Source organism: Hibiscus syriacus, unplaced genomic scaffold, assembly GCF_006381635.1.
Source record: "Hibiscus syriacus cultivar Baekdansim isolate YM2019G1 unplaced genomic scaffold, ASM638163v2 tig00000218_pilon, whole genome shotgun sequence".
In the NCBI taxonomy this organism is placed as follows: Eukaryota; Viridiplantae; Streptophyta; class Magnoliopsida; order Malvales; family Malvaceae; genus Hibiscus; species Hibiscus syriacus.
Genome location: NW_024061774.1, coordinates 611,482 through 676,183, shown reverse-complemented (window position 1 = coordinate 676,183; position 64,702 = coordinate 611,482). Strand labels below are relative to the sequence as shown.

The window sequence follows — 64,702 nt, the reverse complement described above, 5'->3', positions numbered from 1 at the left end:
TTATTTCTCCCAATACTAGATAGCTTTCTTGTGAGTAGTAAGTGTTTTGTAAACACCTGTAAATTTTCTCTTAGTAAAAGATCTGTAGCAGTCTGGAGACGTAAGCACAATGGCTGAACTCCGTTATCATTTTGGGTATTATTTTTCCGCTTTATTTCGCATTCTCACTAATCTGGTTATAGGGAAATTACTTGTACTCGGTTTATTTCCCAACAGATGGCTGCTGTAGAGGGGTTTTACGGGATGACCATGGCAGATGGATATTTGGTTTCGCTCGAAGTTTAGGTATTTATTTGGCGTTAATGGCGGAATTGTGGGCCATTTATGTCTCTCTTGTTCACGCTTGGAACCTTGGGTACAGAAGAATTGTCTGGAATCTGATTGTGCTAGAGCGGTAGACATGCTTTGGAGTAATGATAATGTGGACCAAGCTGGGCGGTTGTTAGTTTATTTCGTGATTTGCTGAAGCGAGAATGGGCGGTGAAAACATGTCATGTTCCTCGTGAATCTAACGCTGTAACCGACAGACTTGCGGCCTTTGCAAGAGGGAGAGATCTCGGAATCGTCACCTTCAACCATCCCCCGATGGAGATTGCTATGCTTGTCAAAAGGGAAGCTATGCTCTCTGGTTAATTTGGTTTTTTTGTATTATCAATATATATATATATAGGCAATTAATTAAGTTTAAAGGTTTGAATATTAACTCTTTTCAGGAGTTAACAATTACCCTAGTAGTTTATTTATTCCCCACCCCAACCCCCCCTTAACAAAAAAATTATACCTTCATATTATGTAAAAAAAAAAAAGATAAATTACCAGTGACAATCTAACTATAGTCCCTTTTCATTTTGATCATTATTTTGAATTCTTATCAATCAGGTCATTCAACTATTTAAATGTATTCAATCAGGCCATAGCCGTTAACATTTAACAGAAGTGTTGGATGTGGCTGTTAATAAAAGTGGTATAATTACACATTTGATCCTCAATGTATATTTAAAGTGTAGAATTAGTAAATCGCATGTTAACAGACTTAAAGAAGAAGAAGCAAGCAGCGAAAGATTGATGAACTTTTTTTTTTCCTAGATTCATTATTTGCCTAGCCTAATGGCTTTATGTAATTTCCAATTACCTATTAGTTAATTTAAATCTCTTCATGTAATTTCCATTTTACTCTGCCATTAATAATAAAGTATATATAATGTTGTGAAAATATATCAATTGGATGGCCTAGTCTAATGGCTTAGGCGTGAGTTGGGAGCGCCAAAGGAATTGAATTGAATTTTTAAATAATGGATTTAAAAGAATGTAAATAATAAATAAATAAATAAAATATATATATATATATAATATAGTATTAAATAAAAATAAAATATGAATGAATTGAATTTAAAAATGGGACTAAATTAAAAGAAAAGAAAAATAGGGGTGAATTTAAAAAGAAATCGGGGTAAAATTGCATTTTAGGGGGCAAAATGAATACTTTAAAATAATAAGGGGACCGAAAATGTAATTCCCCCTTTAAAATGAAAACACGTATCCTGAGGAGTTGGGGGTCAACACGCGGGTCGTTGGGCTGGTATAAATGCCAAAAAAATCACAAACACATTTCATTTTTTCTTCACCCGAAAATCGGATCAAAAACCCCTTTTATTTTCCTCTCAAATGTTCTTCTCGTCTTCATTCTGGGAAGAACATTCAATATAAGCCCAGAATTCGGTCGGCCGCTCAGCCGCTCACCACCGCTCCGACCACCACCTCGGTGGCAGGAAAAAAACTAAACTTCCCTAAAATGTCCCTCTCTCAACCCCGAGTCCTATCCGGGCATGAATCTCCAAAACTAACCCCAAATATCATAGATCTAAAAAATAGCCTTCGGCTCCTACTTCCAATGACTCTTTCTTCGGTTTCCGGCGTTTCGATGATGCCCTTTTCGTTTTCCTCTTAATGTTCCCGACGATCTTCGAGGGGTCTATTGATTTTTGATGTATATTTCTTTGATGGTTTTTTTTTCTGTCTTGTTGCTATGTGTGTTTGCTTGCTGATATTTGGTTGGCTTGTGGTCTTGATTCTGTGTTTCTGTGTGTTCGATTTGTGTTTTGTGTTGCTCCCCGTGAGGTATTTATAGCCTTCCACGAGGTTGTTTCCTTTGGCTTCGGGGGGTCATTTTACCCCTGTTTCCCGATTAAATCGGGATGGTTGGTTGTTGCTCAAGACTAGGGATGACAACGGGCCGGGTTCGGGTCGGGTATTGGTCCCCCCATCCCCGTCCCCGTTTAAAAAACTGGTACCCGTCCCCGTTTAAAAAATCGGGGATTTAAACGGGGATCCCCGTCGGGTAATCGAGGAAACCGTGTGGGGTATCCCCGTTTAGCATAAACGGTTATTTAAAGGGTATTGGGCCGGGTATTGGGTCGGGTATTGGGCCGAGAATCGGGCCGGGATATATATATTTAAATTAAATATTAATATATATTTTTTATTTAAATTAAATTATTAATATTATATATATATAAATAATTATTTTTAATATTTATCGGGTCGGGTATCGGGCGGGTAATCGGGGCGGTATCGGGTAATCGGGGGGGATTACCAACCGTCCCCGTCCCTGTCCCCGTTTAAAAAAATGGGTTTTCCCCATCCCGTCCCCGTCCCCGTTTATCATCCGAAACCCGACCCGTTTAATTCGGTTTTCGGTTTTCCCGTCGGGTTCGGGTTTTTTTGCCATCCCTACTCAAGACCCTGGATGGTGCAGTCCCGGCTGTCATTATTGTACGATGGGAATCTTGGCTGGACGCCTTGGCCGTCTATTTCCCGCGACTCTTGGTCTCCTTGACTGTGCGGCGCTGTTGAACATTACTGGAAACCCTAATCCAATCGGGCTAGCTCGCCCAAACCCAGTTGGGCTTCTGTTGGACCATTTGGACCCTAACTCTGGACCTAGCCGAGAAGAAAAGAAAAAAATAAATAAATAAAATAAAATAGATAATAAAATAATATAATATATATATATATTTAAAAAAGAAATTGAAAACTATATATATATAATTTTTAAAAAGTTTTCAACTATATATATAGTTTTCAAAATGTTTTAAAAATCATATATATTTTCAAAATGCTTTTTTAAAACTATATATTATAAATTTCAGATGATTTCAAAAATATATAGATTAAGTTTTTTAAATGTTTTAAAAACTATATTATATATATATTTTCAAAATGTTTAAAAACTATATATTAATATATATTTTCAAAATATTTTAAAAACTATATATTATATATATTTTTCAAAATGTTTTAAAAACTATATTTTATATTTTAAAAATTACATATTATATATATTTCAAAAATCATTTGCAATATATATATATATAATAAATACGACCGAAAATGAGTGTCATGAATAAAATAAATTAGATTAAAATAATCATTAATGAATCTTTGCATATTTGATTCAAACTAATCAATTGATAGATCAGATATGATGATGTATCTATTTTTTGAATATCATATACATGAATATATATAAAATAATTTTTTTGAAGCAAATATATAAAAAATAATTAAAATACAATAAAAATAAACATTTTTGGTATAAACTATTCACACAAAATCCATGATTCAAACTCTTAACCATCATTTAAGAGATCTAGTGCTTTATACTTTAAATCATTATTGATATAAAAATGGAATATTAAATAAATATATGAATTCCAAGCCTTGTATATATTTTTAAATCTGAAAAGAAAAAAGAAGAATAAGAAATGAAATATCTGAGAGTGCAAAGCAATTGCTTTTCCTCTAAGCTGATTGAACCTTTTCTTGCCAACGATTTGCGAGTAACCACCACAATGGGAGCAAACAACCCTTTCCTTCATTCACATTCTTCATCATAGGCTGTGCTCTAACAGCCTTTCCGACTCAAACACGGCCGGGAACCGACTTAGCCAACACGGCATAGTCTTCACCGCCTGTCAAGGAACTTCCTAAACCTCCCTTGAACACTGTTGCAGATATCGAAATAGCCATTAAAATGCCTCTTCAGAACTTTTGCTATGGTTTGCTTTAAGACAATGGTTTATAATTTGTGTGATGTGTAAAGGTTGATGGGATCTTTTTAATATGTGAAAAAGAGCAACTTTTTGGTTGGGTGTTAAATAGAGAGCCTTGGGGTTCTTATTGGAGGCTGGTGAATGGAGAAGTGATCAATCTAAGCATTAGGAACCACACACGCTGTGGCTTGGAATTGTTTCGAGGAACAGTGTGTTGTTTGCATACAATTTGTTAACTTATTGGTCACAGAATTTTTAAAAAGAATCTTTCTTTTTTGAACTTTTAAAAATATTTTTAGTTTATAGACCACGCACATATACTTTATAGAGATAATTGTTTGACTATGAATTCTTTGAAAAAATAATATTTTTCCTACATATATTTATTGTGATTATAAATGTAATAGATGATTTATGATCGTGAGTTTAGCGACACCACTTAAATTCTGGCCATTCGTATTACATTGGAGAATCTTATTTTTTAATTCTAGATGTAAAGATGTCAATTTAATCCGAATTCGACGGGTTTCGACCCAACTCGACTTAATAGGGTTGGATTTTTTTAAATATTCGGGTTCGAATCAGGTCAGATTTTTTAAAATTCGAGGTCGGGTCTGGTCAGGTTCGGGTGGAGGGTGAAAAACTCCGACCCAACCCAACCTAAGGATAATAATGTAATTTTATTAAAATTTTTATTAGCTTTTTAATTAAATCCTTATTTTATATCGTGTCAGATATGGTCGGATTTATACTTTAAAAAATCGGGTCGGGTCGGAGTCGAGTAGAGAATATATGTTTTTCGGGTCAAGTCGGATCGGGTGGGATATAAAATTTTTGGGTCGGATCGAGTTCGGGTGGAAGCAGTAGATTTTCGGGTCGGGTCGGGTGACAATAAAACCGACCTGAACCCGACTCTATCTAGATGTTTCCAAGTCCCAACTTCTTGGAAGCAACCGTCTGTGAATGTGAACAGCGCGACAATTTTGTAGGCCAACGACCAGAATGGTCGGCAAATGGAAAAGAGTAAAATTCAAAGTCTGATTTCTAAAGTATAATGAGGGTTTTGAATCATTATATATAGGGAAAGTCTAACGCGCACGTATAGGCTTAAGTAATTATATTCGTTGTATTTGTATTGGCATTTTGGTGTGTGTAAGCGAATATGCAAAAACGGATTTATAATGCCCAACGGGAAAGAAAACTATCCTTGGCCTTGGCTCATACCACAAATCCATTTTTTATGAACAGCAAAATGGATTAAATTTGTGAAAATGCGAGACTTGATTTTTAGAAAACACAAGCTTCGGATCCAGCGGTCGTCATTGATATTTTTGGTTGTGCGTAATTTCAATCACAACTCTTACACCTTTTGATGTCATTTTTAGAAATTACTTGGCCTCCACCATCGAAACCTCGGGAGAGATTATTTTGGTGATCAAAGCTTTCAAAGAATTCATGTTCTCTGGACACAAGAAATCATAACCTTGAACCAAATACAATGCATAGATGAGACCTCTTATAGGTTTACGTGATATAGAACAAAATTCAAGATCTAACGGACTGATTTATCTAATCCGATGATCCACGAGTAGTCATAATAACCTCATATCATCTACTTCATAACTTCAAGTTGATTTAGAAAGTCTTCGTATTTTTTCTAATATGTTGCTTCTTTCTTTGCTTCTCTCGTTTTAGCTTTTACTTTCATTTGAATAAACTTTTCATCCACTTGCATGTATTGATACGAGCTAGATCCAAAATATTTAGTTGAGGTAATGAATGATCCTTGAAAGCAAACTCGATCATATCCTTAGACCTAAAACTTAAGCAATAACTTAATTTTCAATCTCATCCACGTTAATATTTCGAGATTATGAAAAGAAAAAAAATTGAACTATAACTTGAGAAGATGAAGAAAACGAACTCGAAGAACGTTAAAGGAGAGCCCAACACTTGATTTTGTCGTTCGTGTGGACACCAACAATCTGCTTAAGGTCCAGGAATATCTTAAATCTTTCAACAAAAAACCGCACCACAACCTGAAAAAAAAAATCAAACCCCATTACAAAATAAAAATATTTAAAATATTCCATGGCAACAAAGAACAACGCTAACTTCTAGGTCATCTCTAATTTATCTCTATTCTAACGTATCTCTATCTCTAGAGATGAAACAATAATATCTACAACACTATCTCTACACACCACTAACTCTACATTCAATATTTAACGATTATAATATGATTTGCAAATATAAAATAAAACATATAAATTTCTAAAAATATCTATTTGAATTAAAAAAAATCAGAAAAAATACAAAAATAGAAAATTTACAAAAAAATTAGTATGTTTATTTATCTAATTTCAATATTTTTATCTTGCAAATTAATCTACTTGAATTTAAAAAAATCAGAAAAATACAAAAATCAGAAAAATTACAAAAAAATTAGTATGTTTATATATTTAATTTCAATGTATTTTTATATATCTTTTAATTTAATCTATTTGAATTAAAAAAACAGAAAATTGTAGCGTTAGCTACAGTACCGCACTAGATGTGGTGCGGTACTGTAGCAATCACAGTAGTAGCCAGATCTAACGCAGGGTTGGAGAGCCGTGAGCTCTCTACTTTGGAGAAATTCTCCAATGTAGAGAAGCATTGGAGATGCCCTAACCAACACAAATTATAGATTTGTGACTGCCTAACAAACCCCTACAAAATCGAATTTGCAGTGCCCATTCTGCAAGTAGAATGAACAAGGCCGCACAACCTATTTACAAGAAAGAATCAAATCACATTTTTACATGTTTAAACTAACCAGTTCTGATCTTTGAACACATATTGAAGTTCCCGCAAATATCCAATTTTGAGTTGAAAAAGTCAAATGTCCCAGTCTAGCGGCCACATAAAGAAATAAATCTACTTCTCAACCTCAATCTCTTTTAAAATTCAACACCCATGATTTGCAAGTAATATAATAAGTATCTAACCGGAAATTCCAAACCCATAATTTATGGAGTGCATATCAAAATATCTTCTGTAAAAGTTACTGTAGCAGCCAATCTATTTTAACTTTCTTCTTGTTCAAAACGATGAATCCATGACTATATATATGGATAACAACATGTGTAGTTTCATGCGGCAAACGGATACATTTAACAGAGTTAAATGTGAGTCAAGTTCCTATGAGTTTGGCTAAAAGCTATAAGGATTTTATTCGCAAACATTTCAAATCAGAATCCTAATCCAGTTTTAACTATGAAAAAAAAGTGAGTCAAGTTCCTATGGGTTTTTATGAAACAAAGCTAGGATTCTTCTTAGGGTTTTTAGTAACGTGGATGCCATGAGTAGAGGCAAAATAACAGTTTGTTTCAAGGAAGCAGAATCGGATCTCAATGTCGAGATTGGCGAGTCTTGAGACTAAAAGAGAGAGAAGAAACTACAAGTGTACCTGAATTTTGAGCTTTGTGGAGTGACTGGAAGCGCGACGATGGTGCATCGATTTGATAGAGATGTTCTACTGCTGAGGATGGAGGAAGAGGAGGTTAAAAAGAAACTAATTTAACTTATAAAATTAAGGATCGGGAAGGGGACAAATTGGAGATATATACATCCTATGGCGACATTCGTCTAACAAACGACACTAATGTTCACGTCTATTGCGGCGTGTCTATGATAACCACCACTAATATAGGTGTCTATAACGACGATGGAGAAAGATATGCAAGGCAATGTCGATGGAGAAAGATGAGCAAGACGATAATGGAGACAAGAGAGTAAAAGTTGATCGGTGAGGAAAAATAGGTATTTTGAAAATTAGGGAATTGGGGATATATGATTAGCGGCGTTTTTATAGAAACGTTGTTGTATATAATTAGCGGCTTTTTTCAAAATTGTCATTATATATCATTATATTGCGGTGTTTTAGAAAGAAACGCCGCGAAATGTATATGAATATTGCGGCGCTTTCAAAGAAACATCGCGAATTGTGTAAATTTGTGGCATAGTTTGCACAAACGCTGCAATATGATAAAATTAGTGGCGTTTTCTCAAAAAGCGGCGTTTTGATAGAAACGTTGTTGTATATAATTAGCGGCTTTTTCAAAATTGTCATATATCATTATATGCGGTGTTTTAGAAAGAAACGCCGCGAAATGTATATGAATATTGCGGCGCTTTCAAAGAAACATCGCGAATTGTGTAAATTTGTGGCATAGTTTGCACAAACGCTGCAATATGATAAAATTAGTGGCGTTTTCTCAAAAAAGACCGCTAAAAACACCGCTACAAACCTGTTTTATTATGGTGCATGCGAAATATAGTTCAAATTCATGGTTAGGAAGTTGAAAAGGCTCAGTTGGTAAATTTTATGTTAAAATATGTTTAAATACCAGTTATAAGTTAGTTTTAATTACATACATAATTTTTTTCGTTGTATTAATATATGAAATTGATATGATTATTTCATTTTCTCTACTGTACATATACATTAAAAAATGTTTCTAAAAAAAAGTAAAAATAAGGGGAAACTATAAGACTGGTCACTTTTGTTTTAGTTTGTTCATTTTTCCTCACTGAATTAAAAAAAATATATGATCACTTTATTTCTATTTAATTAAGATGTGGCCACTACTGTTTTTTTTTTGTAAAAGGTATGGATTCATAGAAGAAAACATACACAGGGAAGGATTATCAACATACGGTATTGACTTTTAAGTTTTAGTCACTGAAATTTTGACCATATTTAGTGAGAAAAAGTGTGGAAATTAAATAAAAGTGGCCACGTTTAATTAATAAAAATAAAATTAACTAAATATTATATTTTTAAATTTAATGAGGAAAAGCGTACAAAACTAAAACAATAGTGATCAATATTGCATTTACCCAAAGAATAATATTTTTTGAAAGACCTAAGAAAATATGATTATTCTTGAAAGATCCATTGTCTAGTATTATAGTGTGTTTGAACAAAAATAATACATTAAAACTAATGTGTAATTGATTGATGACAAAATGTGTCATTGACATAGGAATGTCAAAATCAATACATGAGTGGGTGTTTGAGAACAACATATTGGACTAACCCATTATAAGTATATTCTCATAGTATTATGGAATAATAACAACATCCCTCATACTGATAACTATGTATATGATCCTCATACTTTGATCATCATTATCTCAACATTGTAAGTTGTGTATCTTGATATAGTCAAACATCCACCGTAACTGATAAGTCATAAAGATTAACGTTGGGTATACCATAATTCATGTAGTGGAATATAGTTGATCAATATAGAATTGTCCCTTTTACTTAATATGAGTAATATCTTAGGTCACTTGATTGAGGACTAGAAATGTACGACCATGCTCAAATAAGTTGATATAAGATATCATTTATTCATTTATTATAAGTCTACTCAAGATATTAAAAAACATTTGATGGACTATATAAATGTGACTATTTCATGATTTATGTCCAATCCAGATATGAAGGACAACAAGATTTGATGCATAAAAGTTAATCACTAAATATTATGTCGAACCAAAACTTCTCATAATTTAGATAGCCATGATGTATTATTAGAACTCATTTTTGTAATATTATTGCTAAATTTACATGAACCTACATGATTCACTCCCTATAATTGAAACGAACAATCATTAGCTGAAATATATAAGAGAAAATTACACATTTAGTACATAAACTATTAATTTTGATCTTTTGTTGGGATTTTCGTAGCTCTATCGATCAACCGAAAATTTATCAAGAGGGGTGAATTGGCCATATAAAAAATTTAGGGATTATGGAGGAAATGATAGGAAATTTGCACAAGAATTTAGAGTGGTCCGACTTCTCAATTAAGTCTACATCCACTATCTTAGCACCACACTAAGGATTTTCTAACAAATTCACTAATTTGTTTTTCTTTTTCTAGGCTTAAGAGTAACCTTTTACAAATCCCTATCTTTTCAATTGCTATAGAACCAAACCCCTTTTAGAAAATAATAAAGAAATGTAAACACAAAACCTCTAAAAGGTAGGAGTTTACAATTTAAGCTCACAAAAACACTGTGTACATGAGAAGAAAGATAAAGAGTGAAAAAACTTTCTCTTGATGATCAATGTTTGGATAGGTGTTGTGTAACCTTCTTCAAGTGTCTTCAATTTCTTTTTATATATTTGAAAGTGTTTGTGACTGTTTCTAGCCGTCAAGGATGTTTTGGAGCCTTTGGGGATAATTTTCAAAAATAAATTGCCCAATACAGGGTGTATAGGTACTCGAGTGATGAGTATCGGTACTGTCTTAAAGCTTGTTGTTTTTACCGTTGGGCTGAGTAAGTATCGATATTGATGTAATGATATCGATACTACTATACAGTAGTATCGATACTCCTTCGAGTATCGGTATCATTTTTGCATACTGGAATCTGAACACATTTGAAAACACAAGACAATATCGGTACCGCCATGAGAGTATTGATATCTCTCTTACCTTTGGTATCGATACTGCAAGAACAATATCGATATTGTTCATGCGGTATCGATACTGTAATAACAGTATCGATACGACTCACCTAGAAAATCAGTTTTGTGTTCAAATTCAAGTATTATGGACTTTGAATTATTTTTGAAAACTTTGAGTAAATTCAATTAAGTCCACAAACATTTTACCCTTAAACTTGTTATATCAAAAAGGTTCAACAATTTTAATACCTAAACTTATTTTCTTTCAAATCGTACCTACCATTTATTTTTTTTGTTTTGTTTTAGTATCTTGTCGTTAAAAATTTAACAGATGGTTTGCACGTGGCACCTTTTTATCGGTAAATTACATTATTCATCACTCAATTATCTTCTCACTCCTATTTACCTGTAAAAATATATATCAATGCAATGTATTAAAATGAATAAAATTAAAAGTTCAGATGAAATAAACCAAACCAAATAATTTATATATTAAACACATAATTTACCGTATATATATTATGTTCAACAGTTTCATCTAATTATTTCTTCTTATGTCACTATCAATATCTCTGTCCTACACCAACCACCAATTTTTCAATTAAATATCATTATTTGTATAACAAACGACTTTAAATGGAGTCAATTAGTTATAATATTTTTCATTAATTTTGTATAATTTAGATAGATATAATAACTTGTTAAATGTTATATCAATTGATTACATAACTGTAAGATTTAAATTATTTTTAATCAGTCAAAAAATATATTATTTTAGTATAATTTATAAATATTTTAAAATATTTTATTATACCAATTAAAATTTTATAAAATCAATAAAATATTAAAATCATTTTTAATTATCCATTTTTAAAATTATTTTTTGTGAACAAAATTCCACTGCCGGCTCCTTATCGTGCGCCTCTTATCTTGTCATCAACTTTTGTTTGATTTATTACTGGGAGATATAGACATATTAAATGTAACATTCCGTAACAATGAAAAGAAAATGTAAAGTTGTCAATATAAGATTGGAGGTGCCGACAAAAAATATCAGAGTATAAATTTATAAATAAATATGACATACAATCAAGTTTAAAAAAAATTAAAAAAATATTTAAAATATATAATAATTTTAAATTTTTAAATGATGATTGTCGACATCTGTATCCCTTCGATCTATCCTTATTTATAAATATATATCATTCTTATAAGTTTAAAAGTAATATTAACAAGAATTCATCAATTGATCTAAATAGTAAAAGAGAATATTATTTTTTCAATTGTAAAATAGAATGTTATTTTTTCTAGTGGTCTTGTTTGAATAGTTACGTTTACCAGATGTGTATACTTCATCAATTTTAAGAATATGAATAAATATATTTGTAATCAATATCATGCTATTAAAAAAAAATTTATAATATTTTAAATTTCTACATAATAGACTGATTCAGTCGTCTTTCTATCTCATCTCATTTCTCAAGTTTTGTTGGGTGTTTTTCTTTTTGTAGTTTTCTTCTTGAAAATTGAATGCATTTTAATGGTGTAAAATAAAAAGTGTTGACTTTCTTCTGGAAATTTTATGGGATTGAAGGTTTCCACTCTAAAACCCATTTAATCCCAGTTTGGACACCAGGTTTCCTTGATTCACCAGTTTTTGCTTTCTGGGTATATTGGATTTTCCTATATTCCCGGTCTAACACAGCTTTATGGCTTTCCTCAACTATCTATGTTTTTTTTTCCACCTATTTGGCTTAAAGGGTTTATGATTGAAGATAAAAAATCCACCTTTTTTTAATCTGAATCATCAATTCCGAAGGCTGTTTTGTTTTAGGTTTACTCGAAAAGGGTTTTTTCAGCACAATTTTGCTTTGTTGGGAGCTGTAAACAGTCAATGGATGCCGTCCATAATGATGTCAATGCACATAAAAATGAGACTTCAGCTACCATAGATTCTCCCAAAGTTGAACGCCTCACTGATGGAGAAAATTACAGTGAGTCAAATACTTTGTTGCCGCCAAAGAAAGGTGGGATTTTGAGAAAATCTGAAAGAACTGATCGAAAAGTACAATGGAATGATAAAAATGGGAATAAACTCGCAGAGATTATAGTGTTTGAACCAAGGTAATTGCACTTTCTTCCGCACTTTTTATTTCTTTTTGCCATTGGTTTTTTAGTCTTTAGATCTGTCATTTAGCTGATTTTGTCAGTATTGAACTCTTATATTTGCAAATCCAGTGCTCTTGTGCATCTCTTTGGCTTTGATGAGTTGAATATCAGTCTAAGCTAAATGATAATTCCAAGAACATAACTTCTTTTATGCGGCATACAAAAAGATGCTTCAGTTAAAAGGCAATGTACTGTCTTCTCCTTTTGTTTTCTATGTAAATGACTTGGATTGGAGGGATTGCTTTGGTGGACAATTACCATGTTTAGTATTCATCACGTCAAGCTTTCAATTGTTGTCTTGTTTCATTTTCCTACAATCTAAGGACTCATTTGTAGCTGGTCCGAGTAAATGGTCCTTGCCAATCTTAGGAAAAAGTTTCCAAATCTATCTTATTTTGCCGAATGGCCTTCGTTATGGCATGTTTTTCGGGCACTTTCTTGTAGTATTAGGATTGCTTTTGCACATTTCTTCAAAGCTTTTGTTGTCATAAGCTATAGAATGCGTAGGAAACTAAAGTATGGTGTTTTTATGTTCTCTTTCCCTGTAATGCATTGGCAATTTGGCATCTAACTATATATAGTAAATCCACCAACCATTTTAAATCATCAAGAACTTTGCTTTAAGTACAAAGGATTATCTTCTCCGATAACATGATTAGAGTATTCTTGGCGTATTAACTACAAATTACTTTAATTCTATTTCAAAATATGTGCACGCTTGATTTATTCCATTTTTTTTTTTCAGTTTCTTTGATCAAAATAAGGGTTTTTTGCGCCATAAACTTCACTGATATTCTTGATTTAGTTTGAACGATCCTGCCAATATATGTTTGTGCAAATAATCGTTTTTTCTTTCTTCCCTTATTCGATGGTAAAATCTGCAAGAATGTGAATGTAGAGCCTTTGGTTTAACACATATTTAATCGGTATAAAGAAAATCACAACTGACCTTGTAATATGATTTACTTGGTCTTGAATAGTTGCTAATGTGTTTCTCATTGGTTCACCATTGTATCTTTGACATCCTAATGTCTTATCCTTGTCTGCAGTGATGCGAGCGATTCTGATGACGAGGATTCGGACTCAGATTCCTGTATTTGTATAATAATGTAGATAAAATATAGGACACAAGCAGGAATTATCTGCTGGACAGATCAATTTTTGGGCTCCAGTGAGCAATATCGATCCTTTTTGCTACCAGATAGCCTCCCTGGCTTCAACATGCTTTTGGAAGAATCGATTAAAACGATGTTACTTCAACTCAAATGGAAGTGTTAGATACGAGTACTTCAAGAAAAAGGAAGAGTTGGAGCAACATAAGATTAAAAGGTCCAAAAGTTGAGCGAGATGAGAATTTCACGGACGTCTCAGAAATGAACAGATGAGAATTTCTAAGGTGGTTTGACATGCGTTTCGGAGTGAACAGATAAGAATTTCACGGACGTCTCGGAAATGAAAGCAGATAAAGATTATGGTTATCTTTCTTTCATAATGTATTGATCTATTTTCCCCTTTTGCCCCTTGTATGAACTCTCGGCTGCTAGTTGTTTTGTTAATGCAGAACAATCGTTTCTATCATTGAACCATAACTCTCTTCTTCAGAAGACGTGTATGATAGAATGTGCAATATAACTGTTTGCATAACAAATCTTTCATATTCAATTCGACACGGAGTAATGCATTCTGTCTATTACTAGGGTGTACTGGAACCTTAAACTAATGTTATCGGTTACTGATAAAGGCTGTTTAGCTTAACTGTTGCATTTGCAGGTGAAACTTTTATCGCTATTTTCCTGGCAACAAAAATTGCGAGAATATTACATCTTTGAGAAGCCTGAAATTAAATAGTTCAACTTCACCACATTGTTCGAATCCTTATACAAGATGGTACAACATGAACAAATCGGAGCCAAAATGACCAAACTTTGAAACATTCTAAAATGAATCAAAGAATCAAAAACTTAAATACAAACAAATTAACAATCAAACAGTACCCCAAACTTATACACACCCCTTGTATCTTAAATAATTTCATTGTACTCTAGCAAACTATAGGTTGGTGATATGTTTGAGATCACCCTATCTTCTTGACTTCTCCTGGAGAATGATCTGGCTGATATGCTTTTCTTCGATAGCAGGGTATGGACATTCGGTGAGATCAACCAATTTGAGAGGCTAGCACCGACTGCTATGTCTTGCAGAATGGGATTTGACTGATTATATTTTGGTGAGCAGTTGGATCTCGGGTTCGAACCGATGGGTATTTGTGATTCTTCCTCTACTGCAACATTATCCTTCCTCGTCTGCTTCGGTTTGATGGCTGCTCTAGCTTTGATTTCATTCCACTGAGTCATGTTTTCGATTGGACTCAACACGGAATATAGATATTGGCTTCTGATCTTTGCATTTCCATCTGTTGAACCACAAAGTGACATTTGATTCTTCTCATCCAATTGAATCGAATCATCTCTCTTTGTTGAGTCCATGTTTAGAGACTCAAATTGATCATCAACATCTTTTCCATCATCAACCCAAACATCATCATCATCATCAAAATAGCCATCATCATCTTCTAAATCATTTTCCTCAAATATCATTTCATCTTCTTCATCATAGGTGTCACTACAGTTCTGGTACCTATAATTATAGGGATAAACACTCGTCTTCAACGAACTCAAAACGCCATCGGAGAAAAAGTGTAAGCTCCCTTTTCCAACTTCTCCTCCATTCTTTTCATTCTCCTCTTCAACACTCTGTAAAAACTGGTACGTAGTCGTTTCTTCATCCGTAATCGGCTCATAGGTTTGAACATTCAAGTTAAAGCTCACTTTCTTCCTGATTTTAGCACTCTGTCTCTCAGCTTTACCACTGCAATCAACATAGAAATCAGATACGCTTGTAATGTTTCATTTAGAGAAACACTTTCATAAAAAACCAACTGACCTCAGCTGAGATTTTGTAGAATCATAGGAATCCAAGGGTTCATAGCTAACAAGTCTCTGCAATAACAACCAGTAAATATAAAAAACTAGAACTTTACTGAAACATTATCCAAAAACACACCAAAAATGGAAAACTTACTGATTCTGCAGGTCCGGGAAGAATCCGGTTGGCTGGTTTTCGACGTTTTCTTTTAGTAGAAATCCCGAAACACCCAAGGAAACACCCCATTGTAAAAGTACCAAAAGAAAATTTGGTTTATTATTTTGGGATCAGAAACGATCCATGGCGAAAAAGAAAACCCCCGAAGGAGAGTGGGAAACAACAAAAAGATGTGAAAGGTGGAGAAACGAATGGGAAATGAGAGAGGGTTGGTTTTTAAAGTTGGAAATTTTTAGGCTCCAACGGTTTACGAAAAAAATAAGAACGTTGGAAGCTTTAATGATGATAGAAGGGACAAAGGGGTTTTTTGTTGCTGTTGTTTAGATCTGGAAATTGCGGCTGTTTATCTCACTTGTCTTCATTGTTGCTTCTTTCCTTCTTATATCTTAACTTTTTATGATTATTTTTTAAAACAACAAGACTGCGTTCAAATTTTGTTCCAAAAAATGATAATGCGTTCCAATTATAACTTTTAATTTTAAAATAAAGGTCTAATATAAAACTAAGGGTCTAAATTATACATTTTTTACATTTAGGTGTCTTAACTATTTTTCTATCAATTCAGGTGTCTAATATTTTTAACGTTATACTTTTGACCGTTATCGCTGTTAAATTTTATCGTTAAATGATACGTGCCGCCTTTATAAAATTTATATTTTTAGAAAATTAAAATTACATGAGCGTGACACGTGTCACTTAATGACGAAATTTAACGTACGTTACGACAGAGACACTGTAACACTCTAAACCAGTACGACACACAATCGACCGATTAGAATGTCACACGGAACCATCAGTGTGGTTAGCCAAAATTTTCTTTTAAATTTTTTCGTTTTAAAAATGACCATTTGTAATCACTCATGCTAAAATAAATCAACTATAATTTAAATAAAATAGTTTACATCAGGAGCTCCCAAAATAATATTTAAATCATACATACCATAGTTTAAAATGAGTTATGACTCATATAAAATATACAAATCATGGTTTACAATTATACATGCCCTCTAATGATAAACTCGAGACGTACTCTACAATATCTGGGTCTAGATCACTGCTGTCAAAAAGTCCTCAGACTACTCCTTGACTAACTTGAATAAGGAAACAAATTCTAAACACCGAGTTAACTAGCCTAGTGCCATACTAACAACTAAGCCATACTAAAAGTGTTCGTGTCATGTTCAAGCTAATTGATAACTGCAATAGTGAGTATACTCGTATACTACACTCTCTACTCTATGGTAGACATCATGGTGCGACTGAAGGTTCTGCATTTCGAAGCTCACACACCCCTTTAGTCTACCGAGGCAGGTTGCCTGGAATCTCTTCATCAGTCAACCCCTCGACTAGCCCATTCCTTGAGTGTCGAACCTTGTGCCCAAGCTAATTAGCTTTAAGTGCCTCGCGCACTACCTAAGGATATATCCGGATTGAATCTATACTTCAATAATGCTAGCATTTTATAAAGGAGCTCGGGTGTCCTGATCGTTTCCTAAGCATCATCCAAGGTTATTTTTATGTCATCCTAATTGATCTTGTTTCTAAGTGTAATATTAATATCATTAATACTCTCACTTGTAGTCTTATTTGATGATAAAATGAAGTGTTAGGATACTTCGAGTCTAATTCCCTTAAAAACTTACATTTTTACCCAAAACAAACTGAAAGTATCGATACTAGCCCAAGAGTATCGATACTCCTACAAAAGTTTCGATACTTTATATAAATACTGATACTTTTAAACATTTTGTTCTGCCCAGTTTCGAAGCTTCTGGGAGTTTTGAAACTATGACCTAAAGTTTCGATACTCTCGAAATAGTATTGATACTATTGCCCAGAAACTCACGAATTTTCTCAAAACGAAGAACAAGTATCGATACTATCCCTATAGTATCAATACTCTACCTGCATAAGTCATAAACAAATCTGAAAAACTCTAATTTTCAATCCCAAAGACCTTAGTAAGGTCCCAAAACATGCTTTAAGTTTTATTTGATCAACAAGGGTCATAATAGAGGCTTTAAACACATTTATAACTCTAAAAAAATAATTTCACATTGAAAATGCTTATCATGCTCAACGCAAGCATTTAAACTATCTTGAACTTCTAATGACTCACTAAGAGTATAAAAGAGTTGTAAAGGTGTTACCTTGCTCCTTGGATGGCTAGAAACTTTCTCAACTCACTCAAGATTCAACTTTTCTTTTCCTTTAGCTCTTGAGCTTTCTCCTATCTCATTCATTAAAAAAAATGAGAAAATGGATTACCAATCCATCTAGGGGTTGAATAACATCTAAACAAACTCCCTATAGCTCAAAACTTAGCTAGAATCCATAGATTCCCACAAATCTCTCAAGACACATTTTTGGTTCTATGCATAAAAACTAATGAAATAAAACTTAAAACAAAGCTTGGAGGATGAAGATTGACATTCTTACCTAAGTTTCACCACACTAGATTGAAATGCTTGAACTCTCACTTGGAATGGAAGAAGGAAGAAAGAAATTATGGAATAAAGAAGAAGAGCATTTGGTGAGAAGATAAGGGGAAGTGGTTCACGTAAAAACATAATATATGGGAGGGTTTTCAGCTTTCAAAATTAACCATGGGTAAACTACACTTTTAGTCCCCCAAATTTCTAATTTACACAACACCCATAACCAATCACCAAAACTCTTGGGCCATAACTCAAGCCTAAAAACAATAAACTTGGTCTATTAATTTATAAGGTCCTTTGGGCTCATCTTTGGGTCTCGGGTTGACCCGAACTACTAACCCGGGTTTCGGGGTGTTACAGGCACCTAAAAGTGTGACGTTGTAAACATTAGGCATCTGAATTGACCAAAAACAGTTTAGACACCTAAATGAAAAAAACAATATAGTTTGGACACTTATTTTTGTATTAAGCAAAAAATAAAAGACATATTAGCATATTATAGGATAAAGTATACAAATGGTCCCCAGACTATAGGGTATCGCTCTGTCGAGTCTCCCAACTATTAAAATATACAAATTGGTAACCCGATTATTCATATGTTTCAAATTCATCTTTTACCATTAAAAAATTGACGATAGTCTGAGCTAGATGTCAACTTGCTGATTGGGGAGTGATAAAATCTTATCCAGAATCTCAAACGACTATCATATCTCAACCAACATGCTCATGTCTAGCTTAGACAATCGTTAATCTTTTAACGAAAAATGATGTGTTTGGGATATATGAATAGTCGGGTGATCATTTTGTAACTTTTAATAGTCGAGGGACTCAACAAAGCAACACCTTATAGTAAGAGGATCATTTTGTAACTTTTAATAGTCGGAGACTCAACAAAGCAATGCCCTATAGTCGGAAGATCATTTTGTAACTTTTAATAGTCGCGAATTCAACAAATTATCATATTGTGAGGAGACTATTTGTGTGCTTTACCCTATATTATATCAGTGTATTATGAGACCAAGTGGTTTTAATTTTAGACAAGATTTTATGTATGGTATTGATATTATATATAGTTATTTAAGTCAAGCAACCTGAAATAGTAATCTCAGACTTTATTTAGATTTATAAATATTTAAAAATAATGAATTGAAAAGCATAATGAACTTAGCTAAAAATATTATTTAAAGGATAAATCTGTTTAAGAGATTTATTTTACTGTGCATATATTTCACGAGAGCATGAACAATGTTTTCACACGACCGAGTTGGATATGGACAAATTTAAACTCATCGAGGTAGAATCGTATATATATATATATATATGAATTGACCTATTTCCTTTAATAAAATAGATTATGACATAAATTATGACCTATAACCAAACATAGACCAATTCTATTTTGATTCTGTAACGACAAACGTTAACTTTTAATCAAAAAATAATTTCATCCAAAAAGAGTAAGAGATAAAATTATTACTCAATCAAACGTTAAAAACAAATTTTAACGTTATACTTAAAATTTTACCTACAAACAGAATTTTAAGTTATAATGTTAAACTTAACCCTCAATGTTTATATTTTTTACTTGATGCGACTTATTTTTTAAAACTAAATTTATCATAATTTTTATTTTATTTTTTATAAAATTAGAGTTATTTTAATATAAATGATTATTATAGTTCTTTTAGAAAAATCGCTAATTTTATTAAAAATAAAAAGTATTTAAATTACAATAAAAGTTTACAATCACAATCGTAAACTAAACACATAATAAGGATATTTTCCTCAACATAAGAAAACTAACCACTTAATATCACAAATGAACATACAAAAAAAATGTTAAAAAAACTACAAAAGGTAGATACGGACATATCTGACCGCATCAACAAATGAACCACAAAAGATGATAAAAATTATTGAAAGACCACCGACAAACAACAAATTAGAATTGAGTACCGTGAAGATACAATCCACGAATGCAAATCGTGAATCCAGATCTAATTCAGTGTTGTAAATTAGAGAAGATCAACATTATAACAAATAAGCGCATCTTGATTAATCCGATGATATCAAATCTAATCTTAAAAAAATGACAATCGTAAATAAAAATCAAATAATAAAAAAACGTACCATAAAGATAAAAGAAGATGTGTAATAACGAAAGAACATACTATTTGATAGTTTACATCAACAATATTGTTAACGTATAATTATTTTATTGGAGTGAAGCTTGCGCTATTTATTTTGTGATAATTTCCTTTTTAAAGGATTTTTCTATAATTTTTAAATTATTTATTGACATGACACTATATCATATTAGTAAGAAATACACATCACATGGAATGTCAAAGGAGTTGTTACATTAATTTTGTGTAAAATTTAACAGTTCAATAATATTTTTCGTTAAGATCATATCAATTAGACTAAAAAATTAAACTAAAATTTATTTTTAAAAATTAAGGATCAAGTTGATAAAAAATTAAGCATTGATGATTAAATTTATCCTACGGGTTTACTTTGGTTAAATCTCTTTTCCAACAAGCGTTTAATCTCAGTTGCTTCAATGACCTGTAATCATCAAATTTCTGGTATTACAGTACAATATTTTTTAATCTTTCTGTATAACTAGATTAGATGTTATTGCTTGGACCTTTTACTCTTTAACTAGAACTTTTTTTTAATAGTTTGAAATAATTATATAATAATGTATGTTTCAAAATATTTTTTAATTTATTGACAATACACACATTACATACACAGTTACTCAAATTCAAGTTCTTTAGGTAAAACAACATGATCAACAACACGAGTAATGAGGAATAACAATATGAATAAGCGAGTACACAGATAAAGGTTCATCACGTAAACTAGGTCACGGCCGATAATAGGCTTATTTTGGTACGATGACATCCATGTTTGATGGTCAAGGAAGTTTCGTGATCCTCGCGAGAAATTGTCTGCAGGACTCGGAGTTGGATATCTAATTGGACTTGTTGGATTAATCCGTTCAAATCTGCACATTATAAAGTAAATTTGATTCACAGACAAGTTTCAGTATTAAAACAGATAACATAGCATTAAATCTCTACCTGTAATTAAGGAGAAAATAATGAATGAAGATAGACATCTCGATTTTAGATAGATCAGCTCCTGGACATGTCCTACTTCCTGCTCCAAACGGGAGAAATGACCCAGCTTTTAGTTTATGGTTCTGCATCCAAGGTGAAACAAAACGGCTTTGTGGCTTAAATTACTGCGTTTAATCTCAAGATTTTTTTTACCAACGACCTGTTGTTTTGGGACAAGGCATTAGATTCTTTAAGTTAAAGATTCAAATCTTAATACATATTAGTCGATCAATAAATCAGATATATATAATTATAAAAAAGAAACATAATGTGCTTTCTCTTTCTACTTACATCCCATCTTGAGGGAAGGAATTCGTTCGGGTTGGAATAAACTTCAGAATTCATGTGAACAGCTTTGCACCAAACCAAAATTTTCCATCCTTTGGGTATGATATAGCCTTGAAAATTTGAAAAAAGAAGAAGAAGAAAGTTTCAGCTACGAAGAATATGAAAAAGGAAAAAAATCATGGAGATATCAATGATCAACAGACTAACCATTAATTTCAACATCATTGTTTGCCTTTCGGAAAAGTGCCAATGGAATACCGTACAATCGCATGGTCTCATCAATGGCCTTCGATAGATAATCCATCCGTCTAATTTCACTGAGAGTTAAACCTTTCTGTGAAGGTGGTCTTCTATTTATGATCTCCACTTGTTCTTCCTTTACTCCCTGCAGAATTTCGGGATGATCGTGAAGGTAAATGGTGAGCCACAGTGCAGCATGTGCAGTTGTCTCGTGACCAGCAAACAAGAACCCCAATAGTAAATTAACAATTTGTTCATTTTCCAGTTCTTCACCATCCTCGTCTTTGATTTCCAAGAGTAGATCGATCATGCCCTTCTGAATGTTGTTGGGATCATTACTGGTTTTTTTCCACCTTCTTTCATCCAGGTGAGCTTGAATAACATTTACCAGTATCTTTCGTGCCTGATAACATGAAAATTAAGTGTGTTCAGTGTTACAAAATGAACTTAATAATACAACCGGAATTTTTACCTTGAGCGCTCGATGGAACGGAAAGCCGGGGACATCGACGGGAAGCAGCGAAAACAGTCCTTGGAAGATATGTGCGTAGTGCTCGGCCATTGACTCTGAAAATGAATCGGTAGAGCCCATGAAAATTTTTGTGATGACATTGAAACTGATCTTTTTCAACTCAGTTAGAAATCCAATTGGAGATTTGTTACGAACCCACTCTTTCATTGAAGAAATCATGATGTCCTCAATGTACCCAATGTACATGGAGAGTGCTTCATGGCCATTGATTGGTGCAACTAATAGCTTCCGCAATCGCCTGTGCTCCGAATTCGAAATACCGTGTAAAGATTTTTTCCCGAGTAGTTTGTTAAACGAAGGAGGATAACCGAATTCAAACCGCTCGTCATCCGTCAAAATCTTTCGACAGAGTTCAGGACTAGAAACTATGATGCTCGGATTCCCGAATAAGCTCGTCTTGTAAATCCCAGTTTTACCATACCTGCCAATGAAATCAATAAGGCTGTTAAAAATGGAAGCTGATGTTTTAAGGTGGTGGACACCAGGACAGTTTCTGAGATTTTGGTGACATTGGGCAAACTAAAAAATTAGGCCTTAATCAGGTTTAAATTACAATTTATATTTGTGTTTTCGATCGCATTGTGTTTATCGTTATTATGAACATAACATATGATATTGTGGTCACTGCAATTATCGTGGTTGTATATTTTTAATAACATATACTTTTATAGACATAATGATTGCTTATATCGAAGTTTTGGATGATGTCGTTACCCCTGGATAACAGTCGTTGGTGTGGTTACATACCATTATTTAAGTAATTGTTCATAATAATAAGTGTTGAAAAAAATAATTTTAAGGGTAGCTTCATAATATGTATTGAAAAAAATAAGTCCCTAATAACAAATATTAAAAAAAGTAAATTTTAAAAGTATACTCACAATAACAAATATTTAAAATTGAATCTCCAATAAAAAAAATTAAAAAAATTGGATTCATAACAACAAATAAATATTATAAGAAAATTGAATTTTAAAAGTATGCCCCTAATAACAAATAATGAAAAAAATTTGACCCTTGATAACAAGTATTTAAAAAATTGAGCCTTTAATAACAAATGTTAGAAAAACAATATTGGTAAAATATTGAACACTTATACAAATATTATAAAAATAAATTATAAAAGTAGGCTCTTAATAATAAATATTAAAAAATCCATAATAATAAATATTAGGAAAAAATTGAAACTAAAATAACAAGTATTTCAAATAATTGGACCCTACAATACAATACATTATAAAAATTTGAGCCCTGGGCCACTAGATACGATATTGTAGAGACAAACGGGAACAAAAAGGATTTTATACTAGGAGGTAGGGTTTTAAATCGCGGTCGCGGTCGTGTTTTTGGCTATTTCGAATTTACCGTGATTGTGGTCGTCGCGGGCGCTATAGCGCCCGTCGCGGACACTATTGCGGCCGTTGCGGACACTATTGCGACCATCGCAGGTAACTCAGACGGCAGCGAAACCGCTATATCGCGGCCGAAATTACGGTCGCGGACTATTTTTTAAAACCCTGCTAGGAGGGAAGAATAACTTCTAGAATTTTAGAAGATGATTAATTTATAAAATTTTAAGGAATACAAATATATTTTCAATAAAAAATACATAAAAATATTAAAAGTATAAAATGATTTTAAAATTTTCCCTATTGGTATCCCTGAATAGAAGAGAGAAAATAATACCTATGAACAAGTTTGTCGATGAAGGAATTAGCGTCTTGGGATTTTAATGCCCTTAGAAAGGAAATCATGTTCCCAATGAAAGGCCAACCCATATCTCCGGGAGGGAGAGATGAATGCTTCTTCTTCCCCAACCGAATAACATAGTACCATTCATTTATTTTCTTAAGAAAACCAAATAAAAAAACATAAGCTCCCACCACCGCTGCCAGGATCAGCCACACTGAATCTAAATCCAGATTCTTGCTCGTCATTTTCGTCCTCTTCCCTTTTGGTTTATTGTAGATGTGGTTTATATAGAGTTTCATCCATTGCTGAAACTTTGAATGAAACATAATTTGAGGGACAGTGGCATAGAAAGCACCAATGAGGTGGCGTTGACCAAGTTATTTTATATCCTACATGTACTGCCAAATGCTGGTACGTGATAAAATAAAATATTTAATCGAAGTTGTTTGTTTAATCGAATCGAAATCAAAATATATGTGCATCGTCAGTTCGAAGAAAGCGCCATCGTCATCGATGACAACTTGGCGTTTAGTTGGTGGAGTGCCTTCAGTTTTTTTTGGGAAGTGAATTCAGAAGCATTGGTAATGCTTAAATGGTAAGGCGTGTAAATTCTGCGTGGCGAAGAGAAGTGTTTCTAAATGGATTTTTAAGAAGTCTTTCCTTCCCTTGTTAGTTGAATGTAGAATGACTAGGCCTTAGCATGTGCATGTCGCCTCCCCATTCGACTAGTTCAGTTTGTGACTTTGTGTTAACACGTATTGCGTGCATATTATCTTTTTAGAAAAAATCCGTAAGATTTTTACTTAAATTTCTGAACATTAAGAAGAATATTTCTCCTTCGTGCTTATAGGCATGTTAGAATGTTTTAGATAATCTTGAATCTAGAACGTTTTTATTGCTGTAAATAATTAGTTTAACTTGATGTTAATTACAGAATGATTTTAGGTAATTTTAAATTACTGACAATTAAAGCTGTAATTTCGGTTGACAGATTAAAATCGAATTTTATTTCAATACAATTTCAGCCTTTATTTTTAGTTGTTACAGCAGCTGGTAATACAGTTGTGTCTGCTGCAATTCCAGCGTTAATATCTATTTTATGCTGATGAAAATTGTTATAGCAACTGTTAATACAGTTGTGTCTGCTGCGATTCCATCGTTAATATCTATTTTATGCTGATAAATTCATCCTATAAATATAAAGGCCTTCAAGCAATTTTAAAATCATAAATCAAATACATTTTGCTTACAAAATTTCTTTGCTTTTTCCTATGTCAAAAATGTTATTGTTCCTTTTTTATTTTATTTTGGTGTTTAGAGAAGAATAATACTATCATTGTCCATTCCTAACTTCAAGTAAATGATTTCTTAGAGAGAATGTGTTAATCTTAGAGGGCATTGTAATCAGGATGAATTTACTTCTAAGGTAGAGGCTTACTAGAACACAATGTTTTATTCCATTGTTTACATTTTTTTTTCTTTCTATTTATCATGTCTTTCTAACCCCTCGTTTTGCATTAACTTTTACCAAAAAATTAGAAGTAAATTTATACTGAAAAAAATGTCGATCTCAGCTAGCAACCTCATTCTTGGTATGTCAAAGCTTGATGCAATGATAGAACCAACTACCGGAGGAGGTCACAAAGGATCATCATTTTCTTTGACCAGTTTGATCTTGACTATTTCCTAATAAAACTATAGCTTATGCCAGTAACTTATGTCATTGGAGTTTCTTCAAACAAGATCGAGAAGTATAACAAGCCTGTCATAGATTATCTCTTGAGTCACATGTCAAACAAGTTTTTTGACATGTTTCTCAAAGATATAAGTGTAAAATCATTTTGGGAAATGTTGGAAAATATGAAACAAACAATGCATACATCAAGAAATACGCCATCGAAGAGTGATTTATGTTCCAGATGATGGATGATAAGTCCCTTATAAACCAGACCCATGATTACAAGAAGTTGGTGTTATAATATCGGAACGATTATCGGCAAACAAATAAACACGGTCGAAAAAGAAAAATAAAAAGAAAATTAAGATTTATGTGAACATAAAAGGGAGAAATCACGGGCAGAGGAGAAGAATTTCACTAATATAAAGGAAGAAAATACAAGAGGATTTTGGAGAAAAAAACTTGATATATAATCATTACCCTTAGTATTTATTTATAGGGATAGATATTTGATTACAAAAGAAAATAAACAAAGTAGAAATCTACTTTAATAAAGATGTAACACCCCAAATTTTGGGCTAATAGTTTCGGGTTTGCCCGGGAGGTATATGGACCTCTTGGAGTTCGTAAGTAAAGTGTCAGGCCAAATGAGGGCTTAATTGGATGTAAATTGGGTCCGATTGGCTATAAAAAGGGAATTTTTGTATTAGATGAAAAAGAGGAAGGACCAAAAGTGTGATTATCTCATTTATGAATATGAGATTGATTCCTTGGGATTTTATATCATATTGAGCGTGAGGTTAAAGGGAAAAAAATCTATTAACCATTTTCTTCTTTGTTCTCTATTCCTTTCATCTCTTTAATTTATCTTTGCTTTCTTTATTTCTTCAACTCATAACTTAAAGGATCCATCTTTTTTGAGCAAGCTTCAACCATATATTTAGAGAGAAAGAGTGTTTACCAACATCTTTTGAGCTCCATCTTAAGCTCCATATCACCTTTGAAGAGTCAACCTCGGAGAGAGTCAAAGTGCAAGAAGGAAAGAGGAGGCAAGTGTGGTTGAGGAGCTTCATTTCGGGATTCTATCAACAATGTAGTGTATTTCTAATCCTTTGAGGTGTTAAGGCTTTCATAAGCATAAAGATTTGTTGAGATTTGAGTATTTGAGCATTCTAGGGTTTATGCTTGATTCATGCCATATAGATGGCATATTTATAGCTTAAATTGTGTTTTTAGGATGCTAGATGACCCTAAGTAACTTCCTTAAGCTTTATCACATGAATTGAGACCTAAGTAACACTTTTAGGACGATTTTTGGGTATTTCCCAAGCTTAAATAAAATAGTTCTAGGTTCAAGTATCAATATTGGTTGAACAGTCTAGGGCAATTTATAAGGGAAGTATCGATACTCTAAGGAGAAACGTCGATATTGCAGCCCCGATATAGATAGTGAGGGTGTCAATATTGGTACTGTGAGAATTTTGTGCACAAAAGAACTATTTTTTGTATCGAAACTCATAGGAGTATCGATACTTGATTAACGGTTATAGATAATGCATGTAGGGTATTGATACTACTCATTTTGGATGGTTAAAGTTGACTTCAATAAGGCCCGTAAGAGTTAAGGATGACCCGTAGTGGTGGGACTTGAGCTCGTGAGGGACATAAATGACAAAAGGTGCCTATAAACACTCTTAGAAGTGGGTTACGATCGAAGTAACCATGTTAGGCGTAATACATCTAAGCATCTTCAGTTGTGCACGTATTGAATAACTAGGAACGAAGGATCATTGTAGAGGAAGTGCATGAAAGCGATATAATGAACTAATCAGATTACGTAATAGAGGAATTGTGTACCATGAGAACGTCAATAAACCGTGGACATATAGCTGTCCCTCCAATTCATGTATAAATTGAGGGAAGGCGTAATGAGAGCGACTAGAGTATCACTATCAAGAAATGAACTCGAGATAGGTATCGGTCTAACAAATAATGCAACAAGTGAATAGTAGAAACAATAACTTGTCATATATCATGAAACACATAGAGATCTCCTCGGAGACAAAAAAAATGACTAAAATGAACTGAATAGAACAACTTAATAGACTAACAGATGTAAAAGACTAATAAATCACTTGCATAACATTCTAAATGAAAGAGCGAGCAAGATAATAGCTAGCAAAGGATGACCTCACTTTAGTGTGTTGAGCTATGCTAGCTATTGTGTAGTTAAGCTATCTTAGTTGCCCTACCGAGGCATTGCTAGCGATGTGTGGCCTATGGGCACTCATATGTGCATTTTAGTTGTATCAGTACAGTACAACAATTATCCTTAGAGCTTTGCTCGATGCTATGTGAGACTGAGCCAATACTTCATCGAAGCGGGAATTTTACCAATGGTATGTGATACCAGGTTTCCCCTCCATGATCTACCTGATATTATGCGAGACTAAGAGATCATTCATCAACTTAGTGAGAATTTTAATGATGCTATGTGATATCAGGATTCTCTTAGATGTCTAGTATTTGATGTTGTGTGAGACCAAATACTAGCAGTTGTCATGTGTTACATTTAGAGAATGCACAACAATTACAGTCATTGTGCTTAGAGACCCAATAGAGTTGTACTCATGGCGAGGCCCTTAGTAGAGGATTAAGGGAAGCATGAGATTCCTACTTTAGCGATAGAACAATTGAACCTTAAGTAGGTAGAGATTGATTATGATGATGCATGTATACCTACTCCTTAATACCATGTCTTTAGAATGCTTATGTTAATGAGACTCTTAATGTTGCTCTAGATTAGCGATTATAATGTTGGGCTTTGTAAGCTTAGTGTTTAGATGTTTTCTGTTCAAAGGTTATTAACTAGAGTCATTCGTGGAGCACTATCAAAGCAGGACTTCTAGCATATCTTCTAGAGTACTATATTGTAGCTTTAGTGGGCATGTGTGTTCAAAGAACCTTACCTATATATTTAGGTTTCAAACTTTGATTTGTATTATTTTATTTAAACTATGTGTCACAGAGCTTCAATTTATAAAAGTGTTTTTATAGTTGTCATGTATGTCGATTTTGGTATCATTCATTATATTTTTAAATGAGAACTAATAGGTTTTAAATTTTAATCAAACTAGGTTTTTTACTTTCCTAAATTTATATATTAATTAATTTATTCCACTTTGAATTAGAGTCAAACTCTAACAAATCTCCATCTTGACGCGAATTCTAAAAGTGCGAAGGTTTAACGACAAAACACCAAATTCGATGAGACACTCAAACTTAATAAAAACAATTTTTCACTTTAACAATCAAGTTCTCCACCTCTTCCACAACACCTCTCAATGGGGTAATATTCAATTATGGACACCGATCCAATCCAACCTTTTTCTAAGCTTGTATTTAGTCTTTGCATCGACATGATTATCATAAGTGTCAAATTAAACAACATATCTCAAAACTAATATTTATAGGATTTGAGGAATTTGATCAAAAATCTGAACGATAAAAATTATTATTTTAAAAAATTAAACAACATATCTCAAAAGTAATATAAAATTATTTTACTTTTTTCTACTAGGGGTTTGGATACTAAACCAACACGGATCGGTGTCTTAAGAGACTATCCATTTAATATTTTGATCGATATCACTACAGTTTGAATATCAAATTTGTCCAATATTGACTCTAAAAAACCGGTGTTCAAACTACATATAATATGCTCTCAATATGTATGTCACATGTCAACTTTAGGACACAATATCTCCCTTTATTCAAAAGTAACTTAACTACGAAATTAATAAAAAATCCAATTTAAAATTAACATTGTAGCTAAAAACTAGCTAAATTCATCTAAAAGGCGTAAAAAGATTCATATTACATACAAAAAGTCAATGCCAGCATTTAATAGAACATAGATGTGAAATAAGTTACTTCCGTGGTTAAAAGAATCGTTGTTCTTAGAGGTCACGGGTTCGAGCACCGTGACTACAGCAAGGTGATTGAACGTTAATTGTTAAATAGTTGAGAGTATTTAGAACATATATTATTTTGTAATTACCTTAGCTTAATAAAAAAACATAATATAATTTTAACGCAACAAATACAAAAAGCCAACGATAATAATTAATACCGATGATTAAGATGTACACATTAACAATATTTATATACAACTGTACCAAACCAAATTTAATACACAAATAAACTCTAATTATATTTACCTACAAGGATAATGTCCTATGCAATACCTTTTTATTAAGCTAAAATGAATATAAAATATTATTTATTCTACGTACTTTCAATTATTTAACAATAAACGCTTAATTATCTATGTTACAATCGTTAGTGTTTGAACCCAAAATCTTTAAGATAATAACCATTTCTTTTAACCACTAGAATAATTTAGTTTTTGTTGTCTTATGCAATATTTGTAATATGATAAAAATAATAAATGTAATATTTATATCTTTAAAATGTCTAATTTAATACATGTACTTTTAAAATGTCTAATATAATGCATATAATTTTAAATTGTCCAATACGATACATGTATATTTACTTGTATTTTTAAAATATCTAATATAATTCTAATATCGTAAGAAAGTGTTCAAAATAATACATGAACTATTAGACAATGAAAAATAGACACTTAGAAATTCTTCTCAGTAAATTCTCATAGGTGTTATAATATTTTCTGAAATTATAAATAAATATAGAGGAAATTAATTTTTTCAAACCAAATATATTCTCAAAATACGAACATCACATTAAATATTTTTTTAAATACAAATATCATATTAACTATTTTAAATATATAAATAATATATTAATTATTTTCTTAAATTATATATATTAAATATGATATTATTCTTTATCTATATCTAAAAGTAATTTATGCATGAAATTCATAACAAATCAAATTGATATTACAAATAATAGATTGAGTTTAAAATTAATATTGAGTTAAAGTTAAATGTAAGTTATATTAAAGTTAAATGAGAGCGACTAGAGTATCACTATCAAGAAATGAACTCGAGTTAGGTATCGGTCTAACAAATAATACAGCAAGTGAATAGTAGAAACAATAGTTTGTCATATAATCATGAAACACATAGAGATCTCCTCGGAGACAAAAATGACTAAAATGAACTAAATAGTAACAGACTAATAAATCACTTGCATAACATTCTAAATGGAAGAACGAGCAAGATAGTAGCTAGCAAAGGGATGACCTCACTTTAGTGTGTTGAGTTATACTAGCTATTGTGTAGTTAAGCTATCCAGTTGCCCTACTGAGGTATTGTTAGCGATGTTTGGCCTCTGGGCACTCAGATATGCATTGTAGTTTTATCAGTACAGTACAACAATTATCCTTAAAGCTTGGCAAAATGTTATGTGAGACTGAGTCAATACTTCATCGAAGCATGAATTTTACCAATGCTTTGTGATACCAGGTTTCCCCTCCATGATCTACCTGATATTATATGAGACCAAGAGATCATTCATCAACTTAGTGACAATTTTAAGGATGCTATATGATATCGGTATTCTCTTAAATGTCTAATATTTGATGTTATGTGAGATCAAATACTAGGCAGTTATCATGTGTTACATTTAGAGAATGCACAACAATTACAGTCATTGTGGTTAGAGACCCAATAGAGGTGTACTCATGGCGAGGCCCCTAGCAGAGGATTAAGGGAAGCATGAAATTCCTACTTTAGCGATAGAACAATTGAACTTTAAATATGTAACACTTGATTATGATGATACATGTATATCTACTGCTTAATATAATTGTTGGGATTATGAAAAGGCTCAATTAAAAACCGAAAAAGTGCAAAGGGGTTAAATAGATAAAATTGAATTTAGGGAGTAAGGAGAACAAAAAGATAAGATAATTCGGCATAAGGATTTAAAGTGGTTTGACTTATCAACCAAGTCTACATCCACTACCTTAGCTCATCACTAAGGATTTTCTAACAAATTCACTAATTTGTTCTTTCTTTTTCAAGGATAAAGAGATAACCTTTTCAACTCCCTATCTTTTCAATGGCTAAGATAGAACCAAAAACCCTTTACAAGGAAAAAGATTGTAAACAAATAAAACCTCTAAAAAGGAATGTGTTTACAAATTAAAAGCTTACAAGAATAAAATATTTACAAGAGAATTGGAATAAAGAGTGAAAAACTCTTCTCTTGTGTTTGATTGCTTGGATAGGTGTTCTAACCCTTCTTCAAGTGTCTTCAACTTGTATTTATGTGTTGGAATGTTGTTGTGGTCGTTTCTAGCCGTTGGAGGTGGTTTGGAGCCGTTGGGGATCAATTTTCATGCAAAATAAAGCTGCCCAGACCAAGGGGTATCGGTATTAATAAAGGGAGTATCGGTACTACCTTTGTTATATTTAAATCAACTAGCCGTTACTAGCCGTTGGGGCCTGATGGTATCGATACTATGTCTATGGTATCGATACTAATATATACAGTAGTATCGATACCCCTTTGGGTATCGGTACTATTTTTGCATTCTGGAATTTGAGCAAAGCTGGTAGTATCAGTTGTATCGGTACTACCTAGTGAGTATCAATATTTCCCTTACCTTGATATCGGTACCATATTAACAATATCGGTATTGTTCATGAGGTATCGATAGTGTAAGAACAGTATTGATACTACTTGTCCAGAAAAACGTTTTGTGCTTAATTCCAGGACTTTAAATTATTTTTGAAAACTTTGAATAAATTCAATTCAAGTCCAAAACATTTTGCCTTAATTTGTTATATCAAACAAATTAAAATATAGTTCAACAATCATGTCTTTAGCATGCTTGTGTTAATGGGACTCTTAATGTTGTCTTAGATTAGTGATTATAATGTTAGACTTTGTAAGCTCAATGTTCAGATGTTTTCTATTCACATGTTAGCTTGAGTCATTCATAGAGCACTATCATAGCAGGACTTTTAGCATCTCTTCTAGATTACTATATTGTTGCTTTATTGGGCTTGTGTATTCAAAGAACCTTACTTATGTATTTAGATTTCAAACTTTGATTTGTATTATTTTATTTAAACTATGTGTCACGGAGCTTCAATTTATAAAAGTGTTTTTATAGCTGTCATGTATGTCGATTTTGGTACCATTCATTATGTTTTTAAATGAGAACTAATAATAGGTTTTAAATTTTAATCAAACTAGGTTTTTTACTTTCCAAAATTTATATATTAATTAATTTATTTCACTTTGAATTAGAATCAAACTCTAACAAATCTACACCTTGACGCGAATTCTAAAAGTGTGAAAGTTTCGAGACAAAACACTAAATTCAATGAGACACTCAAACTGAATAAAAATAATTCTTCACTTCAACGAACAAGTTCTCCACCTCTTCCACAACACCCCTCAAAGAGGTAATCTTCAGTTATGGACATCGATCAAATCCAAACTTTTTTTAATCTTGGATTTAGTCTTTACATCGACATAATTATCATAAGTGTCAAATTAAACAACATATCTCAAAGCTCATATTTATAGGATTTGAGGTATTTGTTCAAAAACCTGAACGACAAAAAACAATTTTCGAAAAATTAAACAACATATCTAAAAATTAATATAAAATTATTTTTACTTTTCTCTACTAGGGGTTTGGATACTAAACCAACACGGATCGGTGTCTTAATAGACTATCTATTTAATATTTTGATCGATATCACTACAGTTTGAATAACAAATTTGTCAAATATTGACACTAAAAAACCGGAGTTCAAACTACATATAATATGCTCTCAATATGTATGTCACATGTCAACTTTAGGACACAATATCTCCCTTTATTCAAAAGTAACTTAACTACGAAATTAATAACAAATCCAATTTAAAATTAACATTGTAGCTAGAAACTAACTACAAGTCATCTAAAAGGCGTAAGAAGATTCCTATTACATACAGAAAGTCAATGCACCATTTAACAGAACATAGGTACGAATTAACTTACTTCAGTGAAAGGAATCGTTGTTCCTAGAGTTCACGAGTTCGAGTACCACCTACTACAGCAGGGTGATTGAGCGTTCATTGTCAAATGATTGAGTGTATTTAGAACATATATTACTTTATAATCACCTTATCTTAATAAAAAATATAATTTTAACGAAACAAATCCAAAAAGTCAAAGATAATAATTAATACCGATGATTAAGATGTACATGTTAACAATATTTATATACAACTGAATCAAACCAAATTTATACACAAATAAACTAATTATATTTATCTACAGGGATAAAGTCCTATGCAATACCTTTTTATTAAGCTAAAATAATTATAAAATAATATTTATTCTAAATACTTTCAATTATTTAACAATAAACACTCAATTACCTATGTTACAATTGCTAGTGTTCAAAATCTTTAAGATAATAACTATTACTTTTAACCATCAGGATAATTTAGTTTTTGCTATCTTATGCAATATTTGTAATATGATAAAATAATAAATGTAATATTTATATCTTTAAAATGTCTAATTTAATACATGTAGTTTTAAAATGTCTAATATAATGCATATAATTTTAAATTGTCTAGTGTGATACATGTATTTTAATATAATAACCCATGATATTTACTTGTATTTTTAAAATATCTAATATAATTCTTATATCGTGAGAAAGTGTTCAAAATAATACATTAACTATTAGACAATGAAAAATAGACGCATAGAAATTCTTCTCAGTAAATTCTCATAGGTGTTATAATATTTTGTGAAAATTATAAACAAATATAGAGGAAACTAATTTGTTTTCAAATCAAATATTTTCTTAAAATACGAACATCACATTAAATATTTTTTTAAATACAAATATCAGATTAACTATTTTAAAAATATAAATAATATATTAAATATTTTTATTAAGTTACATAGATTAAATATGTTGTTATTATTTATCTATATCTAAAAGTAATTTATGCATGAAATTTATAACAAATCAAATTGATATTACAAATAACAGATTGAGTTTAAAATTAACATCGAGATAAAGTTAAATGTAAGTTATATTAAAGTTAGCATGGAATCAAGATTAGCTTGAAAGTCGTAGAGATCAAGTTAGAATGGCATCAAATCAAATTTGTGACACTTAATATCGAATAAGAGCAAATTATTAAAATTAGAATCTAAATTAAAGTTATGCTTCATAGTAGAATAAAATAAGAATCAGATATGGACAAAATGACCAAAAACATAAAAAATATATATAATAAAATAAAATATACTTGAGTTTCGGTTGACATTTCCTTTTCTATTAATATTTTGTTAAATATTATTTTTAATAACTATTTAATTTTTTTATTAATTTGAGGTGATTATAAAGTAGTATCTATTTTATAGACTCTTAATCATCTGACAATTAAAACTCAATCACCCTGTTACATTAACAATTAAAGATCAATCACTTTTTTACAGTCGTTAATACTTAAACCTATGGTCTCTAGAAATAACAGAATTCATTTAATCACTAAATAATCATTTAATGTTGGGATTCCCCGTAAAGTAAGATTGTGAGGTCATGAAAAAAAGTCAAAATACAAATTTAAGGTCGATGGTCAATATGGAGCTATCAAGATAGCAGCCATGTTTTTTTTTTTTTTACATAATAGCAGCCATGTTGAACTATATATATAATGGTGGTTTACTTTTATTTGATAATACTAATTAATATTTAAATAGCATTTTAGATAATACACAAATTGAATATAAATTATTTGCTTGAATTAATTTTATGAATTATGGATCAATAGCTATAAATTTTTTTATATTATAATCAACATCCACGTACATCAAGATCAAGTTGAAAAATGTTTGACACAACCAGAATTTATCATCAGTATGTGCTATTTTTCATGCAACACAAGTTGAAAAATGTTTTACATTCGACTCTTTAATTTTGTATTTCTCTTGTTCACTGCACGTATTCTATTCCCTACAAAGCAAATTGCAGTGAGTCAAATAAAAACGCGTTGTTGTGTTTGTACATGTTTTAACGGCAATACACAAATAGCTTCTAAAATTATTGAAAATAATACTGCCGTAAAAAACACACATTAAAAATAAAAATATCAAAAAATAAAATAGAACAAATGCCATAAAGAGAGGGATCAATTTTTTTAAAAAAAACAGAACATGATGCATTCCTTTTTATTTAGTTTTAACATTGTTATGAGATGGCACAAGCATCAAAACGACGTCGTTGAAAAACTTAAATATACACCAAACGATGTCATTTTGAATCCTCTTCTTTCCCTCACCGCTAGCCACCGTCGATCACCGTAAATGGTGGTCGTTCGACTCAAAATTCATAGGTCAGTTTGTCTCGACCCCTTAAGTCCGAATCTAATGGTTATTTCACAGGAAAATGTCCCAAAATTCATGAATCTTAACTGAAACGTTTCAGCTTCCTCACTTTCAACCTCCAATTCATGGACTTCGAAGCAAGTTTCGACAAATGAATGTCGGATTTAGACTCAATGTGTCGAGGCGAAGCGATCTATGAAATTTGGGGTCGAACAACCACTGTCTACGGTGGTCAACGATGGTATCCAACCACCTTCTATTTTTATTTTATAGTTGAATGAGTAAAATATGAGAGAAAGTAAAATTCAATGAGAAACGGTGTAATTTACCCTTATAATTATAATAAATGACAACATGATACATTCCTTTTTATTTTGTTTTGTTTATCAATCACTTCATCCAAATGCAAACTTCACCTTCTTGGGCGCAAATCCAACATTTTTCAAACATGAAGGAATTGAATTCAACTAGTTCATATGTGTAAGGTGAATAAAACCCCGAACAGTTTGGACATGCAAGAACCGAAAATGGAAAAGAAAGAAAAAGAAAAAAAATACAATATTATTTTATCATACAATAATTGTTTTTAGACATTTTCTACAAACTGATGAGTTAATTCTAAACATTTATCCTTCTAAGAGTAGTTCTTTTACAAAGATATCTATGCACGAAATGATGAATGCCATTTTCCTGCATTTATCCTTCTAAACATTTTTCTTATTTTATGGTTATTTTTATATAATATATTTAATTTTTTTGAGTAAGGGTGAGTTGGATTTTTTGTTAAAATTTCAGAACCGGAATATATTTTTACTATGTCGAATCTGGTTAAATTAGATCCAAATTGAGATCGAGTCGAGAATCATAAATTTCGAGTCAGGTGGCCAAAAACCCACCTCGCCCTGTTGCCATCACTACTCAGACCACTGCTGTGATGGTTCGCTTGTGATTGAGTCAGACTCCAGTACAGTTTTTTTTTTCTGTTGGGATTTAAATTACAGTTGTCACTGTGTTTTCAGTTGCATTGCGTTTATCGTAATTACGGATATAGTAAATGTTATCGCAGTTATTACGGGTATCACAATCGTGAATTTTTTCCAAATGAGTTGTTCTTTAAAAAAACTGATTTTTTAATAATAAAATAGCGGAAAGAGGTCTGCTATTGCTGAGATTGCCCTCCATTAAATTGTGTCCACGACACGCCTTTATTGGTGTGATTCTGTTGCACACTGTTATTTTTTGCGATAGTTGTCTCAGATGTCGCAGCGATTGCCATATAGCGTTCGCGATACCGCTATCGGCTGCTATTTGAATCATGAACAACAAAACTAAACGTCCATGGAAGCTCTGGAAATTATTCGTCAAGATTGACCACATCACCGCCACTGGTACCGTCCGTATTTCTCCCATCAGGCGTAACTGCAACTAATTCTCTGATTCATTGACCAAACCTGGTCTCCAGATATGAACGTTATCGCTTTTAAGTTGCTGGTTTTGATGAATTCAAAGTATAATTAGGGTCTAGATCAGGAACGGATGTAAGATTTTATGTTAGGTGACGAACTTATAAAATTGTAAGGTACGAAAATGTATTATCAATGAAAATACAAAGAAAATATTTAAATTATATTAGAATGTAAAATTTCCAAGAAGAAAATCGCTTCTGGATCCATCTATGATATATGCCATGACCAATAATCAGCTTATTATAAGTAGAAAGTCTGCACATTGTCCAATAGCTTTAGGCTACAGCAGAATTGATACACAAATAGAGAAAGTAACTATATTTGTTTTCATGATATGATGACAGTCATGTTTGATGATCACGGAAGCTTTGTGATCCTCGCAACACAATTGTCTATTGGACTTACCGAAGGAAATTTAACTGGACTCTTGGGATTAATCCGTTCAAATCTGCACAACATATTGCAAATTGAGTTCTGGTTTATGAAACCTCAATCATATTCATTCATTCTCATAGGTGAACTACCTGTAGTTAAGGAGAAAGTAGTGAATGAAGATACACATCTCGATTTTGGCTAGATCAGCACCGGGACAAGTCCTACTTCCTGCTCCAAAAGGCATAAAAGACCCTGCTTTTGGTGTATGATTCTGCTTTCAATGTGAAACAATGACAGCTTTTGTGGGTTAAATCACTGTTTTCCAACTCTTAATAAGATTAGTGTCATGTGTTTTGCTACTTACATCCCATCTTGAAGGAAGGAATTCATTCGGGTTCGAATAAATTTCGGAATCCTTGTGAATGCCTCTGTTCCAAACCAAAACTTTCCATCCTTTGGGTATGATATAACCATCGACTTCAACATCGTTTTTTAGCCTTTCGGAAAATTGCCAACGGGATACCACACAACCGCAATGTCTCGTCGATGGCCTAGAATTTACAATGAGGGTGACTCGACTATACTCGGAAAAAATATTGATGACAAAACATACCTTTGATAGATATTCCATCTGTCTGATTTCGTTGAGAGTTAAGCCCTTTTGTGAGGATGGTCTCCTCTTTACAATCTCCTCTTGTTCTTCCTTGACAGCTTGTAGGATTTCGGGATGATCGTGAAGGTAAAATGGTCAGCCACACCCCAACATGTGCAGCTGTTTCATGACCCGCTAACAAGAACCCAAATAGTAAATTAACAATCAGTTCGTTTTCGAGCTTTTCACCATCACCGTCTTTAGCTTCCAAGAGTTGGTCGATAATGCCATTTTCGATGTTCTGATCATCGCCGTTTTTGTATCTTCTTTCATCCAGGTGAGGTTGAATGAAATTCAGCAATATCTTTCTTGCCTGATGGAATAAAAATCAAACTTACAAACGTGACATGAGATTAATGATGCAACGGAAATTTTACCTTGAGGGCTCGATGGAACATAAAGCCGGGAACATCAAAGGGCAGCGGCGAAAATGCTCCTTGTAACAAAAGTCCATAGTGCTCGGTCATTGACTCGGAAACGGAATCGGCAGAGCCAAGGAAAATCTTCGTGATGACATTGAAACTGATCTTTTTCCACTCGGTTAGAAATTCAATTGGGGAGGTGTAATTAGCACACTCTTCCAATGAAGACTTCACGATGTCCTCAATATATCCGATATACATGGAGAGCGCTTCATGGCCATTGATCGGCGCAACTAATAACTTACGCAAACGCCTGTGCTCTGAATTTGCAGCACCGAGTAATGACTTTGTCCCGAGTAATTTCATCAAAGACGAAGGATAACCGGCTTCGAATCGCTCGTCGTCCAACAAAATCTTCCTGGAAAGTTCCGGACCACAGACTATGACGCTTGGATTCCCGAACAAACTCGTCTTGTAGATCCCAGTTCGACCATACCTGTCAAGTGAAATTAAAAAGAAAAACTACAATTCTTGCAAAATCATATTTGCTCAAGGTTAGTGGAGACAAAAGAGAGAGAAGAAGACCTATGAACAAGGTTGTTGATGAAGGAATCAGGGTCTTTGGATCTGAAAGCTCTGAGAAAGGAGATCATATTCCCAACGAAAGGCCAACCCATATCTCCGGGAGGGAGAGAGAGATGCTTCTTCTTCCCCAACCGAAAAACATAGTACCATTCATTTATTTTCTTAAGAAAACCAAATAGGAAAACATAAGCTCCCACCACCGCTGCCAGGATCAGCCACACCGAATCCAACTCCACATTCTTGCTTGTCATTTCTCTCTCTCCTCTTTTGGGTTTATACAAGATATCTGATAAATTGTGACTTGTTTATATTGAGATGAGTTTCATCCAAGGCTGAAGTTAATAGATACTTCAAACATTTTTTCAAGGGACGGTGGAGTAGAAAGCACCAGTGAGGTGAAGCTGACCAAGTTTCTATATTCTACATGTACAGATGTACTGCCAAATGCTGATACAAGATATAATAAAATATTCAGCGGATCACAAAGTTTTTATTTTCTCGTTTAAAAGCATCTTCAATGTATAAAAAGTAGTACTTATCAAAAAAAAATGTATAAAAGTAGGGTTATTAGGCCGGCCCAATAATTATTTAAGAAAATACGGTAAATATTAGAGTGCACATAGAATTTGTTATCTCGAGACGACGAGTTTCTTCATATATTATTTTTAAATAGTCATCGAGTAATGGATCTCATGTGAACTATTATTTTATTGTCATTAATATGACTTATCACCTCGTCATGATGAGTTTATTAAAAAATTATTTTTTAAAATAATAAATAAAATTAAGATTTTTAAATTTAAAAAATAGAAGCAACTCATCACGTCGAATTAAAAAAATAGACTTTTTGTAGCAGTTGGTTAACGGATAGATGGGAATGGTCACTTATAACTCATCGTCTCAAGCTAACAAGTTCACCCAGATAAAATTTAAAAAAATAATACATTAAATGAAAAATGAATTTATTTATATTTTATAAATACAAAGTAAATAAATAATTACAAAAATAAATGTTTACATGAAAGTTACATAGAAAAATTATTTATATTTTTATAACTTCTTAATGATGTCGAGGAGTGGTCGATTGATAATGTCGTTGGGCTCGTCGAGTACACCAGAGTTGTAGGCCTTGATCATCGTTGTCTTCATCTTGCCGAGTAGTGTACTTAACACACTCTGCGATCCATCTTCGAAATACGGTGATGGGCTTATGGTATTTGACGCCATCATTGTCATAACTGATTCGACTTGGCTGCTACTTTGTTGACCATATACGATATAATCCCACTCACCTGCAATCGCATGTTCTGTCGAAGATGCTTGAATGTATTGCGATGCATCCCATGAACCTCCAACCAAAGCGGTCAAGTCTCGTTTGAAGTATGAAATGGAGGATAGAAACCCAAACTAGCCTGAGATGCATAATAGTAATCTTCAGCTTCAAATGTCGAAGTGGAAGAAGAAGACAACGATGCTTTCTTTTTGGACTTGGAGCATGTGGCCTGATAATGTTCCCATTCTACCCTTTCTTGCGGTGTCGTGAGATATGATTTCTCATTTGCTTCATAATTTCAGAGATAGGGAGAATGATTAAAATCTAGGTCTAGCGGTGTAATGTCGTAACTCGGGGGAAGCGATAGTTGACGCTGATTCCATATCTCGATGTAGTAAGCGTGCTTCACCGGCCAATTTTCGTTTTGTTTCCCACACGTATCAATTCTATGAAGCGCGTCCATTTCAACGATTTGCGTAAAATCGGCTGATGCGACGCAAGCTGTCACATCACTCTATCAGCAGCGTGCCACTCAACAATCACATAATGTAATAATGGCGTCACAACACTATTAGTGGGACTCCTCAAAAAAATCTCTCTGACAATAACTGGTTGATCTCCTTGTCAACATACGGAAGCCAATAAACTGTAAATATTAAATATCAAAGTTAGTTATATAAAGTTAAAAATTCTAAAAAATAATAAAAAATCGTATGTCATATTGCATATCGACCGACGATGTCGATCTTCATCCGTATATATCGTACAGTGGCACCCGCCAACTTCATCTCAGATATTTTATGACGACATCTAAAATATTTAAAAATAAAAAAATAATTAAATTAACGAAATTAAAAAAAAAGTTAAATAAATGAAGTTAAACAATTACCTTGTAGCCAGCGAAAACAAGACTAGGGCTGTTGTAATTGGTATAAAAACGAGAATCGATACCAAGCCCAGAACTGTAGCAGTATCAGACAGCCTGCTACATTGCTTTTCAACCCGGTTGGGCAATTACAGCCTTGCAAAACTCCCGGTACAGAAAGGCTAAAATCGTTGAGCCCCAACTGGTATTACGACACACAACGAAGTCTTCCAAAACTTGTAGATACTGAGTGTGTGCCAAATTACTAGATTTATCGGTAATAATACCCCTCCGATCAGTTAGAGAATATATAATCGGGACAAAAAAATATCCTCGTTCTCGGTTGAGCCGGCCGTAACTTGGAATTCAGACTACAACCACGTTATCCGTACCTGATAGTCGTCGATGACGTCAGATGGTGGCATCTTTTCCCAAAACTTGGTAAACCAACATCGCGGGGTTGTAAATATTCTACCTCACCACGGGGCTCCATTCACAGGAACACCAAGTTGGTAAGCGACGTCTTCCAATGTAATCGTCGCTTCACCACGGAAATGGAACGTGTGTGTCTCGAGCCACAAACATTCGATAGAGCCTCAATCAACAACCGGTACAACTTGAAGCCACGTACATATATGACCGAAAATATACTGAATTACTCCAGATATATTAGCATCAACTGATGCGCTCTCCGTATGTCATCCCGCGGTTATGAATATTCCATTCATCTAAACATGAATGTTATCCAGACGCAACATTTCTTCTCGGTTTTCCATTTTTTGAGATTTTCACACAACGTAGGTTTTTTTTTTACAATTTTTTTTGAATTTAGGGTTTGGTGAAAAAACTAAAACCCAAAACCCTTATTTATAACCTTATCCTCAATGGCTATAAACGGCTAGTATTTTTAAAATTATGATAGGTGACGAGTTCCAAGTGACTGTTCCCTAAGTGACGTTGTATATGCCCATTCACCAATGGCTACAAAACGGCTAGTTTTTTTTTTTTAATTTGAAGGAACTCGTCACCTCGACGTGATGAGTTCCTTCTCTTTTTTTAAATTTAAAATTTAAAACTTTATTTTGTAATTTTAAAAAATAATTTTTTCTACGTGACGAGTCATATTAATGACAATAAAATAATGGCTCACGTGGAGTCCACTACTCAATGACCATTTAATAATAATATCTGAGGGAACTCGTCACCTCGAGTTCTATGTGCACTGTAGCATTTACTGTATTTCTCAAAATAAAAATTGGGCTGGCCTATTATCCCAATAAATTAACCCGCTTGGAGTATTGGGCCAAAAAACCGATTCAACCCTCTCGCTTAAGGGAGATGAAGCTTCAATTGAGGTGGGCCTTTACAACAACTCGCCCCACATAGATGACGTGGACTTGGATCTCGCTGAAGACTTATCCCGTGTTCAGGTGGGCTTCCAAACGATGGGCTTCAAACAAAATCTTCCAAAAAGATTAGAGACAATACCTTGCTAGTTTCTGAGAATATCGACAGTTCTCGAGTTGCCAGCACTATATGACTAACAACGGCCAACCCCCTTTGGTGGAATCTAGAGTCTCGATTCCATCAAATGCACCTACTCTAACAATGAGTTCCCTTCTTTGAGGTTCAAGAACATCGTCCCAGACCAAAAAAAATATGACTCCATGCTAAAAAATCAAGACAAGGTTTTATCAAATTGGAGGGGGGGGGGGAATGGAGAAATCACGAGATTAAAATGACAAGTTTAAAGGTCAAGGAGTTGACAAACTTGAAATTTCTAAGACATCGCTCATGGAATCAGACATATTGAGTAGAAGGGACATTTTGATCGATGAATCTAGAAAAGCTATAGAGTTGGGGAAAGGAATTGGGTTTCGTTTTGAAGGCAACAAAGAGGATATTATCGAAGACTTTGTCTAACTTAAAGAAATCTGAAGTCAACACTCAGCAAAGGGAGAAACCGTTGTGTGATCTTTATAGTTTTCACACATGGCATTCTACTGTGTATTTATTGTTGTTGTCTATGATGAAGCTACAGTCTTGGAACATTGGAGGTTGGGTTCAAGTGACCACTGGTGGATGTAGGTGGAGTTTAGGGTGGGTGGATCCACCTTTAAATCCAATTTTCTTTTTAATAGTTATTTATTTTAGTGATGGTGTCTAGGGGTATTCAAACAGGTAATTCGCTTAAGCGACCAAACTGAATTACCCAAATTTCATTAATTGATATTTTCCCTTTAACCGTTAACCGAACCGAATTTTTTTCAAAAACATTTAATATAACCGAATTAAGTTCGGTTAATTGATCGGTTAATTGAATTAACTGAAATGTATAAATATATATATTAATATTAAATATTTAATATTTTTAGTTTATTCGGATAATTCGATTAAAATCGAGTCTAAACACCCCTAAAGCTAAATAATATATATGTATATATATATATATTAAGTATTTAATAAATTCAGTTAATTCGGTTAATTAACCGATTTTGAATCGAATTAATTTAAATCGAAGTTTGAGAAAAAATATTAACCGTTAACCGATCGAACTCAAAATTAACCGACCGAAATTTCGGTTATGTCGGTTAATTCGGTTTTAGCCAAACAATGAACACCCCTAGTGATGCCCACCCTGAAATTTTATTTGTCTCCATCCCACAAGAAATTGTCGTTATTATGTGTCCACCCTAAAATTTGTTATGAATCTGTAGTTGCTACAAGTGACCAATTCTCAAAATCATTTAAGAGTTATTTTGTTCAATGTCTATTGCTAATCTTAAGTTAAGTGCTTTCATCTTTAAAGATATATTTATCTGTTATACTCTTCCAGTTGTTGATGATGATATTTCTATCACTTACCAAGAAGTAATACAAAATTTAAAAAGTGACAAGTGAAAAAGTGTCGTGGATGAAAAAATGTAATCTCTCCAAAAGAACAACACTTGGAAGTTGTCATAATTACTTGAAATATTTTTGAATTATTTGATACTTGTTGTTTTGAAATGTATTGGGAGCTCCCACTTTTATAACTTAATTACTTATGGTTTAATGTATGATTTTCACAATTGATATTTTGATGGAGGTTGAATCATCGAAAAAATTTTGAGGTTAGCCACTCCGATTATCTCATGTGACTCTTTAATCTTTCGATTCTCGTGCCAGATCATATTAAGATGCTATAGGATGTGACCCCTCCATAGCATTAATTGAGAATTTTATAGAACTACCTGCTAAGAAGTCTAAAACCAAATCAAGGTTTAAAGAGGAGCAACTAAGGAAGAATTATAATTGTAGAGCACATAGTAGAGATTAAGAGTCGGTTCGACATTATTTTTAAAAAATGATTTTTAAAAGTGTTGTAGAAAATAACTTTTTAAAGTGACTTTCTAAAGGTGTAATTTAAAATTTAATTGTTTGAGATTAATGTTAAAAAGAGATTTTGATGGAAAGATAAAATCTTCATTTTAGACATTATATTGTAAATTAAAAATATAATTAAATTATATCTACACTTATTAATATAATATATAAAATATAACTTAAACTATATACAATAAAAATATGAAAACATTTTGAGATAATTCATTAATAATATTTTATATATAAGATATTTTATTAAGAAAAAATATATTATCAATCTTTTTTAATATTTAAATTTTAAAATAATATTTTAATTATTTCTATTTAACTACAATCACTCATTTAAAATTTAAAATAAAATAGTTTAAATTATATATATTTTAACCGTTCAAAAATATGCAAGAACCGAGCGACCTCAGTGGTAAAGGAGTATGCAACAACGATTCTTTTAACCACTGAGGTAAGCTGGTTCGTTCGGTATTTTGAGTCTTAAATTATTGTTAAGTGCTATTTTTCTTTCATCTTATACTCTTTTAAGTTTGTGTAACCTTTAATATCACTATTGCTGATGTTGGTTTTGGTATGATTTCTGCAGTTTGAACTAATGATAAATTCGGTGGTTTACATCCATAAAATACTGAAGGAAAAAAAAAATAGTATAATAAAAACTTACAAGGTAGATTGATAAGAGAAATTGAATTATTATAGTTAACTCCTGACAAATAAGTCGAATTATATGGGGGGGGGGGGTGTGTGAAAATAAAAGAAAATATATCCGGGTTAGATCAGAGTTAACAAGCTGATGCATTCACTACGACACCAATTCTGCTATGATTAATCGGCAATGGGAGGTCCGTTTTCAACACATATGTCGTCAAGGGAACTGCGTGGCTGATTGTTTGGCCAGACACTCTGCAAATGTTAGTTTGGATATTCGATGGCTGAATTATCCACCAAATTTTGCTCAGGATTCATTACGGGATGATAATAGGCATAGATAGGTGGTTCCTATGCTCTTCTGGTTGTTTTGATTTCGTTAGCTTTGTCTCGTGTTTATGATGTAATATTATTACGCCGTGTACTTTTTTTCCTCCTACTAGAATTAGGGTTTTTTTTAATGAGGCACATGATAATAATCTCTTTTTTTTTACCAAAAAATACTGAATTAACCAAAAAGTTGAGTTCAGAACAGATTTGAACCAAAAACCAAGTTAAGATACCTAATTAGACTAAAAAATATAGGAATCAATTGAAACTTGGAGCTAAGTTCAATTACCAAAATGTATTTTAACCCAATTGAATAACAAAACACAAAACTAGTATAAAAGCATAAACTACACAAAAAGTCACAATATTCTTTGAAATTTTACAATGGGGTCATTGTATTTCAAAAAGTCACAACCCAGTCACTCGGTTAATCGATTATACATTAGTTTCATTGTGTAGTTAAATCTCAAATAAATGAACTGTTTTAGATAAATTTATATTTTAATCATTAAACTATAAATAAATTATATTTTAGTCACTCAACTTTTGATTAGAAGTCAAATTTTTTTTTACGTATTCTTTTCTAAGTTGAGCAAGATCAATGCCTCATTAACTTGGTGTTCTTTTTCGATAGATATTTTTGTTGAGTGAATCAAACGAATAGTCAAGTGGGAGGTAGTTGATAATTAAAAGTTTAATGGAAGCTTTTGTAAGAGAAAAAAATCGACACAAGAATTTTAGAGTGGTACTCAATATACATTAACATTATGATCTTATATAAACTCAAATATTTTTTTTATAAAATTTACTATCAACTTTATTGTTTTATATTTGCATAACTCATATTGAACTTTTATGAATTTTTTCATAACTATATTTTTATTTAATTATTTAATAATTATTTGTTAATTGTTTTAAGAAATTAGATACGAACATTTTTATTATTTTTATTTCTAAAAATATTTTTTTGTTTATATTAATCAAACATACCTTTTTTTAATTTTTTGAAAATTGAAAATAAAAAATATTTTAGGAAAAAGAAAACAAAAACAAACAAAAAAAATACTTTTTAGAGTCAAAGGAATTTTATGCAAAATCACCATTTGATAACCATAACAATAACAATATCATCAATATATTGCAAATTTTAGTTAAGAGAGCATTATCTGTTGAAAAGTCAATGGCAAGTGGCCAATTTGGCCAAAACTTTGAACAAAACTTTCGGTGGTTTTTCGATGCAAAAAGTTGGCACCGAAATTGTTGAAAATATAAGATGATAAAATTATACATTTAGTCCCTATACTTTAAGGTATTTATAAGATTAATCCTTAAGCTTCAACTATAAATACCCTAACCCATTTAGCTTTAAAATTATCCCAAATCATTATAGTTTTCTCCCAATACTAGAGAATTTAGAGAGTTTTCTTGAGAGTTATTTTCTCTTTTTTATCAAGAGAGAATTATCATTGTGTTCTCCTTGTTAGATTGAGAGAAGTTGTAATTCCTATTTTCTCATAGTGAAATTCTTCTACCGTTGCCCGTGGTTTTTACTCTATATTATTTAGGGGTTTTCCACCTAAAATTTGTGTCTTCTTTATCTTTATTTTTATTTTCTCAAATTATCAGTTGCGATTTTGTTCTATCCGATAGTTGTATTCCATAACAATTGGTATCAGAGCCAGATTAAAGTATGTAATATCTACTTATTGTCTTTGTGGTTGCCATCAAAAGGTGGATCCTCCAACATAAGAAAGAAAAATGTATTACCAATTCTTTGAAGGTTCCAGAAAACTATTCATGATAGTGAAATAGTGAGAGCTATCCGTATTAGAAACTATGGCAATGAAATTTGATATTGAAAAGTTCAATGAGAGAAATTTCTCATTATGGAAATTGAAGATAAAGGTCATCCTGAGGAAAGACGGATGTCTAGCAGCTATCAGTGAAAGGCCCAGTAGATTTCACAGATAACAACAAATGGATAGAAATGGACGGGAATACTATGGTAAACTTTTATCTAGCATTAGCAGATAAAGTATTGTCAAGCATCGAGAAGAAGAAGACAACTAAGGAGATATGAGATCATCTCACCAAACTGTACGAGGCCACATCGTTGCACAATAAAATTTTCCTTAAGAGAAAATTGTACACTCTCCGGATGCTAGAATCTACTTCAGTGACGGAGCACTTAAACACACTGAACACTTTATTTTCTCAGCTTACATCCTTAAGATGTACAATATGATAACAAGAACGTGTTGAACTTCTACTTCAATGTCTACCTGATTCGTATGATCAGCTTATCATCAACTTGACAAACAGTAATGTCACCAGTATAGTCTTCGATGACGTTGCATCTATTGTTATACAATAAGAAAATCGACGCAAGAAAAAGGAAGACAGACTAGTAAATCTGAAACAAGCAGAAGCGTTGACAACGATGAGAGGGAGATCAACAGAACGTGGCCAAAGCAATAGTAACAAACATGGTAGATCAAAGTTGGGAAGAAAAAAGAATTTAAAGTGTTACAACTGTGGAAAGAAGGGTCACTTGAAGAAAGATTGTTGGAGTATAGGCAAAAGCTCCAATCCACAAGGAAATACCTCAAACACTTCAGATGATGGAGATGCTCTATGTTGTGAAGCGTCAACCACCGTAGAAGGCATAAAGAGATTTGCAGATATATGTATCATTGATTTAAGAACAACATATCACATGACCTCAAGAAGAGAATTGTTCCATCATTATGAATCTGTCTCAGGAGGATCTGTGTATAGTTGCAATGATTATGCCTTAGAGATCGTTGGCGTTGGAACTATCAAATTGAAGATGTATGATGGAACAATTAAAGTTGTTTCGAGATGTACGACACATGAAAGGCCTGAAAAAATTTATTATCATATGGATTGTTGGATAATAATGCAAGCAAGATTGAAACACGAAAAGAAATCATGAAGGTGTTCCATGGAGCATTTGTGCTGATGAAAGGCAAAAAGATAGCAACAAACTTGTACAGGCTGAAGGGAGAGACTTTGCTAGAAGTAGAAGCCTCTGTTGTTTCATGTAGATCAGATTCTGCAATGCCATGACATTAGAAACTTAGACACATGTCAGAACAAGGAATGAAAGTCCTTGTGGAGAAAAAACTACTTCCAGGGCTTAACAAATGTATCACTTACTTTGTGTGAGCATTGCATAACAAGTAAGCAACACCGGTTGAAATTCAACACGTCAAATTCTAGAGGCAAAAGTGTTATAGAATTGGTTCATTTTGACGTATGGCAAGCACTAGTTACATCCCTAGGCGGAGCAAAATATTTTGTCTCATTTATTGATGACTAATCCGAGAGATGTTGGGTGTATCCTATTAAGAAGAAGTCGGACATGTTTTCAACTTTCAAAAACTTCAAAGCGTGAGTGGAACTTGATTCTAGAAATAAGATCAAGTGTTTCAGAACAGATAATGAAGGAGAATACACAAGTGAAGAATTTGATGACTTTTACAGGAAAGAAGGCATCAAAAGACAGTTCACAGTGGCAAACACTCCTCAACAAAATGGAGTGGAAGAGCGGATGAACAAAACCTTGTTAGAAAGAACAAGAGCAATGTTGAGGGCTGCAGGCCTAGAAAAATCATTTTGGGCAGAAACAGTCAATACCGCCTGTTATTTGGTGAATCGAGCTCCATCAACTATAATAGAGCTGACGACACCAATGGAGATGTGGACTGGTAAACCAGCTGATTATTCAAACCTCATGTATTTGGTTAGTGTACGTAATGTACAACTCAAGAAATTTCAAAGTTTGATCTAAAATCCAAGAAATGCAAATTCTTGGGGTATACTAATGGTGTAAAGGGGTATTGCGTGTGCGATCCCATTGCTCGCAAAGTGATCATCATCATGAATGTTATCTTTGTAGAGGATAAACTACAAAGAAAAGAAGAAGATAGTAGCGTTGAAAAGTCAAAGACTACACATATATATGTGGAAAATGAGTTTGAACAAGGAGATTCTTCTGAAGCAGAACCAACACATGATGAACAAGAACCAGAGAGTTCTGAAGCTCCAACAACTCGTCAATTAGATCGTGTAAGAAGATGTCCCAATTGGCACTCAGATTATGTTATAGAAAGAAATATTGCATACTGCCTTTTAACAGAGAACGGTAAGTCATCAACATCTCATGAGGCAATAAACAGCTCAGATGCTTCACTATGGATGATGGCGATGCAAGAAGAAATTGAAGCCCTTCATAAAAATAATACATGGGACCTTGTGCCGCTACCACAAGGAAAGAAGCCAATTGGAACAAATGAGTCTTCAAAATCAAGTGAAATGGCGACGATCAAGTTGAGAGGTATTGTACAATACTGGTGGTCAAAGGATATGCTCAAAAAGAAGGTATTGATTTCAATGAAATCTTTTCTCCTGTGGTTCGACTAACAACAGTTCGAGTAGTTTTGGCAATGTGTGCTACATTGAACTTACATCTAGAGTAACTAGATGTTAAAACAACTTTTCTTCATGGAAATCTTGAAGAAGAGATCTACATCCAGCCGTTTTTGAAGAAAAAGAAAAGAAGAACTTGGTTTGCTGGTTGAACAAATCTTTGTACGGTCTAAAGCAGGTGCCGAAGTTTTGGTATAAGAGATTTGATTCCTTCATTATGTGCCTTGGATACAACAGACTTAATACAGACCCTTGTGCTTATTTCAAGAGGTTTAGTGACAATAATTTTGTTATATTGCTATTGTATATGGATGACATGTTGGTTGTAGGACCCAACAAAGATCATATTAAAGAATTGAAGGCACAACTGGCTAGGGAATTTGAAATGAAGGACTTGGGATCAACAAACAAGATTCTGGGGATGCAAATTCACCAAGACAGAAGTAATAGGAAGATTTGGCTTTCATAAAAGAATTACTTGAAGAAGATCTTGTCACGATTCAACATACAAGATTGTAACTAATTTTTACCCCTCTTCCTATTAACTTCAAATTATCCTCCAGTATGAGTCCTAGCAGTGAAAAAGAGAGGATTGAGATGTCTCGAGTGTCGTATGCATCGCAGTGGGAAGTTTAATGTTCGATATGATATGCACAAGACTAGGCATTGCACAAGCAGTGGGAATGATTAGTCGATACATGAAGAATCTAGGCAAAGAGCATTGGAATACAGTAAAGAGGATTCTGAGATACATCAAAGGGACCTCAAATGTTGCATTATGTTACGGAGGATCAAACTTACTTATCAATGGAATATCGATTCTGATTATACATGGGATTGGATAAAAGCAAATCTACTACAGGACATGTGTTCAAAGTTGTTGGTGGAGCTGTAAGTTGGGTTTCAAAATTGCAGTCAGTGTGGCTATATCCACAACAGAGGCATAATGTAGCAGCTACACAAACTAGTAAAGAATCAGTTTGGTTGAAGATGCTATTAGAGGAGCTTGGGCACAATCAAGAGTATGTCTCTATGTTTTGTGACAGTCAAATCGCCTTGTATCTAGCCAGGAATCCTCATTTCATTCAAGGAAAAAACACATACGATTTCAGTACCATTTCATTCGTGAAAATGTGGAAGAAGAGACGATAAATATGCAGAAGATCCATACCAAGACAACATAGCAGATTTCATGACGAATGCGATCAATGATAAATTTACTTGGTGTCGTTCCTCTTGTGGCCTGTCAGAGACGTAAGCAACATGAAGGTACAAGGTAGAAATAATGGTGAAAATATGATTGTTCCAATCAAATCTTCAAGTGAGAGATTGTTGAAAAGTCAATGGCAAATGACCAACTTGGCAAAAAATTTCGATGGTTTTTCGGTGTAAAAATCTAGCACCGAAATTGTTGAAAATATGGGATGGTAAAATTGCACATTTAATCCATATACTTTAAGGTATTTACAAGATTAGTCCTTAAGCTTCAACTATAAATACCCTAACCCATTTAACTTCTAAACTATCGCAAATCATTCTAGCTTTTTTCCAATACTAGAGAATTTAGAGTTTCTTGAGAGTTGTTTTCTCCTTTTTATCAAGAGAGAATTATCATTGTTTTCTCCTTGTTAAATTAAGAGAAGTTGTAATTCCTATTTTCTCATAGTGAAATTCTTCTATCGTTGCCCGTGGTTTTTACCCTATATTATTTGGGGGTTTTCCACGTAAAATTTGTATCTTCTTTTTCTTCATTTTTTATTTTCTCAAATTATCAGTTGCAATTTTGCTCTATCCGATAGCTATATTTCGCAACATTATCAAAAAGAAGAGCATCAAACTTCAGCTAGATCTGAGAATGTTAATCAGGGTAGAACTTCTAGAAGTGGTGGTCGAAATGTAAGAACCAAGAAGATCGGTCATGTAAGTGATGTTGTAATCATGTATGATCAGAACACTCAGCGGCCTCGTGGATTTGGTTTTATTTAATTTGACAGTGAAGATGTAGTTGATAGGGTTTTGCACTAAAGTTTTAATGATTTGAAAGGCAAGCAAGTTGAAGTGAAGCAGACACTTCCTAAAGATGCTAATCCTGGTGGGGTTAGCCGGACAATGAGTTGGTGGTGGTTACCAGGGGTCTGATGCTTCTGGTGGGAATGTCGGTTCTTATGATATTCGTATGGACTCTAACAGGTACATGCATGTCCATAGTATCGGAGCTGGTTTTCCACTTTATGGTGGTACATTAGGATATGATGCACCTAGCTATAGTTATGGTCTTTCTAATAATGCTGTTGGTTATGATGGTTATGGGAATTACAGTGGTGCAGCTGCTGCTTATGGTGTCCCTGCAAGTGCAGCGTATGGGAACCCCAATTCTGGTTATGCAAGTAATCCTGCTGGTGCCCCAAGAAGTTCACGGGGTACTTAAAACCCTTCTGGTTACGGTACCATGTGTTATGGAAATCCTTCTCCTTGGGGTAACCAACTGCAGGTGCTGGTAATGGTGGTCCAGGTTCAGCGGCTACTAGTCATCTCCCACTGGAGATGCTGGGTATGGGAGTCAAAGTTATAGATATGGTGGGTACGGCGGAAATGATGGATCTTATATGAATGCAGGGCGGTGCTCTTGGAGGTCGAACTGGTGGTACTCCAAATAATAATTCTGGTTCAGGTGGTGGAGATATGCAAGGGAATGGTGGCTACATGGGAAGTGTATACGGTGATGCAAATAGAAATTCGGGTTATGGAAATGCATTGTGGAGGTCTGATTCATCACAAGGTTCTGGAAATTATGGGGGCGTTCAGGCAAATGGTTCTCATGGTGGACAAGCCGGTTATGGTGTTGCTCAGGGTCGACAAGCACATAAGTCATTCAGTCATTTGATAGACAACTTGATCAATGCCTCTTTGTACTGATAACACTATATCTGCTCGTGTGGTTCTGATGGTTCATTGTTCTCAGAGCAACAAGAGAGGCTCAAGTTGTATCTCAAATTTCCATGGGACCGGTTGGGTTGCTTAAATCCCAGTAGTTTGAAATATCAAATTTTCTAGTCATAATAAGTCGCTTTGAGGCATGATAGATGCCTTTCTTTGGTTTTGTTATTGATTGTAGTTCTAAATTCGGCTGCTTTATATTTGTTTTCTTGCTGCGCCACTACTTGTCTTATTGGGCTATTGTTTAAGCTAATATTAGTTTATATCCTTTTGTTTGTCTGCGTGTTTTGAGCACTTTATTGATATTTATATCATATAAAAATTTGGTGATAGATGATTATGCTTGATTTTTAAATTTATGACAGTAGGGGTTAAGATGTACCAAGAATATTTACTGATAGCAATGGAGCTATGGGCCACTTGGGTTGATCACTTAGTAATGGTAGCAAAAAACGCAGTGGTAGCATAATCATTTCCCCCCTGTATTTGTTTCTACAGATTCTTAAGGTGAAGTCAAGCGTTAACATGGCTGAACGGAGCTTCATGGTGGGGGTTGTTCTGTTGGTGTTTGCTCAGCTGAGTTTTTGAGTTGCCGTACAGGTGCTGCAACACTAAACAGCCGAAGCTGTTAGTTTTTTCAGCCTGATCAAGATTACAATTATGGTCCATGTATATTATGATGTCTGATTATTAGAGCATATCAGCAAAGTATGTCCTTCGAAATTTCCTTTAGATTTTGGAATGAATTATATTTGGTGAAATTTTGTGTTCAAAGCAAAATCAAGAGTACAAGTGAAAAATGCTACTCTTGAACTTTATGGAGCACCAATTAGGCAACTAGAATAAGGTAAGAATCAATAAGAGACGCAGATGAAAACATGTAAAATCAATATGCAAGTATCGTGATGGGGAGATGATAAGGAAGGCACCAACCTAGAGGATTGCGAGATAAGCGCATGCAAGCCTAGTAAGTTATTGTAATGAGCACATTTTTATGGATTTGAAACTGTAAGTATACGCAACTCTTCGTCCAAATCAGAAAAGCATTGAGATAAGCCAGTAGAGACCGTGTAGCAGATCCCTCCAAAGATAAATTGAAATTAAAGCATTGAAAACTGTGACATTGAAAGTAAGCTTTCTGTTCAAATAAAAAAGGGTGGATTATGTAGTTACTTGGGAGAACTGCTGATCCTAGTATCCATTAATCCCTCTATTTGAAAACATCTAAATGATTCGTAGAGATCCACACGATTCCCCCACCACTAGATAGATGCTAAAGACGCTTGTAGATGCCTCATGAGAGACATCTTTGTCCATACAACGAGAGAAGCTTCTTGATCGGAGCCCCCGACCCCCGTCGGGTAGGGAAAATTGTATTAAATTTTATAATTTTCCCTCTAAAGTATACAGGGTGAACCACCATGGTCCCTATGTTGTTGAGAGCGTTGAGATGAATATGAATCACTCCGCAAGTCAATGTGATTTGCCTCGAGATATGCTCCTGTTGGGATGCTAACCAGTAAGATGAAGTGCGACTTTTCGTTTGAACAATAAAGAGTGAACCGCTAATGCCCCTAATGATATTCCACTTTTGTCTGTACAAATATGGAAGCTGATGAGACTTTCCCACTATTAGATCAATGCTAAGATCATAGGGATAGTTTTAGATGAGATACCTCCGTCCATTTAGCAGGGTTACAGTTAATAATTTAGAATGTTAGGGTAAAATTAATTTTAAAAAATAGGAATTTATGATAGAAGAGTAAAATAAATTAAGAAATTAAGAATTTAAAATGTTATAGTGAAATATTTTTAGAATTGAGAAAGAAAAATCTAGTTTAAAATAGAAAATAATGAATATGGTACATGTTGGGCCAAGAATGTTGATCTATGATGTCAATCCATGAAAAATTACGGATCAAGCACTTAACTCAAGAATTCATATTTTTAAAAGGATTAAATTATGCCTCATGACAATAAATGAAACAAATTATATTGATTGTAAAGATTAAATTTTAAATTTAAGCATAAAAAAGAGAGAGAGAAAAACTGAATTTGACTTCTTTAATAAAATTTATATCCCATTTTTTTAATGCTAAAAGGCGAAATAGAGATTATAAAAAGTAAATTAAAAATTGCTATCTTAAGTGAGATTAATAGCCAATCTTTGCTCGTTTTCAGGGCAAATACAACATTGGCAAACTCAACAAACAAGCCATGTCTTTTTTATTTTATTTCTAATTTTTTCTCTCTTTCCTTAACCCAAAAATGTGGTCATTGATAACCAACAAAAATTCTAATTCTTCGCTTGTTACCGAGTCCCCTTCCTCATTACCTGATCCCTTTCATTCATGCACCACCACGGCGGGAGTTCCTCCATGGCCCTACCACCACGGCCTCCACCATCAACCCTAATGTCGACCTTGCTTGGCCTTTCGGTAAACTCGAAGGTCTCGATGACGACGACATTCGCGAAACGGCCTATGAAATATTATTTATGACTTGTCGTTTGTTGCCAGGCTTCGGAGGACGGAATGCTTTAACATTTTACTCATCGCATGATAATGTAGACGGAGGATCGCCGGGATCACCTCGCAGTCGGGCGAATAATGGGGCTTCGACGTCTATCTCTACAAGTAAGATTAAACGTTCCTTGGGGTTGAAGGCAATGAAAAACACATTGCAGGAGGGGGTCAATGAATTCTATGGATTTTAGCAATGGTGGTGGCGGTGGCGGATCGAGACAGTCATCGCCCGCTACTCATCATGGACGTAGTGCTTCCATTTCTGGTTTTAGCCTCGGAGGTGGGATAGGGTTTTCGACATTGCAATCGTCGAAGACGAGACGGCCATTGACATCGGCTGAGATTATGAAGCAACAAATGAGAGTGACGGAACAGAGTGATAGTAGGCTTAGAAAGACTCTCACCAGAACCCTAGTTGGCCAAGTACGTACAATAATAAGCATTGCATGCATGATTTTTGGTGTTTATATACAGATTAGAGATTTAAATTGCTGTTACGACCGTGTTTCGGTTGCGTTTATCGTAATTGCATATATAATGAATGTTATTTTAGTGCAATATTGTTTAATTTTGATGTAAAAATACGATATCATTGTGGCTAAGTCCATATTGATTTCAATAGATGGGTAGGAGACCAGAGACAATCATCCTTCCACTTGAGCTTCTTCGGCATTCAAAGCCATCTGAATTCAATGACACCCAGGAGTACCATATTTGGCAAAGGCGTCAACTCAAGGTCCTGGAAGTAGGTCTCCTCTCATCAATCCCCTTGGACAAATCCAACCATTTAGTAATGCAATTAATTGACACGATCCGAGCTAGCGAGTCGAATCCGATCGACACAAGCAAGAACTCTGAGATCACAAGAACATTGTGCAACACGGTTGCTTCTTTAGCTTGTGGAAGCACCAACAATACCCCGACCGATGTGTGCCATTGGGCCGATGGGTACCCTTTCAACATTCACATATACATTTCTCTCCTTCAAGCCATATTCGACACCAAGGACGAGACGTTGGTCCTCGATGAGGTCGATGAGTTGCTAGAGTTGATCAAAAAGACATGGTCCATTCTAGGCATCAATAGGGCAATCCACAATGCTTGTTTCACTTGGGTGCTTTTTCAGAAATACGTCGTGACGAATCAAGCCGAGCCCGATCTTCTTTCAGCTGCATATACGATGTTGACTGAGGTCGAAATCGATGCCAGAAAAGCAGACAAAGACACAACTTATGTGAAACTGTTGTCTTGTGTGTTGGTTTCGGTGGAGAATTGGGTTGAAAAGAGGTTGCTTCACTACCATGAGTATTTCAACAAAGCAAATGCTGATGAAATCGAGAATCTCGTGCCTATGGCATTGTTTTCAGCAAAGATTTTAAATGAAGATCTCAAGATGATGGAAGTGGACAAAATGCTCGTGGATTTAAACGGTGATCGCGTAGATACATACATTCGATTCTCTGTACAAAACGCTTTTGCAAAGGTGAGTAAATCATACATTATCTCTATCCTGTGAAACTCATTGCTTGCTTTATTTCTGACTCCTTCTTTCATTGTAGATGATAGAAAATGAAAACGTGAAACATACAGAAGAAAATAGAGGACCAAATGAAGCTCTACTTCAATTGGCTAAACAAACCGAGGATTTGGCTGCAAAAGAAAGGGAATTATTTAGTCCCATACTGAAAAAATGGCACCCCATTGCAGCCGGTGTTGCCGCCGTGACATTGCACCAAAGCTATGGAGCAGTGTTGAAGCAGTATTTATCTGAGACAATAGTGCTCAACGGTGAGATAGTTGAGGTCATTGAAAGGGCTGCAAAGCTAGAAAATGTTTTGGTGCAAATGGTGGTTGAGGATTCTGTGGAGTGTGATGACGGAGGCAAAGGAATTGTTAGAGAAATGGTTCCCTATGAAGTTGATTCCATTATATTGAGGCTGCTGAGACAATGGATTGATGAAAGAACAAAGAAAGAGAAAGAGCTGATACCTAGAGTCAAAGAAACTGAAGTAAGTCAAATCTTTGTTCTCTATTTTCCTTTAAAAATGCATATTGTTAATGTTAGCTCCAAATGATCATTTTCACTCTGTTTTTTTTTTCGGGGTGGATTTTGACCCATCTTTAGGACAAAAGGACCTAATATTTGCTAGAATAATTAATTTGGTCTCTATTCTTTTTTTCCTATGGCATTTTAGTTATATAAGGATCTTTTTGTCCTAAAATGAAATGTTAAGTCAAAATCCTCCAAAGAAGAATAGGGGCCAACACGATCATTTTGATAAACGTTGGGCTAAATTTAGCATTATGCCTTAAAAATGTCAAATTCTAATTTTGTCCCTCTCCTATGCTCAAATTTAATATTTAGTCTTTATGACTTAATTTGATATAATTTAATACTCTATATTAGTTAATCCAACTGTTAACTATTTCGATTATCATGCTGTTGTGGATTTTTTTTCTTCTTAAAAACACCCATCTAACTTGTCATTCTGACGTGATTCTTTTGTGTTGGAATGTGTGCTTTTAAGATAAATTTCCGTAAACAATTTAATTGAGATAGTTAAGAATTAATTATTTGGATTAACTAATGGTGTTATAAAAATAGAGGGAATAAATCATGTCAAATTAAAATATATGGATTATATCTCAAACTTGAGTATGGTAGAGGGATCAAAACCATAAATTGACATATGAAAAATAAAACAATCTATGATTCAGACTTATTAATTGGTTACAAAATTAATGTAGCAGACATGGAACCCAAAGTCCAAATCTGAACCATATGCACAATCATGTGAGGAGCTGACTAGATCGGTCAATCAAATGGTGAAAGATTTCTTTGACATTCCAATAGGCATCACTGATGATTTGATTTCTGATTTAGCTCAAGGTTTAGAGCAAATCTTCCAAGAATACACTACTTTCGTTGCATCATGTGGTAAGAATACACTACTTATGTTTCATACAAATTCATTTTTTGTCCCTTAGTGGTAAACTTTTTTTTTATTAATATGAGATAAATACAAGATAATATATGTTTAAAGAACATTCTCAGTCAATTGTGAATGCTTAACCCCTTGGCATTTTTGATGCTCGAACCCGAAACTTCAAAGAATTACAATAATTCATTTACCACTAAAGTCGCTTAGTTCGTGCATTTGAATCATAATTTGATGTTAATTGATTATTTCTAGGTAGGTTAGTGGTTTCTAGGTGGAGTTTATGCACCTAATAATTAAGGATGATAATTTTATTCGAATTTGACGAATTCTAATCCATTTGATCTGATCGGATAGTTTTTTTTTGGGAAAATTTAGATTTGGATTGAACTGGGTTTTTTAAGGTGTGATTGGGTAGAATTAAATTCAATTTTAAAATGAAAAAACTCAACTAACAATATTATAAGGTGGGCCAAAAATCTGAACCGATTCCTTGTCATATCTAAGTATAATAATAATGTTTATTTAAGTTTGGTCGAATATATTTCAATTTTTGGTGACATTGGTTTCAGGGTCAAAGCAAAGCTACGTCCCTTCACTCCCTCCTCTAACAAGATGTAGCCGAGACTCAAAGTTCTTCAAAATATGGAGAATGGCCAATCCTTGTAGTGTTGGAATACAAGACATGCACCAACTCATTACCACCGAGAAACACCATACTCGCCCCTCAACAAGCCGTGGAACGCAACGCCTTTATGTCCGTCTCAATACCTTACACTACCTAAGCTTCCACCTTCAATCCCTCGACAAAACCCTCACCCTTTCACCACGAGTCTCGACGACAAAACCGAACCATTTGACCGACACTCGCAAGCACCACGGTCCTTCGAAATCGTACTTCGAACACGTCAACGTAGCCATTCAATCGGCTTGCGATCACATATCGGAAGTTGCCGCCTACCGTCTCGTTTTCCTCGACTCGAAGACGCTTTTCTACGACAGCCTTTACGTCGGCGAAGTCGTCAACGCGAGGATCACACCTTTGCTCAGGGTCCTCAAGCAGAATCTCACGCTTCTCACCGCAATACTTACCGACCGTGCTCAAGCGTTGGCGATGAAAGAAGTGATGAAAGCATGTTTCGAAGCCTTTCTTCTGGTTTTACTAGCCGGAGGACACTCTAGGTTTTTCGAGAGGTCGGACCATCAGATGATTGAGGAAGATTTCGAGAGCTTAAAAATGGTGTTTTGTACTTGTGGTGAAGGGTTGATACCCGACGATGTGGTGCAGAGGGAAGCTGAGCCTGTTGAAGGGGTGGTAATGTTAATGGGTCAAACCACAGAACAATTAGCTGAAGATTTGAGTGCTCTCACCAGTGAAAGCAATGGGATAGATGCGATTGGGTCAGGTCAGAAGCTACCTATACCACCAACAATAAGGTGGGATAAAGGGGATCCTAATACAATACTTAGGGTTTTGTGCCACAGGAATGATAGAGATGCCAATCTGTTCTTGAAGAGGTCCTTCCAATTGGCAAAAAGGAGTTGATATATGAAAGAAGAAGAGATTTTGGGGGTTTGGGTCTGTTTTAGAATTGATTTTCATTTATTTATTTTTGTTCAAACTTGAAGGAAATCTCAAGGGAACGCATTGTTATATCAAGATCATTGTGGGTGGTTTTAGAAGACAAATGTACAGTTTCCTTTAAGGCTGTTTAATTCTTTACAGCATTTGTTTTTTTTTTATTATTAAAAATTTATCCCAATACATTGTATTTCTCCAAAATTATTTTATCATTTTGTAAACATTATATTCTCTTGTGTCTTGTAATATTGGAATAATTGTAATGCATGAGTGTGATTGTGTGTGAATATAGGTGTGAGTTGGTTAGTTGGTTAAGGGCTGTTAGCAAGTTGTTAAGAGTCGGTTAAGGCTGTTAAGCCAGCTCAGCTAATAGATGCATATATATATAGATCTAACTGAAAAATAAAAAAGAGAGAGATACATTTTCTGTATTACTTCATTTCTCTGGAAATCTCAACATGGTATCTTTCGCTGGACGATCCGGACGACTTGCTTCTATTTCCGCTGCTTGACAAGAATTCTCATAATGAGCGTTGATCAGCTTGCTTCTTCAATGGAGGGGGTTTCGAGGAATGCTAAGGCTTTCTCGAATAAAAGAGTCAATGTCGTATTGGATGAATCAAATTTTCTGTTGTGGAAGCAACAGGTGCTTCTCACCGTTCGCAGCCATAGACTTGAACGACTTCTCACTGGCTCCATGACTGCTCTGTCACAAACGGTGGTTAGTGATTCTGGTGAGGAGGTATTGAACGAGTTATATGAAGAATATATAGCTCAGGACAGTGCTCTTGCGTCCTGGCTTCTGTCAACAATCAGTCCACAGTTGTTTTCTGTTGGAAGCAACAGGTGCTTCTCACCGTTCGCAGCCATAGACTTGAACGACTTCTCACTGGCTCCATGACTGCTCTGTCCCAAACGGTGGTTAGTGATTCTGGTGAGGAGGTATGAACGAGTTATATGAAGAATATATAGCTCAGGACAGTGCTCTTGCGTCCTGGCTTCTGTCAACAATCAGTCCACAGTTGTTACCTCAGTTGTCGTGCTGAAACAGCCTCTGCTGTGTGGAGCACGGTGCTTCAGTTTTTCTCGAACAGATCCACAACGGCGGTCATTAGCTTGCACTACAAGCTTCAGTCTCTTAAGAAAGGAGACGAGTCTATGCGAGTTTATCTTACTTGCGTTAAAGAAGTGTGCGATGCATTGGCATCGTGTGGCAGTGTTGTGTCACATGCAGTGCATGTTGCGAGCATTTTAAAGGGATTACCTGTGAGTACCAACCTTTTGTGGCTGTCATAACAACCATGCGTGAATCGGTGTCTCTTGACGCTATTACACTATGATGGATGCGGAGACTCAATTAGCAGGGTTTTGTGATCCGCTTTGAGTCCTTCCTATGAGTGCAATATGGTTCAAGGGCAAATGTCAAGTAAGACTGTGGATCAGTCTGATCGCAACACTGTGTCTCGTCAAATGTACTCACGTGGTCGATCGACTGGTCGAGGTCGGGGTCGGTCTCGATTGCAATTCAATTATGTGGCAAAAATGGTCATTTAGTCGACGTTGGCATCGGTTTGATGAAGACTTCCCTGGTGTTACAGCCAACAACAACAATTATTCAAAGGAGGAGTCAGGAAATACTTACTATGCTGCCAAGGATAATTCATATGATTGCAATACCAGTCAAAAATCTGGTGCTCATCAGTTCAAGTCACAGGTTGATCGTGAACACTGGGTGATGGATTCGGTGCACACATCATGTCACCTCTGATGGCACAAATATCTCACAGACAGTGGACTTTCATAATCCAGGTAAATTACTAGTTGGTGATGGTGGTGCTTTAGATGTACAAGCTGTTGGTAGATCTTCTCTATTTACATTGTCGCGTGTACTGTTGTTAACCGATCTGTTGCATGTTCCAAGAATACCAAGAATCTGCTGTCGGTGTCGAAGCTTGCTAGGGACAACGTTTCCTTGAATTTCATGCGCAGGAGTACTGTGTACGGGATGAGAAAACCGGTTCAATATTACTTCGAGGAAAGGAAGATGGTGGCTTATACTCTTTTGTAGTTAACTCAACACCTGAAGATAATTCCAAGGCAGAGAATTACTCAACACAACTGACTACAGCTGTGTATGACTTGTGGCATCAGCGTTTGGGACATCCTTCGCATGATAGCTTAGTGAAAGTTTAAAGAAATAAATGTAATTCTTCCTTCAAGTGTTAATAAAACGTGTTGCATGCCAAATGGGAAAGAGCCATAAATTGCCGTTTCATGCTCTACCAACAGTATATGATGCTCCTTTTCAGTTAGTTTTCACAGACCTCTGGGGACCTTCACATATTACTTCGACTGGTTACAAGTACTATGTCACCTTTGTTGATGCATGTACCAGGCACTCATGGCTTTACCTGCTCAAAGACAAAGCTCAAGCAATTAGTGCATTTGAGATGTTCCAGATGGTTAAGGTGCAGTTTGGTTTGCCCATCAAGGCTGTTCAGAGCGATTGGGGAGGTGAATATCGAAGGCTGTCGAGTGCTTGTTGAAAGCAGGTGTTGCAACAGGCTCACATGTCCACACACTTGAGCAGAATGGAGTGGTGGAACGCAAGCATCGTCATGTGATAGAACTAGCCTGTGTTGCTAGCTCAAGCGTCGATGCTATCAAATTTGGGCGTATGCAGTTGTACTGCAGTTCATTTAATTAACAGACTGCCTACAAGGGTCTTGCATGGTGTATCACCGTTCGAGAAGCTATTTCATCAAAAACCAGCCTATGGACAGCTAAGAGTATTTGGTTGTCTCAGTTTTCCTCATTTGAGACCATACTTGAAGCACAAATTGGACTTTAGGTCCAAACCATGCACCTTCTTAGCTATAGTACTCGACATAAGGGTTTTCAGTGTCTTGCTGATGATGGTCGAATCTATATCACAAGACATGTGGTGTTTGATGAGAGTCAGTTTCCATTTGCAAAGAAATGTGCTCAGTTACCTGCTGCTACATCAACCATCAACAGACATCTGATTCATTGAAATGTCACTGATGTTAGCAGACTTCAAGAAGAAAGTATGCCTGGTGCAAGTTCAGGTCATCAGGTGGAAAACTCCTGATAATGTGTCGAGTACTCAGCAACAACCGTCGAGTGAATTTTCAGTCACTGGACAAATACTAGTAATACTGAGCAGATTGAGGTTGTCAGTACACATGGTGAGACTCAAGACTTGAGTACCACTGAAGAAGGTGCAGAAAAATTTGTGATGCACAAGTTAATAGTCATCCGATGATGACAAGGAGTAAATGTGGCATATTCAAACCAAAGGCTTTTACCTCTAATGCTGTGAGTGAAGTCCCGAACAATGTCTATGAGGCACTCAACAGTTCTAGCTGGACAGAAGCTGTTCAGGCCGAGTTTGATGCACTGCAAAGGAACATACTTGGTCGGTTATGAAGATGCCTACAGATCGTGAGGTGATTGGATGCAAATGGTTATTTCGAATAAAAAGAAGCCTGATGGAACTGTGGAAAGACCAAAGCTAGGCTTGTGCAAAGGGATACTCGCAAGTACCTGATTGCGATTTTAAAGAAACCTATAGTCCGTTGTTAAGTTTGCCACATGAATACAGTGCTGTCAATTGTGTTGCGAGTAATTGGCCATTACGACAAATTGATGTGAATAATGCTTTCTTGAATGGTGATCTAACCGAGGATGTCTTTATGCAGCCTCTGGGTTTGAGGAATATCTGCTGATGGAAGTTTGCTCGTGTGTAAACTTAACAAAGCATATATGGTCTTCGACAGGCACCAAGGAACTGGCATGATAAACTTAAAACCAGTTTGATCAGGATGGGATTCAGTGAGTCGAGCTGATGTCTCACTATTTGTTAGGATAATGGAGATGCTTTACTTATATTCTTGTCTATGTCGATGAATATCATTACTGGTGGCTCATCTCATGTTATTGATGAAGTGGTGAGAACGTTGAAGCTGCAATTCTCTTTAAAAGATTAGGAGAACTATCCTATTTTTGGGCATTGAAGTTACGAGGAAAATGAATCCTTGGGTTGTCTCAGAGGAAGTATATAGTTGAGTTGCTAGAGAAAACAAATTTACTAGGTGCTACACCCACTGCTACACCGATGATTGGTGCTCAAAAATTAACACAGGACGCTGATGAATTATTAACAAATGCTCGAGAGTATCGGAG

The 64,702-nt window shown here is 34.1% G+C and overlaps 1 protein-coding gene and 4 pseudogenes across 1 annotated transcript; 2 read left to right on the top strand and 3 right to left on the bottom strand.

Moving 5' to 3' along the window:
• Positions 1-14,530: 14,530 nt before the first annotated feature.
• LOC120152796 lies at positions 14,531-15,968 on the bottom strand. Its single transcript, XM_039164949.1, has 3 exons — positions 15,772-15,968; positions 15,634-15,689; positions 14,531-15,558 (listed from the first exon to the last, which is right to left on the bottom strand). Exons 1-3 carry the CDS (start codon positions 15,859-15,861, stop codon positions 14,712-14,714), a joined length of 993 nt encoding a protein of 330 aa, XP_039020880.1. The 5' UTR covers positions 15,862-15,968; the 3' UTR covers positions 14,531-14,711.
• A 5,185-nt stretch (positions 15,969-21,153) lies between these two features.
• On the bottom strand, positions 21,154-24,373 carry LOC120145015 (annotated as a pseudogene).
• A 13,440-nt stretch (positions 24,374-37,813) lies between these two features.
• Positions 37,814-39,962, bottom strand: LOC120152707 (annotated as a pseudogene).
• A 2,151-nt stretch (positions 39,963-42,113) lies between these two features.
• On the top strand, positions 42,114-53,429 carry LOC120144912 (annotated as a pseudogene).
• Positions 53,430-53,853: 424 nt separating this feature from the next.
• Positions 53,854-60,472, top strand: LOC120144831 (annotated as a pseudogene).
• Positions 60,473-64,702: the final 4,230 nt, after the last annotated feature.

Excerpts from the sequence above, each read along its gene's own strand:
- LOC120152796 (XM_039164949.1), bottom strand. The coding sequence starts at position 15,861 with ATGGGGTGTTTCCTTGGGTGTTTCGGGATTTCTACTAAAAGAAAACGT. Across the intron at positions 15,690-15,771 it reads TTCCCGGACCTGCAGAATCA|AGACTTGTTAGCTATGAACC; the intron begins GTAAGTTTTCCA and ends TTGTTATTGCAG. Across the intron at positions 15,559-15,633 it reads TCTACAAAATCTCAGCTGAG|TGGTAAAGCTGAGAGACAGA; the intron begins GTCAGTTGGTTT and ends TGTTGATTGCAG.